Source organism: Ictidomys tridecemlineatus, chromosome 4 (genome assembly GCF_052094955.1).
Source record: "Ictidomys tridecemlineatus isolate mIctTri1 chromosome 4, mIctTri1.hap1, whole genome shotgun sequence".
NCBI classification, from domain to species: domain Eukaryota; kingdom Metazoa; phylum Chordata; class Mammalia; order Rodentia; family Sciuridae; genus Ictidomys; species Ictidomys tridecemlineatus.
The window spans coordinates 77658179-77730267 of NC_135480.1; positions in this window are offsets into that span (position 1 = coordinate 77658179).

A 72089-nucleotide genomic window follows, 5' to 3' on the forward strand; every position below is an offset into this window, starting at 1 on the left:
TGCATTGATGAAGGAGGGAAGTTTCTCTGTAACCCTAACTCCATGTCATGTAAGTATACACCTGTTTAAAATTACCCTTTAAAATGCCAGCTCAGCCTAGTTTAACTCCCCAAAATTGAAATTGTGAGTCCTGGAAAACAGAACATAGCATAATTATATTACATAACTTTGTCATTTTTTAAAGAATTAACTGAATTGTGGAATAATTTCCATTTCTTGGAAGTAGTAGAAAGAGAAGAGCCTTACTGGGGAAATGGGAATTCCATCATACTTTGCAGGAAAATGGAAATCTTGAGGCTTCTTATTTTTCAGGACCATGTTGGCAGTACTTATAATATCAGTAAAACTTTCTAATTTTGTTGGAACTATGTAAATACAATGCTTTCCTTATTCAATTAAAGTCCTCTATAGACTTAAGCATAGGGTCAAGTTAAAAACAGGAGTGAGTAGAAATGAGAAGTCTTTACATTGCTATTGCAAGTAAATGCATATGATTGGAGAAGTCAGCCCCCTCGCAGTGGAGAAGGCATAACTGAACACTTCCCCAAATTTAACTACTGGTAGCCTGCTGTTCCAACTTCAGTCGTACCAATAATAAGCAGTCAATTAAGACACATTTTGAATAATACAGGAATTATTACATATATTAAGAAAATGCAAGAACTGCAGGAGAGCACTTTTTATTGAGACTTTTATCAATTATTTTATTGTAAATAGTTAACATCACATGTGCCACCAGTAGTGCAACATGAAGTGCCTCTGATTTAATGCAATTATAATTTCATACTGCATCTTTATGTTTTTTACATTTTTTGACTACCAATGATGCCACCTATAGTCTCTCTTTCTGTGTGTGTGTGTGTGTGTATAAGCTCTGATTGTGGGAAGCCATCCATCGGCCATGTGTGAACTAAGCCATGTTGGAGCCATTAGGCTGAGAAGCCTGGTTTGGGGAACGCCTAGTTGGAATCCACTAGTTCCAGAATGCATAATTCAAGTGGCCACCTATTCTAGTTCACCCTTCACATTCAAGCATAGCCTTGGTCACCAGCTAAGAGCCAAACAGCCCGCCTACCCCTATTGTTAATGAAGAAGCAAGCAAGGAGATAAGATTCCTCCCACACCTACCAGTCCCCTTTGATCTGAACCTTTATAAATAAAGCCAGAGTGGGCTCCATCTTTGTTAGAAGCCATACCTCTCTGGTCTGCCTAACCCGTACTTCCCTCACTCTTTAAAATATATTTGTGGTCTTTGATGTCTATTTTGTGGCTCTACTTTCATAGCTGTTATTTCACGGCCAGCCCACCCACCCGTTCATCGAGAACCCATTCCCTCACCCATGTGGGATGTGAGATTTGATAACTTTTAACTTTGTAAAAATAAATTCATGTATATTTTGTGATGGTAAATGATAAAATAGGCTATGTCTATGCACATTTTATACATTCATGATATAAGAAGCTTTATTTCAATTTTCCAATATACCTAGAAACCATATCTAAACATGTTCATCTGTTGTTTTATAAAATCTCCATTAAAAATAATTTTTGCAAATCTCCTTTAAAAATAATCTGTTGATCTGAAAGTTCAAATCTATACTGTTCAAGAGCCACATAAAATATTAATAATGTTAATAATCATAGCAATACTAATAATCAAATGTTTTATCAAATATTTTCCCATATCTTTACATTTGAAAATAGTTGTATTATTAATAGAATGAATATTACTATATTATGATTTATATATATGTGATAACAGTTCAGTCTAAGAATTAACATTGCTATTCTGTATATATCATAGAAAACACTATTATTAAACACATTTTTAATCATTTAATTAACATAAAATTTAAGACCTACTAAATTTATGGTATGTTCATGTGGTATTACATTAAGGTAATAATTATAAAGTCATACAGACATTAAGACCTATATGTGAAAGTTTATATTAGCTCTACTCATAATTACTACACTTGGAAATAATCCAAATGTCATTCAACTTCTACATGAATAACCAAACTATAATAAAATCATCCAATGGAAAACTAGTTAGCAATAAAAACAATAATGAATTATTGATATATGAAACAGCATAAATATATTAAAATGTGGAATGCTAAGTGAAAGACACCTGATAAAATTGACTATATATTACACATATTTGATATTCCAGAATATGATCAACTCTGGCAGCAAAAGTCATAGAAATGGCTGCAAAATGCTAGTGGTTAGAGGAAACTGACTATAAAAGAGCACAAGGAAATTTTCAGTGGTGGTTATACAACTGCATAAACTTTTCAGAATTTATAAATTATATATTTAAAATGAATAATGTTTATGTGTAATTTGTATCTCAATATATCCAAATTTATGTAAAGTGGGTTTCTAGAAGTTAGGGTGCATGCCTATTTTACCTTAAATATTTAATATATATATTGAAACTTCATGAATGTGCTTGGCAATGGAAATGTCCACAATACTGATTCCAATAATGATGATGATAAGCACACTTCAACATTGCTTAGGGAAAAATGAGGGTCTTATTAGCCAACTACACCACAGTTTGTTCCTGCTTAATTACATAATCTTATCATTTGGGGGGCTTTGCTATAACTAGAATTCAGTAGTGTCATCAACTTAGTATAACCCCTTTGCTTCATACATTTCTCATGATTGACCTTGGGACACTGAAGCAAGACACAGATCAATCTTTTCACTTTGATACTGTCTGATGCAACTGACACATTTTCCCTCATTTTTTTCTTCCAGCAACACCTGCCTTCAATAAGCCAAAATTAAGTAATGGAAAATAAAAATATCATAATCTACAATAAAGAAAACAGATGAAGAAAGTGATCGGTGTGTAACTATGAGCAGGACAGAATCATGCCACATTAATATTATTATTTTAATACTTGTAGATCTAAGTGTTCTTCTGAGATTTGTATAGGTGCATTTTTTCTCAAATTATTTGTATTCCTCCTGTCTCAAATTTAATGAACTGTAATATTTAAATGTTTTACTTAGTTTTAGATCACAAATATTATTTATAAATATCTAATAGTTGGTTCAACTTCGTTTTAAGCTAGGTGATTATAGAAATAATTTTATTTATAGCATTCTCCACTGTTTTTTATGTTCCACTGAATTATATTTAATAATTGGAGAGAGATTTGATAACATAAATTCCAAAATCTGCTACTGTTTATGTAATTGTTCAAAGATTATATTTCAATAATATTTTGTAGTGCCCTGACCATAAAATGCACTTAATGTTATTGCTTATTCAACTGAAATAATATTAGTTTAGTGTTAAGAGAAATGGGATAGTCTCAAAAATAGAAAAAGGAAATTAATAGCTTGTGAAGAAAGTTACATCATTAGGAGAGAGTATTTAGGTTTTGCAAAGGAGTTAGGGCATTTAAATCTACAGTCTGGATGGTGCTTTTGTACTCTTAGAACCAAAACTATATAATGCAGATGCTATTAGCTCATATTTTTAAATGCAAAAAATAAGAAGGAAGAGGCTTCAAGAAACATGCCAAAACTCTGAATATGTGCAAGTTAGTCATATAAAAGATGCCTTTTCCCTCAATTCATGTATATTCAATATTCAAATGCCACTTTCAGTTAATTTAATGAAGCAGTACAATAAACATTAACAAAAGAAGGAAAATAAAGGTCTGTTTTCAAAGGCACAAACACACTTTCACCAACATGACCAAAACACCTGCTACATGCAAGATGCAAGATGCCCCATTACCTTCGTTCTATTCTTAAATAGATTAGGCCAAAGTCATTCATAGCCTAATGAACTTTAAAATAGGTAGCTGGTGTCCATATTACTGAATATGGGAGTTCCAAAGATGAGGCCAGAGAAAGTAAGCATTTGCCAATCTCTTTACCTTTCCCCAAACATACAATGAAGCATGAGAGAATGATATGTGGCTAAGACAGACTATACTTATTCATGGTCAACATGCTGGCGGCTGGTAAACACCGACTTGGTTAACTTAAAGGTAAATTCTCATCTTGAAATGGTTTTAGTGTCTATGATGATAGTGATAGAGAAGAGTGGTCCAAAAAAGGGGTTCATACCATTTTCTTCTTACTGTTAACTCTCTGCTTAGTGGCATGATTCATTTGGTCACTTTCCTTTAGCCTTCAGTTCCTTTTATTTAGCCATGACAGGCTCAATCTTTTAAACTTTTGCTTTTTTAAACCTTTGCTTTTATGACCCATACATCTGTCTTCTTGATATTATGTCTAGTACAGACCACCAACTTTTTCATAAAAGTCATAAAAAAACCTTAGTAAATTGACTTAAGACAGATAAAAATCAGTGATCTAGGAATAAATAAGGTTACTCCTTTATATAAAATGCCAAAGTTGTGAGCTTTCAGTCCTTTCCCCTTCAGTTACTTAAGAGGACATGCTGATATATACCAGCTGAAAACTCTTAAAGTTTTTTTCCTTTAATCTTATGCTCTGAGAATGATCTGAAAATTCCAGTACCAAGTTTATGTTGGCCTTGTAAATGCCAAAGTTTTTCTTAGAGATACAATCATTCTGGCACTGAAGTTCTGCATATAATTTCTTGGAAGGAACTTAGACAAGATATTTATCTCAACATGTTTAAAATTACCTTTTTAGGAATTTTGTTCCACTCAGGAACAGAGTTCTACTTAGATGATATATATATATTTTTTTTTAAGACACAAAAATTTGAAAAAGAGAAAAAATCAAATAGTAATTGACAGACTCTAAAGTCTTATTCTAAAACGTGTTTCCGCATACAATGAAGCATGAGAGAATGATATGTGGCTAAAACAAACAAAAGGCACTACTTTAACTCATTGGAGGATCATAACAGGGAGAACAGACTGCATTATATTGATATTATAATAAACAACATAACACAAAATGTTAGTGTCTTCACTAACATGTTTCTTTCTCATTTATACTATATGTTCAATGAAGATTGGCTTTCAGAGTCACCTAGAGACTCATGGTGATGAAGACTATAACTTGACTGACAAAAGCTGGGAATGCTGTAAATTTTGCACTGGCTATTAAAAGTCTCAGCAGAATCTGACACACATATTTTCTGCCTCCATTTCATGAGCTAAACCATGACTTACTGTTATATCTAATTTTAAAAAGTGGAGCAAGTCAATCTCATAGATACTTGAAGAAAGTGAGCAGAAACTGTCATGAACCTCACAAATTACCATTACAGACCCAAGAGTTGGGAGACATGTTATCATGTTATGGAAGATTCTGGTCAATGAAAAGAGACCTGGTGAGTGATACAACATAGGGGAATGCTATCACATCAGAGAAGCACATGCAGTTAAGTAACCTATGAAGGGAAAGCTAGGCAACAGAGTGAATCTATGTGCAAAGCTGATAGATTTAATATGGGAGTCAGGGAATGATGGCTTCAAAACAGAAAGTGGGAAATGGAACTTGCAACATTTTCTGAGCCGATTAATAATCAACTATAGAAAATGTTTAGGGTGGCTTGGATTTCAAAAACAGACATACTCAGAGAGACTGGATATTGTCATTGTAATTTTTATTACATTAGGTATTATATATTTCAATAGTATGTAGGTTCAACATTATATCATGGATCTTTTGTTATTAAGTAATTAATGATAAAACTATTTAATGAACATTTCAAAGCAATAATGTAATTTAAAATAGTTTAGGAAGTACTAAATTTTTTACTGGAAAAGTGAGAGTGCCAATAGAGCTCAGAGATGAATTTTCACTTCTGCAGGAACTGCTATTTTCCTTCTTTGGATAAAGGGAATGAATAATCAGGATGGTTGAGACCTGTAAACATTAGTTTAATAACATTTGATCATTAGTTGACAACAACTGTGTTTCAATGATCATGTAGCAAGTAGATATGAGTAATGGTGCCCTTTAAAATAATACCAGGGCATTATATAAAGAATCACTAAGGTTTAAAATAATCAAAATCAAAATATCAAGACTTTTCATTTTCAATTCTAATTCCGATCCTACCATGAGACACAAGAAGTGCAATATTTCTCCTTTGTGAGACCAACAGATGCCTAGTACAAGGATTATGATCTTTTCCTATGAATCCCATTGTCTAGTACAAGCTATATATAGATCAATTTTTCAACATAGAAATAATTAATAATATCCTTCTTTGTGGCAGCAATAGTCTTTCTATTAAGATTCTATGACTGGGTTGGGAAATAAAATGTGGGTGTAAATGGCATTACACCAATTCTGTGCAGAAGCATTAAGAGCCAGAATAGGGTTTATTATATCTGTTTTTCCATTACTGCCAAAAATTACCATGACCTAGACAGAGATTCTATCAACCTCAGTTCTCACATGAAGGTAATATGGAGCAGAGCCTCAGGTAGCCCACATGAGAAATATTCTTAGTTGCTAAAATCAGCTGAGACATTAGGTTTACTCATCATCTCAGCATAACCTATCCTAAACTGACCCACTCATGGACTATTCAAAGAATAGAATTTGTAAGAATGACATGATGTTGTTCAGAAACACAATAGCTGAAAAATATTCATAAATTAAAACTTAACTTTTTGCTCATAGCTAATTTCTCAGAGCAAACTTATGTTCTGAATGTAAAAATTGAAGCTCAAAAGTTGAAATAGATGGTCAGTTTCATATAGGGACTTTTAAATGAAATGATCTTTACACTATGTACAATGTTCTGCATGTTTTATTCTTATTTTACATAAGAGCAAGCTGAGTGTGCCCCTCCATGCCTGTTGTTACTTTTGCTACCATATTAAAAAAGATACCTACACTGTTAGCAAGAACAATTGAAGTTTATATTTTGGAAAACTCATAAAATTCATCTGACTGTAAGTCATTCTACATGCTCATTTTTTACTTCCTTATTCTTCCCATATCTTGTTAATCTAGCAAACCAAAAGCAGCATAGCGTTTTCAGCCTCAGCTCTACCTCTTAGTAGCCATATGGATAGGAAACATCCAGCCAAATCTGAGAATGTAACAGTTTTAAATGGTCCTCAAATAATGAGTGTGAGAAGATCTGTTCCCTTTATTTGGCACCTATTGAATAGGAAAGGGCATTGCACTATGGCATCAAGGTTGAGAACTAGGGAAAGTAGATAAGATTAAGTATCCTGATTGTATTGGTACATTTTCAAGATGTTGGAAAAAGGCACTCTACTTTGTCTTTGTCATTAAAATCTAAACTCCAAAAATTTTCTGAATTCACTCCAGGGTAAAAAGCTGATTGATAATACTATCAAGAATGTAGAGTAATTAACATTCAAATATGAAGTCAGGAGCCTATTACAGACAGGGGTTCACAGTCTGCCACTCGTGCTGAACTCACCAGAGCTTAGAGAAAATGAGAGTTGTCCTAATAGTTTAACTGTCCCCTGGTGAGATCAAAGACAGTGAGTAACTTGGCTAGCCTTTTCTTCCCTGTATTGTCCCAGTCCTTCTGTCCTTCATATGATTCATCTGAACCTATAGGCTGGATTCTTGAGGCTCAAGTGAATCTTGAGTTCTGAAGAGAAGGAAAAAATCCTCTATTTAAAGGGAAAATAGTTATTCTCTAATGGACATTCACTATTCATATCTATTAGCAATTTCTATATATTCTATTATCTAGTAATGTATCTACTTGATATTTATAAAAGACAGCTATGCTGTATTATTCAATTTCCTTAGTGAAGCATTTATAAAATTGCAAGAATGTCTTCTCCATATTGTTTCTAAGAAAATAGTAGAAATTGCTTGTGGAAATAAATTATTGTATTATCTACTCATTCCCTTGGTGAATAAAATTGTCAGCTCCAGTTTTCTATCTCAGCTCCCTCTAGTATGGCACTCATTTCATTTAGCTGAGAATGTGGTTCTGTCAATACTCCATATTATTATCCTCTAAAGTCTTCTTTGTGCTGAGGATTTCTTCTCTGAATTAAATTTGGTACTTAAAACCCTGTAGAAAGCAAATGTATCTGCTCTCTATGGTTTCCTCACTTTGTAGGCAGAAGATGTATGTGTTATTTAATTCCCATTTGTATGCCTACAAAAATATACTATCATCTTCTTCTTCCTCCACAGTGGGAATACATCTGATTTATCTTTTGCCTTTTGCACTAAACAGGAAGGCTTCCAGGCAAGTCTTTTGTTCTGGGAAATGCTTATCTTTCATTGGAGAATTCTTTTGTTAATGCTATTCTAAAAGTCTTACCCCTTGAAGCCTGGCTGAACTGCTGACCAGGTTGAGTAGTATAAAAAAAATGGTTACCATGGTGGCTAGTGGCTTAATACAAAGGAATCAGTGGGTTGCATCTGGGAATCAGCAAATCAGGTCAGAAAGAAAATTACTTTTTCTTTCCATATGACTCAGTTAGTTTGGGTCCTGACTAAAACTTTTGCTTTCTTCTAAAAAATTCCTCAATTGTCAAGTATGGAAAAATCTGTCCATTTCTCCCTCCCCTAAAACTCCTGTATAAACTCAGAGAATCCCAAGAAAGAAAGAAAACTCAAATATTTATTATGTCTACTTCTTTTCTGCCAACAAAACAATATTTAAACCTAGACTGTTAACATTTTGTTCCCCTAAAAATTATGTGGTTCTGTTTAGGTGGTTAGCTCATTTTGCCTAGTGCTAATGAGTTAGAGTTATGAGTTTAAACCCCATGTATGTTTCTTGCTCCTAGAATGATAAAAAGCCTACATTGAATAAAGATATAAATAAAGTACCAGTGTTGGACAAACAACTAAAAGAATATGCTTTCTTTATGAAAGGTTAATAACATCATTGATATGTATGAAGGAAATTATTGAAAAGGTGATGAAGTTGTTTCATGCATAGATTATCTCATTCCTTCTGATAATGTCTCTGTAGTTCAATATTCATAAAGAAAAACATTTTATGTAATCTTAGAGCAGGAAGTCATCTCAAGAGGTCTTCTGCTCTGGAGCCTTGCCTGCCAACAGGTGAGAATAAATTTCATATACTGCTTAGCTCACATTCACTTAGAGAGAGAAAACAGCTGGTAGGCATTTTCTTGGTAATACTCTTTAATACTCTTCAAGACAATAAAGTCACTCTTTTGCCTTTCTAACACATTAGGATTCCAACTGCATAGTACTCAGTGTGTTTTGATTATCTTCCTCATTTTACTCTCAATTTTCTAAAAATTCATCACAATAGACATTGCAATTTTTGTCTCTTGCCTTGAACCACAAACCTCTCCTATAGGATCACGAAGCAAATTCTTTTAAATATACTAATTGGATGATTGAAGTTATTTTATTAAAATAACTATGCTCCATTTATATCATATTATGTTTCTTTGACGATAAAAGAATAATGTTCTTAATAACCTCAACATTTTTTAATGGAACTAGAATCACTTTATAATGCCATTGTTATGTCCTTACTGCAAAGACATTTCCAACAGGAATCATTATCACCCCAAGATAATGGCCTTGATTTGCCAAACTGGAATTAGTAAAGGTTGGTAACATAGACTCCTTTGAGAACCACAGCTGCACATGGCAAACCTGTTCTCAATTTAAAGTTTCCCATAACTAAAACCAGTTTTTCTTAGAACATTAAATGTTGAGACTTGTATTAGCAGCACTTAGGGAAGAACCAACATAAATAGACAAAATGCCCTAATATGATAGCAAAATTGGTAATCTTGTACATCACAACATTATTGGCAAGAAATCTATTCAGCCTGAAAAAAATATCAAAAGAAATTATTTTGAATGTGAGAGCAAAACAAAAAATAAAGCTTGATCCATTTGCATGTAGAAATATAAGTAAGAAAAAATCTTACTTAAAAGCAAGAGAAACAATGATCTAGTTGTTGTATATGGAAAAAAGCAAATTGGCTCATACCACTGCTTTGACTGTGTCCCTAAAATGTGTGTATTGGAAACTTCTTGCTCAAGACAACACTCTTGGGAGATGGGGCCTAACTGGAGGTCATGAGTTTTTTTTTTTTTTTTTAATGCATTAAATTCATGTTACACATATAGAGTACAGTTTTTCATGTCTCTGCTTGTACACAAGGTAGAGTCACATCCTTCGTGTCTTCATATATGTACTTAGTAAATGATGATTATCGCATTCCACTATCTTTCCTAACTCTATTCCCCCTCCCTTTCCCTCTCTCCCCTTTTTACCTTTGCCCTATCTAGGTCATGAAGTTTTATGGTAATGAATGAATACATGATGATTAGAGAAAGACTCTTTATCTTCAAAAACAACCTCTGATTCCTGTTCTTGTGTTCTCTTACCATTCCACCTTCCTCCATGTGAAGAAATATCAAGAAAGCTATCAATAAGCTTGGGCTATGCTCTTGGATTTTACAGTCTCTAAAATCAATGATCTTCTTTATAACACTAGCATTCTCAAGTATTTTGTAAAAGCAGCACAAAGGGACTAAGAATTTTTTCATAGGAATAGCAGAGAAAGTAAAATGAATGGGATCATTTCAGCATACTCAAGTTTTGTGAATTTCATTTGTTGTATTTCATTGTAACATTTCATTGTAGTACTTCACTTCCCTGTCCCAACCTCCCTCCCACACACATGCACACACACATGTTTTGAACTCCAGTTAGAGCTATGCATGTTGAAGTAAGGGAGGATGCAGATGGAAAAGAAAGACATCTGTAGCTATTTGATATGAATCAATAAAAGAAGATGAACTAATTGATGGCGAAAAGCAATGAACTAATGAGTGGAGGTAATGGTAAATAAGTATTTTTATAAGGTGAATTTTAATATTTGGATGATAGCCATAGAGATGTGTACTATAAAAATTTTCAAGTTTTTGTGTTTGAAATTTTAACAATAAAATGTGGGGAAGAGAAAATATATGTATGTATGAAATAAAGACAATGGAAGAAAAAGCAATCACATAAAAGAATAGCTGAGGTACTGATTCAATTATCTATTGCAGAGTTGTTCCAATATAAATGTGAGACTCTCCTGTGGCTACTTTAAAAACTGCATTTGTAAACATTGCTTTGGTTCACAAGAAGGAATGGATCTTTTGTACCTAATTTCAAAAGATACTGTGGGTGTCTTTGAAATGCATTTGCATGTTTTCATCCAGTTAGTGCAGCCACATTTCTACTGCTTGTGCAGTATCATCAGTTATGAAGTGATAATAGAAGAGCCTAAGTCAGACTCCTGTTCTTTCAAGGAACAAAAGGATGACTGACCCAGCTCTCTGCACTTAGGATCTCATAAACACCTAAGTGAAATATAAGAATAAAACAAAAGCCCCGACTTTGTTCTTGATCAGCCTTTCCTGCTAGAATAGAATCTAGACCCTCTACAAGCTATTATGAAAATTCCATCTTTGATATGTATATATGACTTCTCATGCAAAAAATTAGTCATTTTTATGGTTTTTATTTCTTTCCAAATATAGTCCTTGAGGCATGTAGACTTTGTTCTGTCTTCATTTAGCACATTATTATTTTGATTGTTTTTTTTAATTTTCATTTTAATTTGTTATATATGACAGCAGGATGCATTACAATTCCTATTATACATATAGAGCAAAATTTTTCTATCTCTGGTTGTATACAAAGTATATCCACACCATTCATGTCTTCATACATGTACTTAGGGTAATGACGTCCATCTCATTTCACCCTCTTTTATGCCCCCATGCCCGCTCCCTTCCCCTCCCAACCTTTTGCCCTAGAGTTTGTCTAATCTTCCCATGCTTCCACTCCAATGCCACTATGAATCAGCCTCCTTATATCAGAGAAAACATTTAGCATTTGTTATTTTGGGATTGGCTAAATTCACTTAGCATTATACTCTCCAACTCCATCCATTTACCTGCAAATGCAATGATTTTATTCTCTTTTATTGCTGAGTAATATTCCATTGTGTATATATACCACATTTTCATTATCCATTCATCTACTGAAAGGCATGAGGGTGGTTCCACAGTTTTAACTATTGTGAATTGTTCTGCAATAAACATCATGTGGCTGTGTCCCTGTGGTATGTTGATTTTAAGTCCTTTGGGTATAGACCAAGGAGTGAGATAGCTGGGTCAAAAGTGATTCCAGTTCCAGTTTTTCAAGAAATCTCCATACTGCTTTCCATATTGGCTACAACATTTTGCAGTCCCACTAGCAATGTATGAGTTAACCTTTTTTTTCCCCACATCCTCTACAACACTTATTGTTGTTTGCATTCTTACTAGCTGTCAATCTGACTGAAGTGAGATGAAATCTTAGAGTAGTTTTGATTTGAATTTCTCTAACTGCTATAGATATTTCACATTTTTCATGTATTTGTTGATTGATTGTATATCATCTTCTGAGAAGTGTCTGTTCAGTTCTTTGGCCCATTTATTGATTGGGTTATTTGATTTTGGGTGCTTAGCTTTTTGAGTTCTTTATATACCCTACAGAATAGTGCTTTATCTGATGTGTAAGTGGTAAAAATTTGCTCCCAAGCTGCAGGCTCTCTACTCACCTCACTGATTGTTTCTTTTCCTGAGAAGAAGCTTTTGAGTTTGAATTATTCTCATTTATTAATTATTGAATTTAATTCTATTTTTGTAAATTATTAGTTGTCAAAACATTACAAAGCTCTTGACATATCATATTTCATACATTTGATTCAAGTGGATTATGAACTTAATTTAATTCTATTTTTATTGATTCTATTTTTCAATACATGACAGCAGAATGCATTACAATACTTATTATTACAGATATAGAGCACAATTTTTTATCTTTGTATATAAAGTATATTCACACCAATTCATGTCTTCATACATGTACTTTGGTTTTCTTTTTGCATTACAATTCTTATTACACATACATACCATGATTTTTCATATCTTTGTATATAAAGTATGTTGACACCCAATTTGTGTCTTCATACATGTAATTTGTATAATGATGTCCATCACATTCCACCATCATTGCTAATCCCCTGCACCCTCCCTTTCCCTCCCACCCCTCTTCCCTATCTAGAATTCATCTATTCCTCCCATGATCCCCCTCCCTACCCCACTATGAGTCAGCCTCCTCATATCAGAAAACATTTGTGTTTTTTGGGGATTGGCTAACTTCACTTAACCATTATCTTCTCCAAGGCCATCCATTTACCTGCAAATGCCATGGTTTTCTACTTTTTAAATGCTAAGCAAAATTCCATTGTGTATATATGTCACATCTTTTTATCCAATCATCCTCTGAAGGACATCTAGGTTGGCTCCACAGTTTAGCTATTGTGAATTATGCTGCTATAAACATTGATGTGGCTGTGTCCCTGTAGTATGTGGTATTTAAGTCTTTTGAGTATAGTCCAAAGAGAGGGATAGCTGAGTCAAATGGTGGTTCCATTCCCAGATTTCCAAGGAATCTCCATGCTGCTTTCCATATTTTCTGCACCAATTTGTAGTCCCACCAGCAATGTATGAGTGTACCTTTTTCCCCACGTCCTTGCCAACACTTATTGTTGTTTGTCTTCATAATAGTTGCCATTCTGACTGGAGTGAGATAATGTCTTAGAGTAGTTTTGATTTGCATTTATCTCATTGCTAGAGATGATAAGCATTTTTTCATATATTTGTTGATTGATTGTATATCCTTTTCGAGAAGTATCTGTTCAGGTCCTTGGCCCATTTATTGATTGGGTTATTTATTTGTTTGTATGGTGCTTAGCTTTTTGAGTTCTTTATATACCCTAGAGATTAGTGCTCTGTCTGATGTGTGAGGGGTATAAATTTGCTCCCAGAATGTAGGCTCTTTGTTCACTTCACAGATTGTTTCTTTTGCTGAGAAGAAATGTTTTAGTGTGAGTCTATCCCATTTATTAATTCTTGGTTTTAATTCTTGTGCTATAGGAGTCTTATTAAGAAAGTTAGGGCCTAATCCCACATGATGAATTTAGAGCCTACTTTTTCTTCTATTAGACACAGACTCTCTGGTTTAATTCCTATGTCTTTGATCAACTTTGAGTTAAGTTTTGTGCATGATGAGAGATAGGGGTTTAATTAATTAATTAATTTATTTTTTTGCACATGGATTTCCAGTTTTCCCAGTACCATTTGTTGAAGATGCTATCTTTTCTCCAGTGCATGTTTTTAGCAACTTTGTTTAATATAAGATAATTGTAATTTTGTGGGTTAATCTCTGTGTTGATTTTAATTCTTGCACTAGAATTCTTCCTTATTAAGGAAGTAGGGGTCTAATCTGATATGATGGAGATTTGGGCCTACTTTTTCTTCTATTAGATGCAGGGTCTCTGGTTTAATATCTAGGTTCTTGATCCACTATGAGTTGAATTTTGTGCATGGTGAGAGATAGGGGTTTAATTTCATTTTATTGCATATGGATTTCCAGTTTCCCCAGCTCCACTTGTTGAAGAAGCTCTCTTTTTTCCAATGTATGTTTTTGGCACCTTTGTCTAATATAAGACAAATGCTATTATGTGTGTGTGTCTTATTGTCTTCTATTCTGTACCATTGGTCTACCACTCTATTTTGGTTCCAATACTGTGCTGCTTTTGTTACTATTGCTCTGTAGCATAGTTTAAGGTCTAGTATAGTGATGACACCTGCTTCACTCTTTTTGCTAAAGATTTCTTTAGCTATTCTGGGTCTCTTATTTTTCTAGATAAATTTAGTGACTGCTTTTTCAATTTCCATGAGGAATACAATAGGGATTTTGATTGGAATTTGATTAAATTTGTATAGATTTTGATTGGAATTTGATTAACTTTTGTTAGTATGGTCATTTTGACAAGATTAATTCTGCCTGTGCAAGAATAAGGGAAATCTTTCCATCCTCTGAGGTCTTCTTTAATTTCTTCCTTTAGTATTCTGTAGTTTTCATTGTAGAGGTCTTTCACCTCTTTTTTCAGGTTGATTCCAAGTATTTTATTTTGGGGGTGGGGCTATTGTAAATGAGGTAGTTTTCCTCTTTTCCCTTTCAGTGGGTTTGACACTGATACGCAGAAATGCATTAGATTTAAGGGTGTTGATTTTGTATCCTGCTACTTTGTTGAATTCATTTACTACTTCTAGAAGTTTTCTTGTGGAATTTTTGGTATTTCTTGGTATAGAATCATATCATCAGCAAATAATGCTAATTTGAGTTCTTCTTTTCCTATCTGTATCCCTTTAATTTCTTTCATTTGTGCAATTGCTCTGGCCAGTGTTTCAAGAACTATGTTAAATATAAGTGGTGAAAGAGGGCATCCTTGTCTTTTCGAGTTTTTAGAGGGAATGCTTTTAATTTTTCTTCATGTAGAATGATGTTGTCCTGGGTCTTAGCATAGATAACTCTTATAATGATGAGATATGTTCTTGTTTTCCGAGTGTTTTGAACACGAAGGGGTGCTGTATTTTGTCAAATGCTTTTACTGCATCTATTGAGATGATCATATGATTCTTATCTTTAAGTCTATTAATGTGATGAATTGTATTTATTGTTTTCCATATGTTGGACCAACCTTGCATGCCTGGGATGAATTCCAATTGATCATGGTGCGCAATCTTTTTGATATGTTTTTGTATTGATTTGCCAGAATTTTATTGAGAATTTTTGCATCTATGTTCATTAAATATATTGGTCTGAAGTTTTTTTCTTTTGGTGTATCTTTGCCTGATTTTGGAATCCAGGTGATATTGGCATCATAGAATGAATTTGAAGTGCTGCCTCTTTTTCTATTTCCTGAAATAAATTGAAGGTATTGATATTAGTTCTTTTTTAAAGGTCTTTTAGAACTCAGCTGTGTATCCATCCAGTCCTGGGCTTTTCTTTGTTTGTAGACTTCTGATGGCATTTTTTATTTCATTTCTTGAAATTGATTGTTTAAATTGTGTATATTATCTTGATTGAAGTTAGGCAAATCACATGACTCTAGAAATTTTTCAATGCCTTTGATAGATTTCATTTTATTGAAGTATGAGTTTTCAAAATAATTTCTAATTTTATTCTGTATTTCTGTATTGTCTGTTGTGATATTTCCTTTTTCATCATGTATGTTAGTGATATGAGTTTTCTCTTTCCTTCTCTTCATTAGCATGACAAGGGGTCTGTCAATTTTATTTATTTTTTTTTCCAAGAACCAACTTTTTGTCTTTGTCAGTTGTTTTTATTGTTACTTTTGTTTCAGTTTTACTGATTTCAGCTCTGATATTATTTGTTTCCTGTCTTCTACAGCTTTTGGTGTTGATATGTTCATCTCTTTGTAGGGCTTTGAGATGTAATGTTAAGTCATTTATTTGTTGACTTTTTTTTCTCTTAAGGAATGAACTCCATGAAATGAACTTTCCTCTTAGTTCTGCCTTTATAGTGTCCAGAGATTTCAGTACATTGTACTTGTCTTCACATTCACCTCTAAGAATTTTTTAATCTTCTCTTTGATGTCTTTTGCAACCCATTGTTCATTCAGTAGCATATTATGTACTCTCCAGGTGTTGGAGTTACTTTTATTTCTTATTTTATCATTGATTTTAATTTCATTCCGTTATGATCTGATAGAATGCAGGGTAGTATGCCTACTTTTTATATTTTTTAAGAGTTACTTTGTAGCATAACATAAGGTTTATTATAGAGAAGGATCCATGTGCTCCTGAAAAGAAAGTGCATTCATTCATTGAAGGTTAAAATATTCTATGTTAGTTTAATCTAAGTTATTGATTGTATCATTGAGTTCTATAGTTTATTTGTTTAGCTTCTGTTTGGATGATCTATCTAGAGGTGAAAGAGTTGTGTTAAAGTCACCCAGAATTATTGTGTTGTGGTCTATTTGACTCTTCATGTTAAGAAGAGTTTGTTTTATGAACATAGACACTTCATTGTTTGGGGCATATAAATTGATTATTGTTATGTCTTGTAGATAAAAGTTTCCCTTAAACAAGTATGAAATATCCTTCTTTATCCATTTTGATTAACTTTGTCTTGAAGTCTTCTTTATTTGATATGAGAATGGAAACCACTATTTGCTTCCACAGTTAATGTGAGTGGTTTGTTTTTTCCCAACCTTTCACTTTCAGTGTGTGGACCTCTTTTCCTATGAGATGAATCTTTTGAAGACAGCATATTGTTGGGTCTTTTTTTAAATGCAATTTTCCAGTCTATGTTTTCTGATTGGTGAGTTTAGGCCATTAATATTCAGGATTATTATTGAGACATGATTTGTATTCCCAGCCATTTTTGTTTATTTTTGGTATTTAACTTTACTTGATTTCTCCTTTGATTAACTTTTCCTTTAGTGTATCATCTCCCTTTGCTGATTTTTATTGCTGTTTTTCAATTCTTCCTCATGGAATATTTTGCCAAGGATGTTCTGTAATGCAGGATTTCTAGTTGTAAATTCTTTTAACTTTTGTTTGTCATTGAAGGTTTTTATTTCATCATCAAATATAAAGCTTAATTTAGATGGATATAAGATCTTGGTTGGCTTCCATTCTCTTTCAGAAGTGGATATATGTGTTCCAAGATCTTCTAGCTTTCAGAGTCTGGGTTGAAAAATCTGCACATAATCTAATTAGTTTCCCCCTGTATGCAATCTCTCATGGCTTTTAAGATTCTCTCCTTATTCTGTATGTTAGGCATTTTCACTATAAAATGCCTTGGTATTGATGTGTTGTTATTTTGTACATTTGGCATCCTGAAAGCCTCCTAAATTTGGTTTTCCAATTCATTCTTCATGTTTAGAGAATTGTCTGATATTTCATTGAATAGATTGCTTATTCCTTTGGTTTGGAACTCTATGCCTTTCTCTATCCCAATAACTCTTAAATTTGGTCTTTTTATGCTATCCCATTTATCTTGAATGTTCTCATGTTTTCTTACCATTTTCATTGTGTGGTCTACATTCTTTTCGGAATTATATATTTTGTCTTCATTGTCTAATGTAATGTCTTCCAAGTGGTCTAATCTATTGGCTATGCTTTCAATTGATTTCTGTTTTTTTTTAACCTCTATCTCCCTATTGAAGTAATTTTTTACTTCTTGTATTTATTTATGTAGCTCTTTGTCAAAATTATCTTTTTCTGCCCATATTTGCTCTCTTATATCATCCTTTAATTTGCAGAACATTTTAAATATGCATATCCTGAACTCCTCTGTAATTTCTTCTGTTGTGTTAGCTATGGATACTAATAATGTGGTATCTTGATTTGTTTGGGGCAGTTTCTTCCCCTGTCTTTTCATATTGCTTGTGTGTCTTCCCTTCTAGCACTATGGATCTGAGGCCCTTGTAGGGTTCCAATGCATCTTCTTTGATGTGAAGGACAATGTTAATAGATCCTAATATAAACAATATACACCCTAAAAACAAATGTTTACTATTAAGATGTTTACAATTTGGTGTTAATGTACAGAAATGATGAATTAAATTATTATCTACAATATACTCAGTAGGTTTATAAAAGGGTTTACAGTTTCTGATGGTGGACAAAGAACCAGGGATGAGTAGTAGGATAGTATGCTGAAGAGCTAGGAGGTGAAGATATAGAGTTATTATATCTTAGGAAGTGTGAAAGAGAAATCTAAAGAGGAAGACTAGTAGCAGGACAAAAAAGAGGAAGTACTTTTGGGTAGACAAGTAAGTAGGAACACAATAGAGTACATAAAACAAACACACATATATATTAAAAAAAAAACAAAAAAAATGATAAAATAGTAGAAATTGGTGGGAAAAAAAGAGGAGAAAAAATAATATACAACACAACTGTACTATACTATTTAGACATTCCAGTCCTCCAAATCCTCATTCATGCAAAGTACTTGGTTTCAGATAAGTTGGGGATGTGATGGCAGGAGAATAGACAGGGAGAGGGAAAAAAATCTTGAAGGAAACAACAGGAATTGTTTTGGTTGGAGATCAGCAGTGTCTTTCCTGCTTCCCTTAAACAATAGGTGGGGTTCTGTATTATTAGCTGGTATCTCTGCCCTCAGGATGGTCAAGGTAACCAGGTGTCACTGTACCTGGGTAGCTGGTACTCAGGGGATGGGGGGAGTTTGAAACTGGGCACCTGGCCAGTGGGAGTTCAAAACTGGGAGTTGCCCCCACTGAAGATGGTGATGAAAGTGACCAAGATGGAGGTGCCTGCTTTCAGCAGTCAGGTGTAGGTCAGGTGAGGGGAGCTGGGCAATGGCATTGGATGATGAGTTCAGACACTAGCTCTGTGGCTGTAGTGTGTGGCTGTCCGTTGACTTCAGAGCCAATGTGAAATTCTTGGGTGCAGGCAGGCTAATGCAAGTAGGGGACTATCTGCACTGCTGCAGAGTCTCAAGAGGGTGGTGAACAGGGGAGCCCCATATTGGTAGATGTAGATCCACATGGGAGTGCTGGCCAGAGTTTCTGTGCATGGGAAGCTGCCATAAAGTTATCCTGTGTGGGAACAGCGTCCATGATTTCTGCTCAGGTGGGTGGCTGAAAGTTCTTCCTGGGTGCTGATGCCAATGATCCCACTCCAGTACTCAGTAGTTCTGCATGGGTGAGCAGTTGGGAGACCTACTGTGATGCTGAGGCCTGGAGCTCTGGACACAGAGGGTGACTCTGCTTCCTGCCTGGGAGCAGAAATATCGCTCACAGAGAAACAATATTCTCATGACTTGAGTCACAGTTCATGGAGTGACATAGCATGGTACCTACCACTGCCCTGCCATCTTGGATTCTATTTTGATAATTTTTACCACAGACAGCCAAAACAAAAATATATGTCTCAAAAGTGTTAAAATGGATTTTTAAATCATCAGTGACTTTTTATCCTCTGGTTGACTCCTCTTTCTCCACCCATCACACACTCTACCACTGGTGTTGAAGCATCTTCCCCCACTTTCCTTAGTACTACTACATAATTTCATCTTACATATTGATTTCTAAAAAAAACAGTAACATTAGTATCCTTCAGTTTTTCTTTCTTTATTTGTTTTTTTTTTAAGTGCTAGACATTGAACCCAGTACCTTGAACATGCCAGGCAAGCACCTATAACTGAGCCATATCCCTGGGCCATTCTCTCTCTCTCTCTCTCTCTCTCTCTCTCTCTCTCTCTCTCTCTCTCTCTCTCTCTCTCTCTCTCTCTCTCTTAAATCAGGTATCTTTTTATTTTATTTTATTTTATTTTATTTTATTGTGGTGCTGGGGATTAAAACCAGGGCTTTGTGCATGCAAAGCAAGCACTCTACAAACTGAGCTGTATTCCCAGCCCAATCAGGTATCTTTTAAAAATAGTATTTTAATTTGTACTGCTATTTTGCACCCATTTTTCATCTTCAAGCATTTAGTATCCACAAATCTTTAAGATTTAGCAAGTTTCATCAAAATGTGTTTCCAAAGTGATGAATTGGGGAGACACTAAGATACTGAATTATCTTTTGAATTATTCAGGAAAGATTAAATTACCTGAAATGTTAGTGTTATCCCCACTTGATTAGAATAAATAATATTTTTTTAAAACCCTCTTTGCTTGCCAATTAACAGTGTTTTCTTCAAAGACCAGTTCAAACATTTTTCTTCTCTGTGAAGATTTCCTGACTTCTTTCCTACATTTTAAACAGAATTAATTGCATCTTCTTCTCTGATCTTCTGTCTCTAGTCTGCTCTTGTTTAGAATCTGCTTCTTACACTTCTTAAAAGATTTGACTGAGACTCCTTTCTGTGTTTTGCTTTTTCGTTTGTTTACTGTTTTGTTTTCAGTCTATATTCTTTCTGGTGAGATTGGTTAGTTACTTACTCTTCACTTTTTTTTTAAGTTTGGTAGAATTTCTTTTGTTTTTTTAATTCTCATTTTAGTAACATTTCTTTGTTATTTTTTCATTCATTGATTAGAAGAATTTTATCATTTTAATAGACATTTAATATATATTTAATAGACATTTTAATAGACATTTAATATGTATTTTATCATACATATTTATGGGACATATATACAATATGAAATAATCAAGCCATGGTAATTAGCATTTCTCTTCTTTAAACATTTACCATTCCTTTGTTCTGAGATCCTTTGTGCTCACCTGTTGTAGTTTTTTAATGATATAATAAATTGTAAACTATGTTGTAGAATACAAGAATTTACTCTTTCTTTCTGATCGTATTTTTGGAATGGTGTTTATTTTTCCAATATTATGTTTAGTTGTATTCTGTAAAATTCTGGTTCTCTGCTTTACAATTTATTGCCTAAGGATCTTTTTGATATGTCTGTTTACACAGTTCTTCAGTTTTCTTTCTAATAATAATCAATAATATGGTTCCCAAAGAAGCTGCTTCACGATTGAACATTTAAGGAATTTTTCAAACAGATTCTTTAGCCTAAGTCTAAATTATCTGGGAAAGAATGTTTAGGATAAGACCTGTAGGATCTATATGTCTAAGAACAGGCACATTGGCTGTATTACACTTATAAGGTGGGAAACCTGTCTATGACCTTAATTTTCACCCAAGATTAACTTTTTTTTATACTCTATTGTCATGTTATGTTTCTTTTTTTTTTTCAGTATAAAGAGTTGTGTTGTCATTGGATGTCCAGTTTTCAACTCTTCATTATATAACTATAGCATTTTCAGTGTCTGTTTCCCTGCACAGTATCATTAAATAATTCATTGTGTTCAGAAGCATATTATACTTAGTGAAGATAATCTTTGGGTTGAGGCCACACATTTAAATGCCCTTTCACTCAAAATAAAATTAGTAAAAAAAAAAATGTGTTTTTCAGGCATTCAGGATTTTCTGGTCAGTTCTGACCGAACATATCACATTCTACTATCACATTTAACAGTGTCCACACACCAGGGGCATTTATTCTATCAAGGCATCTATGCCCAAATTGTTTGAAGGTCTGTGGAAAACACTATTATTAATGTGAAAGAAATCAGCATCTGAATAAAGGAAAGATTTGAGACGTGAAAACAGAATAGAGGAAAATGAATTAGGTTGACTTTTTTCAGAGAAATATAAAAAATATATTCTTACTTTTTATGTGATAGTTGTTTGATATTTGTGAAATTATACTGAGGATAAGAAAATAATTTTTAAATTCAACGGGTGATACTTTGTGAATGATGTACATATTTAATTACATATGTAAATATCACTGTTCATTAATAGAATAACCATACAATTGTTAAAGCCAGTAATTTCCATGATGACTACATTTAATATGAAAATTATAGAATTTCTTTTTTCTTTTCATAGAATGACAGTATTCAGACAACCTTTCAATGTAGAATGTGCAACATCTTGTATTTAATAAGTTGTTAACTTGATTTATAACTTTCATATTTAGACACAGATCTGTTGCTTTTATTTATATTATCCCACCAGACCTTACAAATAATCATGGTTCTATCCATTGTAACAGATGCAGTAGGCTATTTTTTTACATTAATTAAATTTCTGGTTAGACAACATCATTTAAGATACACAGCTACAAAAGGCCCACTCTGTGAACACATAAAGTTAAATTAAAGTCAGTAGTTCTTCTGCAAGTTAGGCAACTGCAGGTAGCAATAGCAGAATTATGCCATGCTTATGATGATCTGTAAAGGCTGCTCATCATGACTCTGTCAGAGAACAATGTTAAAAGCAGCATATATCATTGTGTCAAAAATACAGGGTAATACTCACTGAGTTGAATTGGACTCATTTTCTCAAAATGTAGCAGACTGGAAGAAAATCATTCAGACCATACAGGGACTGGACAAGCAAGCAGTTAACTAGAGTTTATAGCTTACCTCAAGACTCATTATTGTTTACATGGAACATAAAGTCATTTTCCTATTTGAACCCCCTGCCCTTACTCTTGTACTCTACCAATATTATATTGTGATAGTGTTCTAAGATAAAGATAAGTAAGGGAATACATTAAGCAGTGCGTCCTGGATGGTTTCTTTGAGGAACTGACATTATTTTCGTGAGCATCTCATGATAAGATGGTGAATGGCACTCCTGGCAGGGGAAGAGCTATGGCATTTGCTAGTAGTTAGGAAAGGGTTTGGTGTATTCTAAGTTGAAGTGCTTTTGCATATTTTTAAAAATATGTTATCAATTTTGCTATATAAAAGAATGCACCCATTTTAAAAATACATTTAACATTTTGACAAATAACTAGACCTATGTAATCATCACTATAATAAAAATATAGAATATTTTAATGACCCTCACAAAAGTTCCTTTTGTTCCCTGTGATCATCTTCTGTCCACTCCAGCACTATACAATCACTAAATTTCCCATTTGAATCAAAGTTTGCTTTAAATCAAAGTTTCTCAATTATAACAGTATTAATATTTTGGGATGGGTAATTTCTTACTGGTGATGGGAGTGTTTCTCTGTGCATTATCAGATTTGTAGCTCCATCTTTGGCCTGTGTCCACTAGAGGCCAGTTGAATTCTTCCCTGAGCTTCTCAAACACAAAAGTAGAAATGTCTTAGACACTTCCAAATTGTCCTTGGGGAGCAAATTTCCATCCTGCTGAGACCCACTCCTATGGATTTTAATTTTTCTTGTGCTAGTATTTTATATAAATGAAATCCTATAGGATACACTCTTTGTGACTATTTCTCTCTCACAGAACAATGTTTTTCATAACCACAATTTATTCTAATATTCATTTATTGCATTTATTTTTTTAAAAAAATAGTGGAATTGTCTAAGACTGATACTTTTATCATCTTGTTCTTTTGTAAGTCGAATTTTATTAATTGACTTAACTTCTTAGTATGGGTCACACGTTTTAATGTTAGTGATTGTTAATTCACTTTGTCAAATATAGATTTTTCTCTCTTTCTTTAAAGAATAGTAGTTTTGTTTTTTGGTTAAAATATTTTTGTTTGATTTTTTTTTTTGACAGTTAAGTCAAAAAGTCACTTGACTCTGGATCAGTTTGATCTTTCCAGTTTTTCATTTACTGTTAGAATGGGTGACAACACATATTTTAAGACAAGGAAGCAACATGAGTATGTTTTACTTTTTTAAATAAAAAAAATCATAACTTAGACATAGTTGAAAAGTTTTACATAGAAAATTGAAATTGTATTGTTTATACTTTAAGTCCCCCGATAAATAAATAACAAACAAATTACACATCCCATAGAATCTCTTGAAAGGTCCTCTATGATTATGCTTATGTTTGCCTGTCCTGCTTCTTCTCCATCCATTCTTTGCCACTCCTGTAATATTCCTTAATATATACCTATATTCCATAACTTTTCTGAGACTTCTTTAATTGAAAAAAATCCTATCTGTATCCTTGCCAGATTACTTACAGATACATATTTCACAAGTTCATTAATTTTAATGAATATTGTTTCTTGAGATCCCCATAAAGAATACGATTTTTATGGAAATTGAAACTCATATGGTTAAAGTAATTTGTCTTAATGTGGGTCTCATAACCAAAGGTTGATTGAATTAAGACTCAAATTTGTGAGTTCTCTGAAGAAAATTCACTGATCTTTACCCCAAATGAAATAGTTTTCCCTCCTATTCCTTATGATAAATGAATATAATCTTTCCTAATCATATAATTCTGCTCTATAAATTTATCAGATTGGCTAATGGAGGAATCAGGGATCACAAATTCTGGAAAAGATGCCACATTTAGCTTCAATTTTCTTCATGTTCTAAAACATTAATTTTTTCAGACCACTATGATTTTTGAGATCCAATTGAGTTTCAATACTTAATTTGCAATGCTAATTCTACTTTTTCAAAATCTGGTGGTTACAGATTCTAAAATAGGTCAAAAGTTATAAGGAATTTACACTGTGAGCTAATAATCCAAGAGCAAAGGTCCCATTAGAATACAGAGATTGCATTTAGTAATTTTTCTCAAAGGGTATAGAACTTGTTATTTTATATCACTTTCAACAGTGTAAGTAGCAACTATGCAGATAATTATAGTTTATCCATTGCATTTATATTGAGTTTCAAAAATTTGGGTGTTGTGTTTATTTTGCAAGCCAAAAATTATAATAAGATTTTATATTTAAAAAGGGATATAGTTTAGAAGTACTTTCATATGCATTATCTTATTTCATTTTTATGACAATCCTGTAGAGGGCTATTATTATCATCTACCACTTTACATGTGGTGAAACAAACTCGGAGAGATTGCAAATCACTCAATGTCACTCAACATATGGCTTCACTGGGACACATTTTGGGATTCAAAATTCACACAAGTTTACAACCTACAATATAAAGAGGAAATATTTTCAATTATCAGTACTCTGATAGAATAAAAAATTTAACAGTAATTGTGTAGCCAACAAGAAAAGAGGTAGTTATTTTTCATTCTGTAATGTAAGTTTTCAAACTTCTTTCACACTTCATATAATAATTTTTGTTGTTGTTGTTTGTTTGTTTTGGGTAGTGGGGATTGAACTTCGGGGCACTAACCACTGAGAACACCCCCAGCCCTATTTTGTATTTTATTTAGAGACAGGGTCTCATTGAGTTGCTTAGCACTTCGATTTTGCTGAGGCTTGTTTTGAACTTGAGCTTCCTCTGGCCTCAGTTGCCAGAGCCTTTGGGATTATAGGTATGCGCCACCACACCTGGAAAGCATGTGTTTTTAATAAGCTAAAATAACAAGGCTCCTCTGAACATAGCAGATGTTTAATATAACTCTTCTGAAAACATTTTAATATGCATAATATTACTTATTTTTTCAGTGTAAAAATGGGGCAAAAACATTAAAGGTCTTCATCAAAATCATTAATCGAAATTTTGTGGGCAACTAAAGGTCAAAAAATTGCTTCCATTTGATCTTTTGTTCTAGAAGCTTTGGTATCTTCACATAGACTGTGCATATTTTCTTCAAACAAAGCAAATGAAAATATTATTTAAATTTACTCAGTATTATAACATATAAAAATGTGAATTAAATGTCATCTGATTTCTTATACAGATTCGAAAACTCTCAGAGGAGCATTGCAAACATAAATGACACAATGTCCTCTAAGAAAGTGAGAATGTACCTAGCAACAAATGAAGTGTCTCCAGAGTTTGTGTTCTAATGAGATAAAGTCATATGGTGAAAATGGAATTCTGTGGTCCTTCTCCTTCTTCAGCCTTTACAGACCTGCCTAACTGAATACAGACTATCCTCAGGAAGAAGAGGTGAGACCTTTTTAAATGAAAGTACATCCTTGGTGCAATGATGCTTTAGTAGTAGTACAGGGAGAATGTAAAGGGTAAAAAGTTAAAAGGAAAACAAAGAGAAGACTACCTCTGCCCAAGTAAGTGAAAGGGCAAACTAATACATAGGTACTGAGGAAAACAAAAATGAACATCGAGAAATATAGCCTAAGAAACTCAGTCATTAAAAATAAACCACATGACATACTACGTATTTCAAAGCTAGTAACTCAGGCAGAAGAATTAGGTGAAAAAAAAATCAGAAAAATCTTCAGAGTTCCTGGCTGTTGCACAGGAATAATATTATACATTGCACTGAAATTTCAGAGAGATGAGGCAGAGAGTTTTGCAGGTGCAAACATTGGCTAACAAATTAAAGAAAATCTTGATAAAATTATCTCACAACTGACCAGGAGACAATGAAAAGTGGTTGTTATCTGGTAGGCCCATGGAAGGGTCGACAGAAGGTAAATGCAAATAAAAAAGCTGTGCAAAACAGTGTTTTTCTCTCACTTATAGAACATGTGAATCAAGTTATGAGGCTGCTTTTCTTGTAAGAATGATGTTGAATATGAACTGCTGTAAGAAAGCATCATTATCTTTTGGCTTCTGAATATCCTCACATGTTTCTGAACTACTCGAGTTTGTCATCCATGTCATTCCATGGGATCTAGATTTTATACTAGAACAAGCTTGCTTATTCTTTCCATCTTATGAACAAATACTGAAAAGGTGCTGTCTAAAGGGTAGGATCCTTACTAGACTCCTTGTAAAGCAAACTAGGTAAGGCTGGTCTTTATAGCCTTCAGGACTTTGAGAAATATATTTCTGTTACTTGTAAGCTACTCAGTTCATAGTATATTTGCTATAGCATCCCCAAAGTACTAAAAACAAAACTTCTAGGATGATCAGATTGCTAGCAACTTGGGAAAAACTTGCATTCATGTCCTGTTTTCTTTCTCATGTTGTACTTACAAATCTAGTCACTTTTCATGGTATGACAAATTTAGCACATCAAGGAAAAAAATTCCTGGGGCTACCCTATTCACTATCAGTATCATGATACTCCTTTCCCGATCCTTAAATCTGACTTCCTAGGCTTTAATGCATGCTTCCAGATCTTGAACTTTTTATGGCTCTGCAATTGTAGCATCATATTTTTCCTTAAACTTACTGTCTCTAATCTTCAATTATCTTCTTCAGCTATTGCTTCATGTGCCCTTTGTTTATGCCCTTGGAGCCGCTTATGTTCATATACATTTATATTGGCTTGTGCTTCTTTTGATTCAGTTGGATTCTGTGCATGATGCTACCAGTCTGACCCACTACATCAAGCAAGGAAAATTTCCTGCCTTTATTTGACACCTTCCCTGACTTATACCCAGGCACCCTAGTAGCATTTTGCAATGGTAGGAATGAAGAAAAAGAAGGAAGAAAGGGAAAGAAGTAAAAAAAGAAGGGAATGAAGGTTCAAAAGAGTGTAGGAAAGAAAAAAGTGAGGAAAAGAGAAAGAAGGAAAGAGGGAAAACAAATACATCATGACATGTTTCTTGGTTATTTGGTTTGACACAATTCCTAGGAATACCATATTATTTATTGTATATCTATATTTTGTACTGATGGGTATAATCCAAAGCAGCACATTCTAAAGCACAGCATTGCCACTAATTCTTCCTGTAATCTAATAAGGAAAAGAAGCTTAAGGTAAATGAAAGAATTTATTTCTCTTATTTCTTTGCTTGCCTAAGCTTTTACAGAAAGCTTACAGACAAATGTTTCACCTCATGGATATCACTGAAATAATAGGAAGCCTACAAATATATATTGAACTGAGACTAATGCTTTCATCAATGGGTTGGAGAGTTCCCCTTGTGTAGATGACTCTGCCTTATTCAGCTTATCTGAAACAACAAATCTTTGTGGTTCCTTGACTGTTCTTTTCACTGAATTTTGTCAGGACCAACTCCTTCTGCACGTTCTGAAAAGAGAACCACTTGAACAGAGAGAGATGTGGGAAGAATTAGACTGGAGTTGTTAATTTAGGAGTCAGTAGTTTAGAATCAATCCAGGTATTTTTCACTTTAAAGGCTTATTTACTATTGCTTTTTCTTTTAATTTCTGTTTATTATTAATGTGCTGATCTACAACTGAAAAAAATCAGCAATATTACAATAATCACATATGAATAAAGAGAATTCTGTTTCTTTGTAATTGCTATTTCACTTAACACACAATTTGTTTTGCATTTGGTTCCTCTTGTCAGAAATTTGCACCTGACGTAGACTGGTAAAAATACTAATTCAACTAAGAATATGGTGTAAGGTTAAGTAAATGCTTACTAACTTTAAAGTAATCAATGGCATTTTCTTGACATGAAAATTTCATTAAAAACTTGCAAATTCAGAAACTTAATTATAAATGTTTACAACTCCTTGTTATATTCATATAATAATGTCACATATTCAACATTTATTTATCCAAAATATTTATTGACCCCTTTCAATAGGCAACACTATTCTTAATGTTAAGTGTATAGTTATGCAAAATACAGACAAAACTTCTTTTTCCACAAGGAGTTCACATTCTATTGGAGAAGATATAAACTTAAATAAATAAAGTATGTGAATAATATATGTGTATAATGACATGTAAAAATAAATACTTATGAACAAACATATCTATTTGATATATACACAAGATATATATGTAAGTATGTATGTATCAAGAAAAAGATAAGAAATACCAAGATGTGTTGCAATTTTATTTGAAATATCCAGAAAGTCTCACTGAATAGGTGTGTTTTGGGTAAAAACCTTTAAAAAAAGTGCAAGAACAAATCTAGGCTAAAAGTCAGAGTTGGAAAAAACAATTTTCCTCAATGTAATGCCTAATATCCTAAACAGCCCTTATACTGTAAAGGACCAGATGCAGTATATATTTTCTGAAACATCTAAATGGCAATTTCTGTCAATATTTTATTTTAAAATTGTTGGATTTTTTGATGGGTAATGAAAAATGACAAGCTGTTAAAAACATCAAAATAATGATACAATCTGAATTATGTAAGACCATAATTTAATCATGAACATAATAAATATTAAAAACTTCCTCCACTGAAAAACCACACACCTAGTTAAATTAAAAGGCATCACTGAAATGAAGAAAGAAAAAGAATTTCTTCCATCTCAGAGGAGTGTCCTCTGGGATACAAAAGTTGAAATTATTTCTAAATATGGTTTGTTATTTTAGGTTATGGGAAAGAAGAAAAAAATTTCTTACCTTGTTACTAGAAGTAACTTGAGTTTTTACTAATTAACTTACATTTTCAACATAACTTAGAATAGCTGAATATTTTGAGCACTGGAATTTATGCATATGTCATTTATTGGATAATCATGAAAATAGTCATATGTCATATTTTAAACATATTTCACCTAAAATTTATTCTGTCAGTGGACTATTTTTACCCATTCATTCCTACAATTCATAAATATTTACTTAGTAATTCCTAAATGCAGGGAATTCATAAAAATTAATACTATTACTCTAGCACGTTTTTGTTTTAGGATTTTGTACTTACTTTCTTTCTATCTCATATGTTCTACCAGATGTTCCCAAGGGTAGTTCTGCAGAAAGAGATCTTCCTTTCCTTCACAGTCAGATAAACAACTCTGCTTATTCTCCCTTTTCTTTCTGACTTATTGTCTAATGTTATGCCACATTATAATTTTATATTACATTTTATTATCTTAGTATATTGATTTATTTATGTGCCTATTCTTTGTTCCTTCCACCAAGAAATAAAGTCCAAAAAATGATAATAATTTATTTGGTTTTCATTTTTTAGCCATGTAGATAACTACCTGTGACAATGCCAAGAACACATAAGAACTCAATAAATGTGTCAATGAATAAATAAACTAAAGAAAACATGCATTTATTACAAATTGCCTATTGTTTGGTGGAACACCTTATACACACAGCCTTAGAGTAAAGACAGCTGAGAGTAGGGACAGAAAAATGGCATAAATCATATTAAAGTTAAGTACTGTATCAAAAATTAGAACTATTACACTTAAATGTCAGAAATAGAAAAATAGTCAACAAGTTTTCTACTTGACCAAAGCACTCTGCTCTCTTATTATTTCTTTTCTTTTTTTTATTAGTTACACATGACAGTACAATGATCTTGACAATTCACACATTTGAATTAAATGGGGTATAATTTCTCATTTTTCTGATTGTACAGGTTGCAGAATCACATTGATCATACAGTCCCCTATATACATACAGCAATCATAATGTCTATTTTATTCTGCTGCCCTTCCTATCCCCTCTTCCTCTCCCCTCCCCTCCCATCACTTCTCTCTACCCAATCTAATGTGACACACTTCTTTTTTTTTTTCCTCACAACATCATATATGTATTCTGTATAACAATGAGGGTCTCCTTCCATCTTCCGTGCAATTCCCCTTTTCCCTCCTTTTCCCTCCAACCTCTCTTCCCTATTTAGTGGTAACCTTCTTCTCATGCTCTTCCTCCCTATCCCATTTTGAGTCACCCCCCTTATATCTGAGAAGATATTCAGCATTTGTTTTTAAGGGATTGGCTAACTTCACTTAGCATAATCTGCTCTAGTGCCATCCATTCCCCTGCAAATGCAGTGATCTTGTTACTTTTTAGTGCTGAGTAATATTCCATTGTGTATAAATGCCACTTTTTTTTATCCATTCATCTATTTAGGGGCATCTAGGTTGGTTCCACAGTCTAGCTATTGTGAATTATGCTGCTATAAACATTGATGTGGCTGTGTCTCTGTAGTATGCTCTTTTTATTTCTTATTAAGAGAAAAAAGAAATATCAACTCCTGAATAGAATCTGGTCATATTAAAGACTATCTTAATTTTTAAAATTTGATTTATATGACTGGATTCTTTGCAGGACTTGGCTTTACTTTTTTCCCTAAATTCCAGATCTGGAGTATTGAACTGGAATTTTTGTGAGACATGCCTGATAACCTATATATTTAATACATACCCATGTGATTCTAACCTTTAGGGGGAGACTGGAAAACTCTGAAATGAATGATACAAAAAACAATAGCTATTCTATTCTATCAGTGAAATAGGCCAAACGGAAAAGCACTATATGGCCAAAGCTTTATGTAATAGAAAGAACTGGAACTATGCTTGGATAAGAAGGCAACAGCTAAGCAGGTAGAGGAAAAGAGAAAATATCTTAGAATTCTTGAACTCAGAAATTATATGGCATATTTTGGGACCAGTTTAAAAAAGTGAAGATTTTTAAAAAACATTTAAAGTGTGATTATGTTTACTATTAATAAACATGACCTTTTCAAACCATAGGGCGAAATTTTAGAAAATACAAACAAAAACTAGAAAACTTTAGCATAACAAATAAAAATATGCAAATAAAATGTTAGTGATGTCTTTATACAATAGAATTTTTGAAGACAAACAAGAGTCATCAAAACTTGGTAATATAGGAGGATAAGTATCAGAGAGTGAGTTATACATGGTTTTAAGAGGAAACTAAACATTTTTAAAACAATAGAAATCATTTTGGATACAGGCAATATTTGATATCTACTAAGGAAGCCAAGTACAGTATTTGCTTAACTAAGGAACTAATTATAGGAGATGCAAGGAATAAGAAAAAAATATTGAAACCAGAATGGGATAAGGAACTGGTATTATGACTTCATAACTCAATAGTCATTTAGTTATTATGTAACTACTGTGTGCTTTCAATAGTTGTGCAGAGGAAGATTTTGTTATAGTGTAGCATTTATGTGCTCCACATTTGAAAGTCTCAGAATAACAAATCATATTTTAGGTGACAATAACTATGATTGTAAGATACGAAATTTGGAAGAATTCTTGTAATTTAATGATGTACCTTTGAGAATTCATTGATAAAATAGTGAGCTGGAATCAGTGTCAGCAATATTGATAATGAAGGAGAAAATCTGGCTAAGAAATGACACAGTAAACTCAGGAAGATGACTGAGATGACCTAGCAATTCTACATCAAGAGGCTACCAGCCCTATGTGGCAATTTCTACCTGCCATTCTGATTCATCTGACACTAAATGTGGAATGTGACTTAACAAGCCCACAGTGCACACCTTCTGGGAAGTCAGTTCTTCTAATACATAGCCAGATATTTCCTTATATATTTTCATTCAAAGCAAAAGTTAGATGTGTTGCTCACGGAATTTATTAACACAACAAAATCTTAGTGTGAATTTCTTATAGACCACAAATTATATAAGGGGATACAAAGAGAATTAAAACAAGTTCCTTTGCCTCAAGAATTTCATAATCAAGTATTAGAATGACTTAAATGCTATAACTAAAAAACTCATTATTTTTTTTCAATTAATACATAGTAAGTAGTAAATATATGCTAAAATGTGTAGGCAAGATATAGAGGTGTAATGATGAGCAAGTAGGATAGGGAGAATAAGTTCTCTTCAAAGAGATGTCTATGTCCTAATCCACAAAATTTGTAAATATGTTGTACTATAAGGCAAAAGAAACTGTTCAAATGTATTTAATTAAGTACGTTGAGTTAGGCAGATTATCCTAGATTGTCCAAAAGAGCCAAAGTTAATCACATCAGGGTCAAAATAAAAAAAAGAAAGAAACCAGAAAGAGAGAGAGAGCGATTTGAGTAGGCCATGTTGCTGACTCAAATGGAAGGCATGCTGAGCTGAGGAATGTGAGCCATCTCTAAAACCTAGAAGCAAGAAAATGGATTCTCTCACAGAGGCTGTGCAAGGAATATCCTCTGCCAGCAATCTGACTTTATTCCAGTAACACTCATTTCTGATATTTTTTCCCCTCTGGAACTGAAATAATTCATTCATATTGTTTTGCCATATATCATCACATATATGGTAATTTGTTATAGCAATAATAGGAAACTAATTTATTACAGAGAACCTGTTTTCTATTCTCATGGCATGTATGCATGGTAGGAAATACAGAAAAGTAAATGAACACATGAGAAAAAAAGAGATATATAAATACTACATAGTGTAATACATTAAAATTTTAGTAATGCATAATAAACAGTTACAAATTTTGAGTCATGGAAGTCTTCATAGAATAGATAATTTTTACTGGAACCTGAAGAATGTCTCTGGGTGTGTTAGATCACATGGAACAGACATGACATCTCAAGCAGGTGGAAGAGCCTCTGAACACTGACGACAGTTTAAAAAAAAATCAGCAGCCTCATAAGACCACGGAAAATTCAGAGTGGGATCAGGGAGGCAAAGTGAGTAAAGAGAAGGATCATCGCACAGGGGTTTGTTCATTGCGCAGCCCAGGTGAGGGTCTGTGCACTGGATGGCCCATCCTCATGGCTCCTAGGTGGAGGTGGATGTGAGGAAGTGCTGGTGAGCAGGCTGATGAAGAAGCCTGGTGCCAGGCTCACAGGAGTGTGGAATGCTCTCATGGATAATGTGGATCTACTTTACAGTCTTCGGGGCCACACAAGAGATATTTTAGATGAGTAGTGTAATATATCTAACTTCAGAAAGGTAACAGAAGGAGGGATCCACTGCAATATAAATGATCTTGTACAGTATGAGGGTTGCACTACAAATTTCTAATAGTAAAGGCCCTAGTCATGGTTTGATCTTATTTAAGCATCAAAATAACCTTAAATTAGTCATTATAAGTGGAACACAGGAAGCTACATCAAAATTTTCCAAGTCTCCAATATATACCATCTTTTTTCCATTTCTGGGGATGAACCCATACACTAGTTGAGCACTCTACCACTGAGTTGTATCACCAGCCCTCCAAACGGTGCTTTTTGAACTTAGTTACTTAGTGGCATGAAACTCCTCAGGTTTATTATTTTTGTAGTTGTTGTTTTTGTTATTGCAGTAGTGGGGATTGAACTCAGGGTACTCTACCACTGAGCTACAGGGTCTGAGAGACCTTAGGCTAGCCTCAAGTTTCTCATCCTCCTGCCTCAGCTTCCTTAATAGTGAGAACTACAGGTTTGTGACATACTGTGTTTTAAATGATTCTTCATATGTGATTTATTTTGTTTTAGAACTTTATTGTACTTTCGATGGGTAGACAAAATTATCAAAATGAGACCAGCATCTGTTTTGCCATGATCCGTATTAACATTTTGTGCTCATTAGAGTATGGGTCATATCAAACTGTCAAGTGCTTCACTGATTCTTTAGTGTTCCCTTTGATTTACATTTCTCATTCTTGACCTGCACTAGAGTAACTGCTAGTTGCTTGCTGGGAAGTGGCAAAATGTACTGTATTCAGCACCAACTGATCTCAGGAACTGAAAGATTTGCTTTGGGCCAGCTTGCTTAAATCTTCATCATATTCTCTTGATCTTAAAAATAAGAACAGAAATGCTAACCTTTGTAACCTTATTGGAATATTGCACACTTTGAAAAATGTGCAGTGATAAAGAAAAATTCCAACATAATTGGATTTTATGGCATTTTTTCCATTATATGACTAGGAGATTTGAAAGAAGGAAAGAAAGCACTTTTAACTGGATGGCTAGAGAACAAGAAGAAAAAAAAATCTGGTAAATGTAGAATTCCATTTTGTTTTGGCATTGTATGGTGGTATAGTCCTGTTCAGTAAAAAAAGAAAAAAAAATTCTATACCACAATGTATTAAGATGACCATGTTAATATGATTAATAAGATCATATTCTCCTGGTGCTAACTACCACCACTTGTAATGTAACTCTTCAAAAACATGAGTAGAAATTTGATATTTTAAAACTAATGATAAATTCAACAAATCATGCAAAAAAGGCTAAGTGATGAAAACAGTTAAAAACGGAGCATTGACCTACTAGTTCCCACAGCAACTGCCACTGTGTTCATAGCTGTTAGGTGAAAATTGAAGCTTGTGGTAAAATAAGACTAAGAAGTGCTGAATAAAATAAAATGAAGTGCACTTCTTTGCCCTAACTTGACACAGAATCATTAATAGTCTAGTTAATGTGCATCCAACAAAAGGTCGTGCTTTGTGGCAGCTACTGAGTTCATTTGACCACAGAAGCCTTTTCTCCCTACCCAGCATTTAGAAACCCATTGTTCCATGCATTAAAAGTGCTGTTGTAGAGAAGAAGAAGCAATATTTCAAAAACATTCATAAAGAATGATGAGGTCAATTACTAATGGTTATTGTCTTCATCTCCAGAGATTCCAAAAAGAGTAAATGAGATCCAATTAAGCAGGAGACACTTAAGGTTGATGAAAAGGAATCATAGAGAAGCTAGACCAGAAAAATGTGTTTGGAAGAATATAAAATTATTGTATTAAATGCAAGAAAGAATGGAATAAGTGGGCAAATTATCTCTTTTGTTCATATAATAATAACAGCTACTATAAACATTTGAAAAGCTATAGAATGGATAGGTTACAAATTTATAATGTAAATTTATAATGGAAAAGTAAGACATTTGAAAAATGAAAGGAATTACCACAGATGAAAATGCTGTCTGTTTCAAGAAGGTTTTCAGGTAAGGATAAAATAATATATTCTCAAAGAATGAAAAAAAGAAAGGCAATAGGTTCTTCTCTAAAAGCTGTCGAAAGATATTTTATTGAGTGTGATAGAATTTGTGCAAAAATACAGAAAAATCGAAGAGCAAAATGAGATGCCAAATTGGGAGGATCAAAATGATGAGAAATGTAAGAGAAAGTCCAACAAGATTGAAAGCATTTTAGTAGATCCCCTTTCTTGATTGAGTATAAAGAAACCAAAATGAGTCACTTATGAGTCTTTGATTGAGAAGATAAAGATAACAGAGTCTTACTTTTTACTGAACTATTTTAGGAGTCAGTGGCAACGATGCCTTAATATAAAGATGAAAAATTAAATAAAATGTATTTTTGACAGACATCTGAGCTCAAAATTTCAACTAACAAAAAAAATGTTTCAGTTTTAGAACACAAGGGAGAAGTCTTGGCAGCTTAAAAGAACATGTATGTGAATATACAATAGAATAAGAGATGGGTTAATGACATATATTTTAATTTAAATTAAAATTAACTGATCATAAATCACACATTTGTTCATATTAACGGGTACTTAGGACATTGCAATATGTGTATGTATATATTGTGTAATGTTAAGTTAGGTTAAACACGTATCTCCTCAAATATAAATATTTACCACCTCTTTATGTAAAAGCATTCAAAAATTTTCCTTCTAGCTTTTTGAAAACTATAGTACATAATTGTTATTTATAGTCTCACTACTGTATAACAATAGTATACCAGATTTTTTTTAAACTTCTAAATGTAATTCAGCACAACTGATCAACCTTTTTACATTCCTCCTTCCCCACTATTCTCTCCAGCTTCTGCAAATCACCATATCACTCTTGGCTTCTATGACAACCCATACATAAGTGTGTGTGTGTGTGTGTGTGTGTGTGTGTGTGTGTATAGACATATATTTCATATATAGAGATATTTCACATACAAGTGAGGTCATGCAGCACTTTTCTTTCTGTGTCTGATTTTACCCATAATGATCTTCAGTTCCATCTATGTGGCTACAGATGACAAGATTTTATCATTTTTTAATGATAGACTAGTAAATATTACATGGTATATATTTAACACATTTTCTAAAAATCCATTCATCAGTTGATAGATACATATAGGTTATTTCTATTCTTTGTCATGAATTATACTGCAGCAAACATGAGCATGCAGATATCTCTTTGACATACTGATTTCATTTCCTTTGGATATATTCCCAAATCAGGAATGGCTCAATCATAAGGTGATACCATTTTTGACCTTTTTTTATTTTTTAAGAACATTGACAACATCTTTCCTAAGAACTGTGCTGATTGGCATTTTTACCAGTAGTTTGCAAGGGCTCCTTTCTCTCCCTATCCCAGCCAGCCCTTGCCATCTTTAGTGTAGTTCATAAAGGCAGTTCTTAGTGCAGTGAGGTAATATCTCATTGTGGTTTTGATTTACATTTTTCTTGTGATTAGTGATTAGTGATGCTGAGAATTTTTTCATGTACCTGTTAGTCACTTATGTGTTTTCTTTTGAGATATGTCTATGTAGTATGTTATCTATTTTTAATCAGGTTACTTGGGTTTTGCTACTGATATTATGGACATTTAAATCTTTTGTCAGATGTGTAGCTTACAAAATTTTTCCCCTTTTATAGGTTGCCTCTTTACAATGATGATTGTTTCCCTTGCTGAGCAGAAACATTTTTAGTTTGATGTAATCCCATGTGTTGTGTCTGTGTTTGCTTTTATTTCCTGTACTTTTGAGTTCTTGTACAAAAAATCATTGCCCATTTCAATGTTCTGAAATAGTTTCCTTATGTTTCCGTTAGTAGTTTTGTAGATTCAGGTCTTACCTTTGAGCTTTTAACGGTTTGGGGTTGAACTTGGTAAATGATGAGAGGAGGGTTCTACTTCATTCTCCTGCATGTGGGATATCCAATTTACCCAGCACCATTTATTGAAAAGATTGTCCTCTTTCCTCATGTGTTTTTTGCACTTTTATCATTGGCTGTGGACCAGAAGGCTTCTTCCCAGATTCAACTTTCTGTCTTGCTGATTTGTATCTCTGTTTTTATGCCAAGACCATGCTGTTTGGATAACTACAAGTTTGGAGTGTATTTTGAACCAGGTTGTGTAAAACCTCCCATTTTGTTCTTTTGGGATTTTGTTCTGTACAAATTTAAGGATGGCTTTTTCTGGTTAGGTAAAAAATGCCATTGGATTTTTTTATAGGGGAAAGATGTGCTATGAACATTTTCAATATGTATTTTTACAATCCATGGACACAGATCAAATGACTTTCAATATTTTGGTGAATTATTTTTTTCCTTTCATCAATGTTTTATGATTTTCAATATATAAAATTTTAACTTCTCAGGTTAAATTTATTCCTATATTTCTTTCTTGATTTCTATTTTAGATAATTTGTTATTTGTCATATAGCCATGCTACTGATATTTTTATGTTGATTCTATATCCTATAACTTTGCTGAATTTGTTTCTTAGTTTTAATGAATATTTTAGCAAAGGCTTTGGGGTTTTTATATATAAAGATCTTATCTGCAAATGTGAAAATTTGACCTCCTCCTTTCTATGTTATATATCCCTTATTTCTTTCTCTTTTTCTGCTTGCTGTGGCTGAGTCTTAATATGCTATATTTTTAAAAAATGGTGAAAGCAGCATCTTTATCTAAGTGTATATTTTCAGTAAATTATATCATTAAAGTTGAGTCAACTTCTGTTCATTATTATGCATTATAAAAATTTTACAATACTTGTGCTGAAATTCTAATGTGAAAAGAGAGAAATTATATGATATGAAAATGATTTATCACTTCTAATATCTTAAGTGAATCATGAATCATGACTTTCACCAAAGGATAAGAGTGAGAATAACAACTTTTACATAGACATACACACAAAAATAAATAAAGAAAGAAAGAAAGGAAGGGAGAAAAAAGAAAATTAACAAAACCTTTAAAAATAAATCAATGTAAAGTGCCAAAGAAATTCTTAAGGTAGCTGAGGGTATTGTATAATAACTATACACTTAAATAAAATAGATGGTAAAAATAAATATAAATATAAATAAATATGAATGAAAAATAAAACTAAATAAATATTCTATCAGAAAGTTTTTCCCCAGCTATCTTTGCCCACCTATTTCTTAAATCAGAGTAAACTACTCATATCTAGGACTTCTAGATTTTGGCTTTGAAATATATATGGTTTTCAATTCATTCATTTGGAAAATGTGAAATTTTTTTTTGTTTGTGGTCTGCCATGTACATTGTTATGCCAGGAAATGCCAAGGTAGATAAGTCACAGACCTAACCTGAAGGAGCTCATTCTATCACATTAACAACACTGTTGCTATGGAACATTATTTTTCTCAATATTAACTGGGAAGAATAACATTATCTCATATGATTATTATAAGGATTAAAAAAGTAATATAAGTGACACCTAGTAATAAGAACTCAACAAAAGTTTCTTGGGTTCTATATTGAAAGTATTATATGCCATCTACTAAAAGTCTTGCTATATTTTAGCAGATTTACATCTAAAGATTTCTATTAATTTTCTTTTGTTTTGATTAGTTTTATTATCAACTGCATTATGATTTTCATATGACATAAACTTCAATTTTTACATATATTTTCTTCTGGAATATAGCTCATTTTTTGCTCTAGAACAGAAGTAACAAATATTATTGAAATAGTGAAGAAGAAAGAATGGAAATAATAAAGGGAAAGAGAGAAGTACAGAAACCAAGTATGGACATTACAAGAGAAAAGATCCAACTTCAGTTAGGTACAAGTTTTCCCAGAGAAACTGGAGAAATAATCACTAAAACAAAATGTAAAACCATTGAAGCAGGACGAAGTAGAAAAATATATACAACTGCTTCTTCGTTTTTGCTCTTCCTGGTTTTCTGCCAACATAATGATTTCTCTTCTTGCTCTCTCCTATTTCCATTTAAAAGGCCATGTAAATGCTTTCACTTTTAGATTTTGTCTGGTTTGTTTTTTTCTATTTATGTTTGCCAACTGGCTCCAAAATCTTCTTTGCTCTGTTGCATTTGGATGCCAGGTGTTCCTATGTAAAACCTGGAAAATGAGTAACTGAGAATTCCAATAACAGGGTTTGGAAGAGAAAATGCAAAAACCTCTTGAGGCTAAAAATAATGTAAGTTAAATAGAGCTAGCTATATGAGAAAATTGGGAGTTATCTTTAGAAAATATAAAAGAAAGACCAAGAAGGTCTGTTTTCCTTTTGTTAAATTTATGATTTTATGAATGACACCAAGAAGAAAGAACCACGACCGATCCAGGCACGTGACCAGGATTTTTATGTATTCATCACTTATTTTTCTTCTTCTTCTTCTTCTCTTTCTCCTTCTCCTTCTTCTCCTCTGCCTGCTTCTTCTTCTTTTTTGATATTTGAGATTGAACTCAAGGGCACTCAATCAGTAAGCAACATCCCCAGCCCTATTTTATATTTTATTTGGAAACAGGGTCTCACTGAGTTGCTTAGTGCCTTGCTTTTGCTGAGGCTGGCTTTGGACTCACAATCATCTTGCCTCAGACTCTCAAGATGCAGGAATTACAGACCTTTGACACCACACCCAGCACTTATTTACTTCTTTAATATATGATTCATTTCTATAAGCAAGAAAGTAAACTTGAAAGAATCTATATAACTATTTCTCAAAATTTAAGACATTCTTAATGTAAAATTCATCTGCATACTTTTTTTTTTTACATTTTTATTAGTGCATTACCGCTATGCATAATATCAGGTTACATTCTCACATATTCTTACCTGCATGGCATATGATTTGCTCCAGTTCAGTCCCCAGTTCTTCCCTTTTCCCTTCCTTCCTTCTTTCCCCTGTTTATTTTTCTACATTCTACTGGCATTTCTTCTATTTATTTACAGATTTTTTTAAGAAAAAATTAGTCCATTATAGATATACATAAAGGTGAAATTCATATTTATTCATTTATATAGAATGGTTTTAGGACATAGTTATTAATTTTTTATTCTAGAATAGTTGTTTCTCTCTATTGTCCATTTAATAACTTCTGAAATTCCTGGTGAAGACTGAAAAAAATCCAACTACAACATAAAATAAGAATTTAAATTTAAATTTGATGATATTATTATCATTATTTAAATTGTTCCACATTATTAGATGAAATATAAACTTATTTGAGTTTAAGAACATGTTTGCAGTACTTGGCTGGAGCTTCCTCTTTAGTTTTATCTTTGATCTTTGCACACATTTTACCATACATTTGAGAGATGTTACAATGTTATTGAAATTTCAGTGCATGATTGTACACTGCCAGAAGTCTGCATGGAATATCTTTTCAAAACATGTCTATTCAGCCAATTCTTACTAATCTTTTGGCTTCAGTGGGAGTATAAAAATACTATATTCTACATAACACCTTGTTTGACATTACCAAGCAGACCAAGCATGATTTCTTCTCTAACCCTGAGGTTCTGTCAATACTTAAATTAAAATAAGTGATTTTTAAGTTGATAGCCATATTAATTCATAGAAATAGATAAAATCAGTAGATACCTTATAAGTCACTTGGCTTGAATGAATTAAAATGTCACTATTCTTAATATCATAACTGATAAGTTAATAGGTATATAGTAATAAATAAATGTACACACACACACGCACATATAAACACACACATTTATATATAAATGCAATATTTTAAAGACAGAAACAAAAATAAAGCTTTTAAATGAAGTTTTATTTCAAAATGGTAACATTTTAAACACTGTTTAAAAGAGAAAATATATTTGAAATAAAAAGTATTGAAGGAAGACTTCCAATTTTAGCTTCAACTGTAAAACACTTAAGTCTTCCCTACTAGGTCTGAGAATACAGTTCAGTGGTAGAGCATCTTCCTTTAACACATGAGGACTTGAGATCAATACTCAGTACTACATACATACAAATAATAATAATAATAATAATAAATATTTTTAAAATAATTTCATATCATATTTACAAGAGAAAGAAGTTCAAAGAACTGAAAAATATTGGGTTGTTTGTTTCTTGAAGTTAAGTTTTTTGAGTTCTTTATATACCCTGGAGATTAGTGCTCTATCTGACAGGCATGTGGTAAAAATTTGTTCCCAAAGTATAGGCTCTGTCTTCACTCATTGATTGTTTCTTTTGCTAAGAAGTGGCTTTTTACTTTGACTCCATCCCATTTAGTAATTCTTGATATTATTCCTTGGACTTTAGGAGTCTTGTTAAGGAAGTCAGAATCTAATCCTACACGATGAAGATTTGGGCCTACTTTTTTCTCTGTTAGGCGCAGGGTCTAATTCTTAGGTCCTTGATCCACTTTGAGTTGAGTTTTGTTCATGGTGAAAGATAGGGGTTTATTTTCAATTTACTGCATATGGATTTCCAGTTTTCACAGCATCATTTGTTGAAAAGGCTATCTTTTCTCCTATGTGTGTTTTTGGCATCTTTGTCTAGTATGAGATAATTGTATGTATTTGGGTTAGTCTCAACCCAATCAATAAATGGGCTAGGGAGCTGAACAGACACTTCTGAGAAGAAGATATACATTCAATCAATAAATATATAAAGAAATATTCAACATATCTAGTAATTAAAGAAGTGACAATCAAAACTATTCTAAGATGTTATTTCACACCAATTAGAATGGCAGTTATCAAGAATATAGACAAAAATAAGTGTTGGCAAGGATATGGCAGAAAAGGCACACTCATACTTGCTGGTGGGACTGCAAATTGGTACAACCAATATGGAATGCAGTATGGAGATTTCTTAGAAAACTTGGAATGGAACCACCATTTAACCAGCTATCCTACTCCTCAGTCTATAACCAAAGGACTTAAAATACTATAGTAAAGCAGCCACATCAATATTTATAGCAGCTCAACTCACAATAGCTAAACTATAGAAACAATCTACATTCCCTTCAATAGATGAATAAAGAAACTGTAGTATATATATACTATGGAATATTAATCAGAATTAAAAGAAAATAAATTATGGCATTTTTCAGTTAAATGGATGGAGCTGGAGACTATCATGCTAAGGGAAGTCAGACAATCCCCAAAAACCACAGGCCGGATATTCTCTCTGATAAGTGAATGCTGATTCATAATGCAGGGAGCATGGAAATAATGGAGGAACTTTGATGGGGCAAAAGGGATGGAAGGGTGGGGATGGAGCATGGGGGCAGAAAAGATGGTGAAATGAGATGGACATCATTACCCTAGTTACATGTGTGAATGTACATAAAGTGTGATGCTACATCTTGTAAAACCAGAGAAATGAAAAGTTGTGCTGCAATTGTGTGCAATGAATCTTAATGCATTCTGCTGTCATACATACCTAATTAAAACAAATAAATTAATTGATTTTAAAAAATACTGGAAAATGAAAAGTAATAGTTTGTGTGGGTCCAGTGGAGAATTTAAGTGGAAGGGTATTCAACCACAAAATCAGGTGAGAAAGCATTTCCAGAGAGTCATAACCAACACCTGTTTATCTGAAGAAGAAGAAAAGTCTGTAGCACACATTCTTGAATGACAGTTTTGACAAATGGCTGAGGATAGGTGTGGACTAGCCTCTGAATGAGAAATTTCTGGGGATTTCTGTTTTAGGGAGATTCCCACATAACAGTAGACATGTGGACTAGGATTCAGGAAATTTTCAAATGTTGGAGATCCAGAGAAAATAATCCCCTCATGACTCTACAAAGGGGAAAGGAAAACAGTCTCTATGGAATAGACCAAGAGCTCTGCAAAGGTCTAATCTCCAAGGGAAGATATTCTGACATTGCCTCGTCCCACTGGGAGAAGTGAGTTTTTCCAAATTCAGTCCACTTTATGATTTTATCTCTCTCTCTCCCTCTCTCATACACACACACACACACACACACACACACACACACACACACTATTGAGGATCCTTCAAAGGAATAGATCAGAGTGTAGCTAGGAAGGGTATAAGTAAATGGGAGAAAAACCCCATACTCCATACTCCTGAAGAAACTCTTGTGAAGATCACAGCCTCAACAGAGACCCACTGAAAGACAGATTTAATCTTTTGTTTTATTTTCAGATTCTATTTTAAGATTATAGAAAGCTCTCTCTTTTCCATATGTCACCAACTGCACCCAAAACCCTCAAATAATAACTTTGAATGACAACTTCAGAAGTTAAAAGATAAAGAATCTGTGATGAGTATTACTTGGAGAAGTCCGTAGTAAAAGTGAGAGATAAAAGCAAACACACAGATGAATTTGGTTCTTTATGGTATCTATGGATATTATGACTATTGCACAAAGCACAGTTCTTATACATATTAAAATACATTTAAGAAAAAAAGGTCAATTTACCTCAATTCCTGTTTCCCATTATAATAAATTCTGTTTTCAAAAAAAAGTTATGAAGCATGACCAAAGACAAGGGAAAGTTCAGTCTGAGGAAAAATAGTAATTAAAGAACAAAACTCAGATGTGACACTTATTTGGGAATTACCAAATTAGGAATTTAGAATAACTACAAATAATAATGATGCAAAGAACTGACAACATGCAAGAACAGGTGGGTCATATAAGCAGACCAATGAAGATTCTAAGAAATAAAAAAAAATTCTAGAATGTAAAAATGCTGTAAGATAACTGAAGAATTCCTTCAATGTGCTTCTCTGAGTTTCTTTGTAGCTACAACAGAAACAGAAACCTTTTATTAATTCTTTGAAATCTATTACAGGATATGTTAAATACAGTTAATGATAATATATTGTACATTCAATAACATGGTACACTGGTAGCACATTTGTAATCCCATTGGGAGAAGTGAAAAACCTTATATTCTTACCCCCTCTGTATCACTTTCACCATTTAGTAAATGCATTCATCCAATAAATATGTCTAGAACACCAGCTATGTTCTGGATATATATTAACACTACAGAAAGAGGAGTGATTTAAACAGACAAAAATCTCTATGATCAGGAAACTTACCTTCTAGTTGAAGGAGTACAGGTATAAAATTTAACATGTTATAGTTTGGCACAAGACAGTAAGCACTTTGAAAAAATAAAATAAAACAAGAGAGAGTCATAAGCAAGATCAAAGAGGAAGAAGCCATAATGTAATGGCTAGAGAAGGCATGTCTGAGAAATTGGAGCAATAACATGATTCTTGAAGGAAGAGAGGCTCAATTTTCAGCTAATTTTAAGATGTCCTTTGGACTTTGTTCTGCTAGTATCTGCCAGTGTAATGCATGTATGATTTACATTTCTGCTTCTCTCCTCGCAATTTTGGGATTGGTGTTCTATCTACGTACTTCCATAGCATTATGTCTTTCCAATTCTCATAGGATTTGGTAAATTAAAAATATCCCTTTATATGCTTATCACGTTTATAAAAAATTTAAATTTTTTATTTATTAGTTATACATGCAAGTATAATGAATTTGTGCACTTTTATATATCAGACATAGATGGGATATAATTTCTCATTTTTCTGAGTGTACATGTTGTAGAATCACATTGGTCATGCAATCACATAAATGATTAAAGTAATAATGTCTGTTTCAGTCAATTATCCTTCCTATCCCAATATACCCATATCAGGGAAGTTAATTAAAGGGAAGGCAGGGGATATGGGAATAGGAAGGTTAGACTTCACTTTTCTCTACTTATTCCCCACCCCCCCTCATTGTGAATAAGCATCCACATATTCACATTTGGCTTTTGAGGTTTGGGAATGACTTATTTCACTTAGCCATAATTTCATTCTTCTTTAAAGCTGAGTAATATTCCTTTGGAAAAAATATATAAACATAATGTGTGTATACATATATATGTATATGTATATGTATATCTTTTATCTAGTGAACTGTAAGTTTCTAAGGGAAAGGAACACAATAAATTTTACCTTTTTATATAATGATTTTAGCAAAATACCTCTATGTATTTGTTTAATTGATTTGAGATAGAAGGACTGGAATATTTTAACCAATATTCCATAATCATTATATTTTGATATTCAAACCTATTTATTCTTTTGACCTTAGATTCTTGTGCAATGAAGGAAGTGGTAAGTTGTAGAAAAGCTGAGAAGGAAAAGAGTGGTGAAATTATTCCATTAAGACACACTGATACTTTAATTTCAGATGGTTCCCAACTGAATTTTTGAAGAGCAAAACTTCTCAAAGGACATCACTACATGGTTTCTCCATATTATCATTTTCTTTATATTGAGTATGAAATTTATTTTTATTTCCAGATTGGTGAGCTGTTCAGTAGTATAAAGTGTGTTTTAGTTACTTTGAGTTCATTCACCACCCAAACTAAAGATTTTGATGCTGTATGTATTTATTAAAATTTCTTACCATTGGAATCCTGCTTCTAGTAAGGCTGAAGTTTTCTTTCTATACCCTCCCCTCTTCTACATAAGAACTTTAATATCTGGAAGAGGGTGGGAACAATGACTTAAATACTCAGAAGTAGATATATCCAAGATTGACACTTAGAAAAATGGAAGAGGGTAGGTGACATATAGAGTGCTATGTCTTTTATCTGGGGAACGGCCGGCTACCCTTGGCAGATAAAACTCCAGTGGCAGAAGTTCAGGGCAAAAAAAAATACTGTTTAAAAAAGTGGAAGAATACAAGAAAGAAAATGCTGCTAAATTCTCTATAGGAATCTGCTGTGAGTTTCAAAGTGACCCCAAAATGGGTCCTGTATGAACAGACTTCAGCTAGAAAATAAAATAACCCAAACAAGTAAATTTAAGTAAAGTCATTCTCAGACATATTATAATCAAGCTTCTGGGGAAGAATAAAGAGGAGAATGGTAGGGGAGGAGAAGGAGGGCCAAGGGAGAGGGGAGGGGAGAGAAGGAGGAGGAGGAAGACCATGAGGAGGAGGTGGAGGGGAGAAAGAGAAGGGGAGGAGAAGGGCCCTTTGGCTCAAACATATAACCCTAGTGACTTGGGAGACTGAGATAGGATTGCAAATTTAAAGCCAGACTTAGCAATTTAGTGAGACCTTGTCTCAAATTCAAATAAATAAATAAATAAATAAATAAATAAATAAATAGGGCTGGGGATATAACTTAGTATTAAAGTTCAATTGCCAGCACCTACACTAATAAATAAAAAAAAAACATGTAAGAGGCCACAGAAGGCAGACATTTTTCATGTATGATGAAATCAGACAATGACTTCAGTAGAATCTATGAGAACCAGAAGGCATTGTTTGATAGGCTCTCAAACCAGATTTCAGATTAACCAAATATATCCTATGTGACTAAAGGTGGAACACATTAGCTTCTACATAAAACACATTTGAGAAAGTTCTCTTTCATTGAACTAACAGTGTACAAAATCCTAAAGGAATTTTTTTAGCTTGTAAATGAGGAGTATTGAAAATGGTCAAAATTCTATAAACATTCTTTATTTCTTTAAAACATAAGTTTCTTTAAAGGAAAGAGGATAATATGTTGATCTTATTTATTATGGATGCAGGTAAAATAAAATGCCAGCACAAAAGTGGAAATAGTAAATGAAGTTTTATGGTTGCAAGTTTAATGCATGTTTGATGATGTAATAAATTATTAATCCAAGAAGTTTCCAAAAAGTTCATGATGAAAGAAGTTTATGACTCAGATCTGGCAGAGTTTAAGACAAATGCTCACCTGGCAGACAATAATACTATGGATAATTTAGTGCCAGTATATTTTAAATTAAAATTACATGCACAAATAACCAGGAGACATATAACTTAAATGACACAAGAAGAAATAGAAAATCTGAATAGATTTCTATATGTTAATGAATTTGAACTTGTTACCTATATACAAATATTCCTTCCAACAATAAACTTTTCAAGAATATCAACATATAAGTGAGAAATAGCACCACCTTACTCAAACTATTTCAGAAATTATACATGAGGGAACACTTTCTCACTCTTGAGTCCAATATAACCACAAATAAAAATATACTTTATGAAATAACAATTTAAGATATTGGTTAGATGTAATAAGAATAATAATCATTACCAATAGATTAATTTAAAGAATGTAAGGTTGGTTTAACATCTCGAAAAAACAAATAATATAATGCACAATATTATCAAAAGAAAGAGAAAAATATGTGAACTATCAATATTCGCAAAAAAATATTTTGAAAAATTCATAATGCATTTATAATTAAATACCCCAGAAGTCTGGGAGCAATTTTCTTAATTTGTTAAATGGCATCTATGAAAAACTTCTGCCAAACATTATAATTAATGTTGAAGTAATATTTTTCCCCATGAGATTGAGAAAAAAATAAGGATGTTAACCTTTACTATGATTATTGAATATCATTTTACAAATTTTGCTATATTAAGAGTCAATAAAACAAAGTAAGAGGCATTCAGAGGACTGTTATAAAATACATAAGAAAGACTCCTACAACTCAAAAATGATAAGACAAGTAATCAAATAAACAATAAAAAGTATTTGAGCTGAGCCTTGCAAAATAAGATGTATAACTAAGGAATAAACAAATGAATAGCATGGATAGTGAAAGGAGACTCTATTCATTATACAAATACATGTATGATGATGTGAATTTTTTGTCAACATACCTTATATATAATCAGAGATATGATAAATTATTGTATAATGGTGTATTAAGAATTGTAATGCAAAATAAATAAATTTAAAAAAAATCCAAAAAAAATGAAAAACTCTTCAATGGCATTAGTCATCAGGGAAACCAAATTTAATACTACATAATAACATTACTTATCCACTAAAGCATATACATGTTGGAGATGATGCAGGACAACTTCAAAAACCCTGAATTGACAATCATAATTTAAAAAGGTGAAACCACTTTAGCAAAGTTCTGGCATTTTTTTTATAAAATTAAATGTACACCTACAAAATTAGCCAGCAAGTCTAGATATTTACCCAAGAATATTGAAAGATATGTTAACAACATTTTTATAGAGAAGCTTTATTATTAACAACAAAACTTGTTGATTTATAGAATGACTTATCAAACTGATGTATTTATATACTAGAAATCCAATCAGCAACATAGAGACAAAATACTGATTAATGAAGCAACAAGCATACTGAGTTAATGTTACTTTAATCAAAGTATTTATACTATATTATTCCATTTTTATGAAATTATAGTCCCAGAAAAGTTAATTTTAGGTAGGTGTGTGATCAGAATAATAACATCAACCTCATAAGGGAGTCAGAAAAGAGTTCAAATGTGAAATGTTTGCTTATTTCCACAATCACTCACTATGGTCATTGTGTTAATATCATCACTATCTATCACCATGCTCAATTTCAAGCTACCAACTTGATATCACCAACCCGGAATTGGCATGAGGCATAATCAGTTTTTATAAGCTCTTTTTAACTGATTTCAGTACACAATAGAAAGTAAGGGAGCCTTTTGGAAGATATTAATATTCTGCATATTCTTAGAAGATTGTGTTTTCAGAGCAGTAGCCATTAGAAAACAGCTCAGCAAACATAGTGGCAATTGGTATGTTTCACCTCATGTTATTTCAAAACAAAATATTTAAACAAATGAACTGTAGCTACAGTAAGAAAGAATACATTTTGAGGGGATTCTTGTGATTTCTGTGATTTTCTTTGAAGTGTATGAAATAATAAAAAAATTTATCTATAAATAAATGGATTTTTGATAAAGCATGTGACAGAATCCAGGTTGTGATTACACGCATTGTTACTCAATTTGAAATATGTTGAAAACATATTTCAAATCTGGAATATGTTTAAAAATAGTCTAATGAATATTAGGAAAAAAATATCTCCTCTATTTAAAAAAGTCTATAGTATTTTAAATTATAATAAAAGTATTCTCTTGTCTTACAAGGTACACTGAAATATTCAATTCATCATGCCCACTTCCATATCACAGACTCTGGGAATAAAGTGTGGCCATTTCTGAGGAGCTTTTACTGACTATCTTATGGTCCTGGATCACAAACTAAACTTCCTTATGCATTGCTTTCATGAAGTATTTAAATTGAGTCAAAAATTTTGCTTAGATCCCTCTTCTTCTTTATCATGGGTTTTATAGACTTTCCACTTTGCTCACCTGTTCACAACCATCCTTGCTGGTAAATGTTTATTGCCATCTACCATTACCTTTAAATTCTGTCAACTGGAATGTCTGCTTTTTGAGAAAAGTTACAAATGGAAGTGCTTTATTAATGTTATTATCAATCCTGATAAAGTAAATCCTGTCCCTAGGCAACTCTGCGCTGCAGTTACAAAACAAATTCTTCCTTCCAATACATCTACAATCACAATGAACAATGGTTCTTTGATTCTCTGATGTAAAAACACCTATTTTCTTATTTGAATCATTCATAATAGGCCACAATACTACAAATACATGTGGAATATATGTTATACACAAGGCAAAATATAAGGTCTTCATGGAAGTTTGAATTATTTTGGCATTGAATGTTCATGATGAAATGCAGAGAAAAATACTTACAAAAATTATTTAAAATATAAGGTAGCAGATGTTTTGCACCAAATGAGTGGCATAAACAACAAGTGCTAAGGAGTTATGATGGCTAGGATTTGAAACATCTGTGACTGATTTTTAAAACTTTGACCCAACTCCTCTGGACTGAAAAAAGTACCTAATTCAAAACAGCTGTATGTCTATGGTTAAGTCACATGGTAATGATGGCCTAGACTCAGTTGTGAAGTCACAAGAGTTATCATCATTTCCACAATAAGAAACAGTTCATGGAGAAGTGTGAGGAAGAACAGACACAATGAAGGAAAGAGAAGACAAGGAAGAGAATAATAAGGGGAAACTCCAAGGGCCAGAGGGCTGTACATTGACATAAATTCTGGGGTTCTTTGGAAGTTTAATATGATTAAAATTCTATAGCTAAATACTAATCTAGTGTCTGGGAATACTTTCTCAATTTTAAAACAACAATCAAAATGCTTATCATTGCAAGGAACATAAAACATATTCTTGATCTGATAACAGAGATACAGTGCTAATTTGTTGCACATGTGTATAGGAAGATTTGTATTATCATTTACATATTTTATTTCAATATTTGTAATTAAGAAAGTAGATTTTGGAATTAAAGTGTTCTTTGTAAGAAATGGTTATAAAAACACTAGGTATACTATTTCTTCATGGGAAAATAGCGCAAACCCACTACTTTATTTTCTGAAATTATGAGCAGGGGTTCCAATATTTTTCATGAGTACTATTTTATGCAAAGCAATAGAATCAAAAATTTTAAACCATAAGGTTAAAAATGTTGGGGTTCACTATGAAAAATCAGATATTTACTTGAAGTTTTACCTTTTTTATGGTTTAATCATCTATACAGGTTCTGTAAAGCAGAGCATAATGTGGGTGGTGGTGCTGTTTTTGGCAGTATATAAAACTGATTCAAGATAAACCTCTAAAGAGTAGAAAAAATAAATCACTATTACTTCTTAGCATCTTTTTACTCTCCTTTCCTCATCTATAAATCTTTTACTACAGAGTTAAATATATCCAGAGAAGGCTTATGAGTATGTCTAACAGTGGTGGCTGTGAAGAATATGTCCAAGTGTTTTTATTTTGGTATAAAGTCAGAACCTCACATCTCCTTCCCATGTTTTCATTTAAATTTTGTATTAAATAAATTTTAAGAAAATTATATTTAGAATATGCAAGTTAGTAATAAAAATATACTTCTGAATTATGGACATGAAATGGAGCAATCATTGATTTATACATCTTATTGTAATTTTGTGAAGATGATACCACATTTCAGAGATTTGATCATCTAAAAATTAACTCTTTACCTTAGTAAATGGATTCATATATATATAAATCTATCTGTATATACACCTACACAAACACTACCTTAAGCATATACATTTGTAGATGTTAACAAAAGGCACTCTATATTTGCTTTGTCAAAGTCCCAGGGGAATGACTGTTTCTCAATAAATAAAGTATGTTTGATATATTATTTTTTATGATTACTATCACTCCACAAAATCAGTACTGTCAAAAACTATACTAGGGTTTGCAAATTAACTTTTGTTTACTTTTTACTTACTTTTGTATGTATGAGTACTTGTGAAATTTACTCTAAAATCTTAATTGCAATAAGAATTTCCTTTTTAATATCATGTTTTACTATTAATATGTATTTATACGGATGGTTCTAGAGTACAGACATATGGTAGATAATTAAGTTTAGTCTGTTCTACTTTTAGAGTATTAACAAACACTGAAGAAAGCTGTTTGCTACAAATAATAGTACTTGCTGCTATTAATCAAGTTTCTGAAATACTGAGATATTGAAAAATTGGGCTGGGATTATTCTCCACACTTTTATTCTTTTATCTTGATTATATATATATGGAAGAGTGGACGAGAAGGAGAGAAGAAAGTAGTAAGATCAAAAGACATGCAAAAGTGTGTTGCAATTTATCAACAATATGAAACTGAAGCTACAAACAAACAAACATCAATATTAAGCACAACACCTAATTTTACTCCCTCTCTCTAATACCAAAAATAATCTTTTCTGAAATTTTTATCACTGAGCTATGACTTACTATCTAACATCTTAAAAGTTAAAGAGTGAGATATTTATTTGAAAACCAAATTAAGTTTGGTCTTTTTTTTTTCAGTCTGTTTGTTTTGTTTTTGTTTTTGGCTTTAATATTTGGGAAACTAAGCAGTTAATATATTTGTACTAAAATCACTATTTTTAGTTCAAAGGGTTTCAAATAAAACAGGGAAATCTTAACAAGTTTAACCATCAGGATAATTGACTATGCAGATAAAGTCAGGAATCCCCATGATTGTCCCTCTAAATCACACAACTTGGGAACTGTAGAATATGCTAGAAAATAATGGGCATACTCCAAAGGTAGTTTTACCAATTTTTTATATTTTGAGATAAGAAGAGTTTACTTCCTACTGGAAATAATAAGGTCATTTCCTACTTAGTCAAATCTCCCAAATAATGAGCATGTTAATATAGCTGATCCTAAAGAAATGTAGCAATATGATATTTCTATAGAAACATTTTATTAATCCACATATAATCACTATTCAACTGTGTTTATTTATTTAGGTTAAAATTTTTATGAATTTAAAATTAAAAATTTTAAGAATAATCACCATCTAAAGAAAAAAAACCTACGGAGACACTAGTTTCTCATCATGTTGAGATTTTTGACAAGCATGAATGTGTTTTGAATTAAAGCACTGACTATATGTATGTTACAGCTGGTCCTGATTTTCTTTAGGCATGGTCAAAGCTTTTTGCTTTACCTTAAGCTGTATTAAGTTTCATTTTATTTTCTGACAAGGGATCTTCTCTGAGATAGGTTTAATAGAAGGTAGGATTATGGTTTGCTAGGTAATGAGATTAGCAACTAACAAGAAGCAGCAGATGATTTTGCATGAAGTGCAAAATGCAGTGTTTCTGTGGATCAATATGCCTGGGGAAGATCACGTGAGTATTCAGTGCTGACTTGTTGAGCTCCTAGAAAGCTGAGTTTACAGTTTCAGAACAACAGTGTCTATACACAGTTTCAATTCATTTCAAAGAAGAAAATAAATTAATACTGAGGCAGGAAACATTTTATGAAATGATTGTATTGAAACATCTATGGGTTCTGCAATATGGCAAAGACGATAAGGGGTATAAAAGAGGAGAGAAAAGTAGAACAAGCATTTGTCCCTGCTGATTGATCAGTGAACAGGTATTTGCCAATTTTTTTCTATCATTATAAAGAAAAAATAATTTCATCTATTTCATATTCTTATCAGGCATCAGATAATTAAGGTAGGTATAAACATTTACTCTAAAAAATGTTTGTACATGAAAGTGATTTTCATTTAAAACTTTTGATCTCTCTGGTTCAGTAAAGAAATAAATACTACCTAATAGGGTTGTTTGGAAGTTAAATTAATAGTTATTAATATGGAAGTTAGCTCAATAAATCGTAATTTTCATTCTTTCCTCCATTTTGTTGATGATTTCTGTGAGCATGTATGTAAATATAATTATCTCTGTGAATTTAGCGGTGTTAGAATTTAGGGAATGGAGGTATTGGTTAATAGTGAATTTAAAAACATACTCTATATTTTATATTTATCTTTATAGATTTAGGTACCAAATAAAAACAAAAAAAACCACTTGATTCATTCTTTTGAATTCTTAAGAATCTTTTTATTAGTGCATTATAAGCATACATAATTATCAGGGTTCATTTTGACAGAATCATACATATATTGAATATAATTTCCTCCATTTTAGTTCCCCATTGTTCTTCTTCCTTCCTCTTTCCTTACCATCTCTTTCACCCTTTGAGAATACCCATAAAAATAAGATACCCTGAAGAAAATCAGCCACCCACTTTCCTAACTTTCCTTGGGTATGAATGGAAATGAAGGTAATATTACGTTTGTTTCGAAAAAGCATAAGAACTTCCATTTCCAATTACAACATATGAAGATCTTAGAAATTTTCATTCTCATTTTTTAAAACAAACAAACTAAAAACTATACAAACTGAAAGTCAACCAGTTTTAGTGGACTCATCAGGGAACTTGGGTCATCAGATAAACCATCACTCCAAACTCTGTAAACACAGGGGAATAGACTCATAAATGAAATGTGCTTATCTTTAAGAGAAATTATGACAGCCATAAATAGGCAATAACTTTAAAAGGTAATTTTGATGAACTGATGGAGGCTTAGTGTGGGATAGTTTAAGAGTGATAAACCCCTCATGTCTTGTGGGGCTCTAGTAGTTTAGTGATTCTTATTGAAAATAACAACAACAACAAATAACAAAAAACAAAACTAAACTCCACCAATTTCTCATGGTGAAAGGTCAGAAAAGATCTCCTCCTAACTCATGGGGAGAAGAAAGGAAACCTTTTGAAATATGCCTGGAGAACTTTTCATAACAAAGACCTGTTATCCAGGGGAGACTATTTTATTCTTATGCTACAGGAAAAAGTGTTTTCCCAGAACTGTTCTCTGATTTTCTGTGGCACCCAAGGGAAGGGGAGAAGCTACACACTTGTGAAGGTCAGAACTCAGAAATATGGGACCAATAAAAAACTGAGATTTTTGTCATTAGATTAAAGAATGTTTCTCTCCCACACCTTGATAGCACATTAATAGGGCCAGAGTCATCAGGCATTATACCTGAAAAAGCAGAAAGAAACACTAACTGCATTTGAAGTCTTCTTAAGAAAGTCCAAAGGCAAAGAGTCTGAGAGAAACATTTAAAAGGACTTGAGATAAATTTTAAGTCTCTGGAAAACTAGTTGTAGTAAATATTAAACATATCTTAATTCCCAATCATATTAACACAAATGTTCACAATAAAACTTTTAACTTCAGCTCTCATTACTTATGATAGCAAGCCCAATTTCAATAAAAATTGGCATGGTGTGCTGGATGACAAGAAAAAACAAACTGATGAGAAAAAGCAGACATTTTGTTGAAGACTTATACAGGACACAGACTTGGAATTATTAGATAGAAATTAAAATATCTGATTAATTTATTGAAGACTCTAAAGACAAATTTAGACAACAAATAAAGGCAGACCCATATAAGATAATATATATTAAAACTCTAAGAGTGAATAAAAAAAGAAATGCTATAAAGCAAAGCACTAATGAAAATTTTTTAAAAAAAGACTTTCATGAGTTCATCAGCAGTCTAGACATAGCTGAGGAAATAATTAGTGAGCTGAAGATAGGTGACTACAACTTCACAAACTGGAAAGTAAGAAAACAAATAAATAAAACAAAACAGAAGGTCTTCAAAGTACAGGACCATTTCAAATGAGGCATAATTGAAATATTCGATGAACACAGAGGGAGTAGAATAAGTATTCAAAGCTCTAATAAGCAAGGCATTTCCAAAGTTAGTGGCCAAGCCACTAGTTGGTGAAGAATACCACAATAAATACAAACAAGCTAATGTTAAAACTACACAGAGTTGGGCTGGGGATGTAGCTGGGTGATAGAGTACTTGCCTAGTGCCTTGGAATCAATTTCCTATACTTCAAAAGATATATATATATATATATATATATATATATATATATATAGATAGATAGATAGATAGATAGATAGATAGATAGATAGATAGATATATGGAGAGAGAGAGAGAGAGAGAGAGAGAGAGAGAAGGGAGGGAGGTAGAGAGAGAGACAGAGAGAGAGAGAGAGAGAGAGAGAGAGAGAGAGAGAGAGAGAGAAAGAGAGAGCATTCAAATAGCAAAGTACAAAAACAAAATACAAAAGGAAAATCTTGAAAGAGCCAAGATGGGGTATATGTGTAAAATTTACCTCTAAGCAAAATATAGTAAAGTTCTGAGAGAACTCTACAAAATAAAATCCCTACACTCTCCCAGTGACCTACCACTTGCAGTCACACCCATTCTGCCTACAGTTATCACCAAATACATTAGTCCTTCCAAATTATTAATATATCAAATAGATTAATCCACTGAAATCCACTGATAAGGTTATAGCTTTCATAATATAATCATTTCACTTCTGAATATTTCTGCATTAACACAGACACTTTGGGTGACACTTCATGTTCACACCATATCAGTAACCAAGAAAAAAAAAGTTGTCACAAATTAAAATAAAAAATGAAGGAAGGGGTCACAGAAGGGACTTCTTTCAAACTGCAAGTGAAATGAAGAATAGTACATTTGCTGATGATATGATTCTAGAAGACCTAAAAACCTCTACTAGATAACTTCTAGAACTCATACATGAACTCAACAAAGTAGCATGATTTAAAATCAACACCAGTAAATCAATTGCATTTTTATACACCAAGGATACATCACCTGAAAGAGAAATCATGAATACTATCTCCTTTACAATAGTTAAAATATAAAATATTTGGGAATCAATTGAACAAAAGAGGTGAAAGATCTGTATAATGAAAAATACTTAGCACTAAAGAAAGAAATTGAAAAATATCCCAGAAAATGGAAAGATTCCCATGTTCCTGGACCAGAAAAATTAATATTATCAAAATGGCCATGCTACCAAAAGCACTATAGAGATTTAATGCAATTCCTATTAAAATTCCAATGATGTTCTTCACTGAAATTGAAAAAGCAATCATGAAATCCATTTGGAAAAATAAGAGACCCAGAATAATCAAAGAAATCCTAAGTGTGAAAAGTAAAGCAGGAAGTATCATAATATCAGACCTGAAATTATTTTGTTAATCTACAGACCTAGAGTAACAAAAAAAGCATGCTATTGGCATCATAACAGACAGTAGAACAATGGCACAGAAGACACAGAGACAAGCCCACATGAACACAGTTATCCCATCCTAGACAAAGGTGCATAAACATATGCTGGAGAAAAGATAGCCTCTTCAACAAATGGTGCTGGGAAAACTGGAAAACCATATATAATAGTATGAAATTGAACTCCTAGCTCTCACCCTGCACAAAAGTCAACTCTAAGTGGATCAAGGATCTAATCATTAGACCAGAGACACTGTGCTTACCAGAAGAAAAAGTAGGCCCAACTCTCCATCATGTTGGCTTAGGAACTGACTTCCTTAATAAAACTTCTAAAGCACAAGAAGTAAAATCAAGAATCAATAAATGGGGATGGTGTCAGACTGAAAAGCTTCTTCTCAGCAAAGGAAAACATGAAGAATGTGAACAGAGGTCCTACAGAATGGGAGAAAATCTTTAACACCTGTATCTCAGATAAGGTATTAATTTCTAGGATATACAAAAAACTCAAAACATTTAACATCAGAAAAATAAATAACCCAATTAATAGGTTAAACCTATTATTTAACCTATTAAATAATAGGTTAAACTGTATTCACACTATATGACAACCTTCCCAAATTTTTGAAACATAAGTATATTTTATATGCTAAGACAGGTGAATAAAAAGAATGATCCAAAATGTTCATCAAAACTAGAGATGGTTGGCTAGGGATGTGGCTCCATGTCAGAGTACTTACCTAGCAATGTGTGAAGCTATGAGCTAATCTCCAGCATTTAAAACATTCAAAAATGAAACATGAGAGAAGAGTAAAGGGCAGGGGGTTGATAAACAAGAATTTGACGAATACAAAACCTTTACACATATGACAATACCTATAATCACAACAAATATGAAAGGTTCAAAGAAACCAAATAAAATACAGAATTTATTAGAGTAGATAGAAAAGAAATTACAATAACCATCTTCAACTATAGGCCCTACATAACTTAAATATAAATAGAGAATGATAGGCCATGATAACACTGATCAAAAAATATGGAGTAACTATATTTGTTTCAGGCGAAGCAGACTTTAGAAAAGAAAAAATTTCTAGGAAGTAGAAATGGGTTGTCTAATCATTAAAGAAGATAAAGCAGTTCTAATTTTTGTGTGTGTGTGTGTGCCGAACACAGAGAATTAAAATACCTGAGATAAAATTATTGGAACTACCATTGCCAAAGGCATTAATGCTTTTCCTTCAATAATTGATAGAGCAAACCAATAGAAAATCAATAAGTGTCGAGTTGACAAAAATAATGAGTATTAATCAACGTGACATAATTTTCATTTATAGAACACTCATCCAGCAACATCAAGGTATACATTCTTCTCAAGATACATGAAATGTGATTGTGCATGCTTATAATCCCAGTGGCTCAGGAGGCTGAGGCAGGAGAATTGCAAGTTCAAAGCCAGCCTCAGCAAAAGAGAGGGCTAAGCAACTCAGTGAGGCCCCGTCTCTAAGTAAAATACAAAATAGGGCTAAGGATGTGGCTCAGTGGTCAAATGCCTCTGATTTCAATCTCTGGTACCTGCCCTCCCAAAAGATAACACAAGGCATTTATCAAAATGACCATATCCAGGTTATGAAATGCATACTATCAAATTTAATAGATACTTTGTAAAGTTAATTTGGAGGCTATGACATAATTTTTAAAAAATCAATATCATAAAGATAGTTGACAATTCCAAAATAATCGGTATATGTCTTGAAAATGTCCATTGTCCTTTATCATAAATCAGTCTACTGTTAACATTTTAACTATTTTACAATAAATAAAAATTTTAAATGCTGTGAAAGTACTGCTTGGAGAGGGATTTTCATTTCATGCACAGAAGATAAAAGAAGAACAAAATCTAAAATCAACAAGCTTAGTTTCCAAAGCAGCCCAAATATTTAAATAAGATATGATATCAATTCTCAATCTTTTTCAGAAAATAAAGTGGAAAAAACTTCCTACCTCTTTATTTATTTATTTATTTTTAAAATTTTTATTTACATATGACAGTGGAATGCATTACAATTCATATTACACATATAGAGCACAGTTGTTCATATCTCTGGTTGTATACAAAGTATATTCACACCAATTCGTCTCTTTTCAGTGTACTTAGGATAATGATGTCCATCTCATTCCACCATCACTTCTAACCCTATGTCCCCTCCCTTCCCCTCCCACCCCTCTGTCCTATCTAGAGTTCCTCTATTCCTCCCTTGTTACCCCTCCCAACACCACTATGAAGCAGCCTCTTCATATCAGAGAGAACATTCAGAATTTGGTTTTTGGGGATTAGCTAACTTCACTAAGTTAACACTAATTTTTTACAGCAGTAATAGAAAACTAATACGCTCATGTAACTATTTTTTTATTGGTTGTTCACAACATTACAAAGCTCTTTACATATCATATTTCATACATTAGATTGAAGTGGGTTTACATGAGTCCAGAATTACCCTAATCCCCAAAAAGATATTTCAAGAAAGAAAACCTACAGACAATTCTATCTTATGAACATAGACTCCACAAAATAGTAAATATAAATAAAAATGTACACTTGGTATGATGTGATAAAAACTGGCACGTCAGTGATTCACTTTCCCAAAACCCAAGGTAAAAGAATAACTATAAGAAAAACATCAGCTAAAGACCAATTATGTGACACTTTCCTGAGTTTCAACTGACTGATCAGTACTCCTCAAAACTGACAACTATCAAAAGCAAAGCAAGTCTGAGTAACTGTTCCTTCTGACACATTTTGTTGGTCAAGCAAGTCAGTAGGGACAGCCAAGATTAAACAGTAATGAAATTGCTATTGTTCTGTGAATGAGCCATTTAAAAAGTTGAAAAGAAATGCAACAGACTAGAGAAAAAATATTTGCAAACTATATAATTTTCAACTCAATACTGTCTAGAATACTCAGTGAGCTCTTATGATCAAAAGTAAAACAAATTTAAAAAATCAACCAGAAAACAACTAAAAGATATAAAGCAGTCATACAGATTGCAAATAAACATATAAAAACATATTCAATGTTATTAAACAAAAGAGAAGTGCAAAGTAGGACCACAAAAATATCACTACAAGCATTAAAATGGATGAATTAAAAAAAAAGGACAACACTTTCTCGGAAAAAATACAAACTGAATCACTCAGGCACTGATGGTGGAGATGTAAAATGATTCAGCCTTTCTAGAAAATACTTTGGCAGTTTCTTTAAAAAGTTAAATATGAAAATTATCAAATGACTCAGCAATTGCATTCCTTGACAAATTTTATCTCAGAGAAATGATACACACAAAAAAAACTTGCAACTGAATATTTCTATTGATTTTATTCATAATGACACCACACTGGAAGCCACCTAGGGGCCCTACAACAGGGAATGGTTAAATATGTTGGGGTACACCTCTACCATGGAATACTACTCCTTAGTAAAATGAAAAAGGGACAAGCTTTTGAGATTTATAACAACTTGGATAAAGTGCTAATGAATTAATTATACTAAGTGAAAAGAAAGCCAGTTCTCAATGGTGACTTACACAGGATTCCATTTATATAAATTTTGAACAGAAAATTGAGTGTGGTTATAGAGTGTGGTTATGGAGTGTGGTTATTGAGTGTGGTTATTTATACCTTTGTGGTTGATGCATCTTTATTGTGTCATTGTCATCATCTTGGTTGTTACATGGCAGGTGTGTAAGATATTCCCATTGGGTAGAAGATAGGTAAAGTGAACAATGGGATCTCTCTGTATTGTTTGCCATAATAATGTATCAATCTCCCAAAACTTCAGGTTAATCTGTAGTTATTTCAAGCTCAAATGTTTAACTGAGAAAAAGAAAGGGAACAAGTTTGTGAAATATGGCAGGACATATTTTATAAAGAAACACAAAGTAACTATGTCTAAGAAGTTCATTTCAGAAATACTGAAGATGGCAAAAATTGTAAAATACCTAAAACAAATAAGCTAATGAGATCATTCACATCTACACATGGTCTTTGTATGATGTGAACATGAATAATTTTAGTCTAAGGAGAAGTCCAAGTGCAGAGACACATTTAATGTCTTCATTATTATTAACATAAAAGAAGTAGTTCCTAGATGCTTACATACAAGGCTAAAATAAAAATAATTAAAGAAGTGTAAGGAAATACTACTAATGAAGGAATAATGCAATAAGTAAATCAGAAAAAATAAATTGGCAACATGCACTGTCTGATGTGAAGTTTAAAAAAATGATGATTTATTTATGTATTATACAGAGTAAAATAAAAAAGAAGAAACACTGGAGCATGTTCCAAAGTAAATTAATGTTCAATGTTCCCAATGGATTGTATTCATTTGCAACCTAAAAACAAATATCACAAAAATTTTTAAAAATCCAATATAGGTGAAAAATGATTTGTAAAAAGTAATCAAGTGTGTGAGCAGCTCAGCTATGATGTATAAAATATTGGCTATGTGGAATTGCAAGAAAGAGACAGAGGGCACAGTCATGAGAGCAGAATAAAAAGGAAAACCAAAGTGAAGAATGAATGAAAAATATCACAGTAGGTCAAAATATTATAAAACAAATGTGTTTCAGGCATAGAAAGGACCAGAGGGTCACCTGAAGAAGACTGCAGAGTAAAAATTATAAGAATAAATTATTGACCAATGAAATAGATATTGCTAAAATATTAAATTAATTCCTTGCTCCCTTGTCTCAGTTTTCACAAAGAAAATAAGAGACAAATGTTAGGAACAGACATTAATTTCCCTTGGGAGAGAAAAGAAATATTACAGGAAATTGTGATCATGCCAGAAAAGGTAATCAAAAATAATGGTTGAAACCCCACACACAAAGAATACAAAAAAGAAAAAAAAAATCAACAGTCAATGGCCAGGTATGTCTCACTAGTTTTATTGGAGAAATACTGAAGGCTTAAAAACAACAAGAGGAGAAATGAAGGATAAAATTCCTGTGTAGTCAGCCTTTTTCTGAAACATAATACTTAAAATTAAAAGGATAAGCCATCAGTATAAGGGATCCCTTTCACTTCTAAAACCTTCCATTATTCTCTAACATGAAATCAGTGACCTACATTTGTATTAGTATTGATTATACTGCTTGCAAATACATACCCCTGATTTTGGCAGTGGAAGGCTGGAACGTGTGGACATGATTAAACACACACACACACACACACACACACACACACACACACACACTCAAATATATGTTATTTTACTTATAAATAAGGAAATGTATCTATGTTATTAAAGGAAAAGTGAAATAAATAGGGCCTTTCTTTCAAAGTATATGTAAAAAAACAAAGTTAGTAAAAGTCAAACTGGTTTATATATTGTTTTAAAACATACTTTTTGGGGCTAGGGATGTGGCTCAAGTAGTAACACGCTCGCCTTGCATGTGTGCAGCCTGGGTTTGATCCTCAGCACCATATACAAATAAAGATGTTGTGTACGCAGAAAACTAAAATAAATAAATAAATAAATAAATAAATAAATATTAAAATTTAAAAAATAAAAAAAATAAAACATACTTTGATAAAATGAGAGAATACACCTTATTTCATTTAAGGTAAATATCTCAAATCCAGGAGTAATTTAAAAGCCAAGAGAAAATAGATTTGAAAGTGGAGATGGAGTATGAGAATGCATTATACCATTAGTAGTATATTTGTAAAGAAATGAAAACATTTCTATCACAACACTGCAATAAATATTTGTATTCAATTATATAAGAAATTTGCCTAGGCACTCCAGTGGTATTGGGTTCCACATGAGCTTAATATTATTTTATGTATTCATTCATTTACTCATTTAGTAAATAAATATATGGCTTAGCATGTATAATTGATGTGTCAGTCTAGTCCACTGAAGGGCAAATAAGTTACAATCCTAAGAATCTTGTTGTTGGTGAGATATGTATTTACATAAGGACAAATTTGTTTTGGTTGATCTGACAGAAGCCTTTGTGGGATTTATGTGACACAAATGGTGGCATTTTAGTTTCTAAATTTGTTTAAAGCAAGGATAGCAACAATGTCTTAACGTAGCAACAATTGGGAAAGAAAGAGCTCACTCAGAAGATGGAGATAGAGCTGCTGGGTGATTTGTGAGGATATTTTAGTCACTATAATAAGCTTTGATAAAATGTGTGGAGGTGTCATCAGGGTGCCTTTTTAGAGCTAAAAGTCCATTAAATTAATCAAAATAACCAGGGAATTAGTGATCAGGTCAGGAGGCCAGGAAAAGAATGACATGGAAAATCTCAGAGACACTTTATTTTCTTTTATCTGTTCTTTTTTTTTTTTATAGAATTTGTTGTTAAGAATACTGAATATTTCATGATCATTTGCACCTTCATAAAAAAAAATATATCATACCATGGCATCTGGGAAGATTTATGTGGTATAAACAAGGATTTCAGGTGCTGAATTTATTTTACTAATAGTGGTTCTGGTTTCAGCAAGGACCTAGTATACAATAATTTAACCATTTTACAGATAATTGTGTTGGAAATAAATACATAGAAAATCATTATTTTTTAAGCACCATTTTGAGGGAAAAGATAAAATAATGTGTTAAAGGTCAAGTGCAAACACAGAAATTGAGAAATGATGAACCAGCTCTTAGAACATTTAAGATATAGAAAGTGGTTAGCAATGTTCATCACCCTTTACACATTATCTTTTTCATGTAAATATTGATGATTATGCAAAAATGACCTGCGAAGGACATTCAGAATACCTGGAAGTTAATGCAATTTGAATGAATCTGACACATTTACAAGAGAATAAAAGACCATAAGACCTAAGTTACTAATGCTTGTGTTTATACTATTAAATATACTAAAAATTCCAAAAGTATTTGAAAGAGATGATAACTTCATTTAAAGCTGATGAATATGGAAGAGGCATTAAAAATAATTTCTTCCCCCAAATGTTTTCATTCTTGGTTTGATTCTTGGTTTGATTTTTACTCAGCAAGTCTAAAAGTATAATCCTAAATTTATAAAGGATTTAATCTCAACCAAATTTTCTGTAGGTTCAATAAAACTATAGAAAATCTTTAATGGAATGTTATAAATCTAATCTAATATTCATCTTGAAAAGAAAATATGCTATAATGCAAAATATACAATATATATCTGAAATAGTGAAATATATAAATATATTAAGTGCATTATATCAAGTATATTGTATATTATCATATATGAACATGTATTGATAATATTAATATATAATTAATATAGCAATGAATATATTAATATGAACATTTTTAATATAAGATTAAACAAAATTATTAAAATATAAAAATATATAAATGTATTTTACAAAAAGAAAAAGCAGCATGGTAGGCTTCACATAGGAAAATAGAGAATAAACTATGTAACAACTTTTATGCTGTTTCAGAGTGGTAATCCAGTGCTTATCTGGGCTATCTATTTCTGTCTAACAAGTAAGCCAATGGCTTAAAACAATAATGTATTATGATATCCCTTAGTTCTGTGAGATGACTGGGGTCACATGGGTAGCTCTCACTTAGGGTTCCTTTGTAATTGTACCTAGATGCTCACTGGGGTTGCAATAATCTGAAGACTCAACTACTTTGTAAAACCAACATGGCTTACTCACATGGTTAATAGATAGTGATGACTATTGGCTTGACACTTAGATGGAGCTGTCAGCTGGAGCATCTTCATGTGATCTTGCTGTGTGCCTTAGGATTTTCATAGCACGACAGCTGTATTTGGAGAGGAAATGTTTCAAGAACTAGCATTCTTAGACTCAGGCTGATGTTTCAAGGCATCTTATAATCCAGCTTCCAACATCTTAAAATATCACTTGAACTCCATTTAAACCGCCCTTAAAGATAGTCCAGTTTTAAAAAGAGTAAAATGAAAGTCTCTAGTGAAAAGTTTCAAGGAATTTTCAGTTTTCTTTCTCCCATGGGCAAAAGTTTATTTCCAATATCCTTGCATGCAAAATGAACTCACCTCCTCCTAGGACCCCTTAATATAACCATCTCAAATTCAAAGTACTGGTACCTGACATCTAAATCACATCTACATCTTGATTAGTCAGGAAGGCTGACCCTGTATACTGTCCTTGAGTATGGTTCCTTTCAGCCTAGAAGGCTTTGAACTATAGAGACTTGTTAACCATCACTTATAAACCCAATGCACAGTGGTGAGGCCAGGCTAGGGAAACCTTAATAAACACTGTCATTCAGAAAGGAGGGGAACATGGAGTAATCAAATTCTCAAGTTCCACTTGTCATCTGTTTAGTATCAAAGGAAATTTTTCACACAGTTGTTGGTTTTACTCTTTTACTTTCTTTTTTCCTTGCATAGTCATCTTAGAGCTATATGTTAAGATTCCATCTAAGTAACCCTTCTTAGAGTAAGTACACTGATTTCTTGTTGCTAACAAATAAAATGTAACATTGAGCAGTTTGAAGCAATAATGTTTTTTTTTTTTTTTGTCTCTCAAAGTTTTATTGATTTTGTCCGTTTGGAACAATAAAGTCAAGGTTTTCACATGTAGTTAAGCTTGAAGATTCATACATGGCTGTGCTTACATGTGCCTCGGTCTGGAATCCTCTGAAGACTCAGGGAACAGGAGGTCCTAAATATTTGAACTATAGAGCTCAGTTACCAGCTCCTTATCCATCCAAGCCACAGTCACATATGAGCTTATGAAATTTATCTATACATCATTTGATGTGTGGCATGGTATATATTTAACATTAACTTTTACTTAAATTTATTTAAGTCAGGCACAGTGGCCTGTACCTGAAATCCTAGCTATTCAGGAGGCTGGGACAGGAGGTGATGAGTTCAAGGTAGCATGAGCAACATAGTATGATAGCAGAAGTCCATTGCAAAAAAAAAAAAAGAAAGAAAAAGTAAATTTGGTTGGAAATATCTTTTACCTTAGGATTCAATTCTTTATATGCCTGTCCCACTTTCTGTGCCAGATAGTGATGATAGTTCTTTCTATTCAAATTCTTGATATGCAAAATCTCATTTTACAAAAGCTAGTAATAAAATATGTTGAAATATTTCTATACCCCTTTTTACTTGAATGCTTACCATAGAAATTTATAGAGCAAGTAAATTAAATAATATCATATATCTACTCTGAATCCTGTAAAATATATATTATGGATATGATTAGTAAGAACACACTTTTTAGTAAAATTGATAAAATGCCCGCAAAATCAACTGACTAAATCATAACGAAAAGGAATATTCTGTATATACAAGTAGCAATGGGATATATGTATTGAAGAATATAAAACAAAATGGAGTTTTACTCAGTCTTGACGAAAAATAAGATTATGCCATTTAGTGGTAAATGGATGGAACAGGAGAATATCATGAAACAAAGCCAGACTCAGAAAGTTAAGAGTCCCAGGTTTTCTCTCTTTTGTCGAAAGTATAACAAAATCAGGGGAAAAACATTTGGGGAGTGTTCCATGAAAACAGAGGAAAGACCAGTGTAATACAGGAAGGGGATTGAGAGGGAGGGAGGAGAAATAGAAAAATAAACAGCAGAATTAAATTGACCAAATTATGCTACATACACATATAAATATATCACAGTGAATTCTACTGTTATGTATATCTCTAAAATATAAATTAAAAATAAATGAATTAATTGAAGATTAGTAGAGTAGAGGAAGGGGAACAGGGTGATGGACAAGAAGAGGGAAAAAGGAAGCACTGGAGACTGAAATGGAGCAAATTATTCCATGCATGTGTGATTATGTCAAAATGAACCCAACGTTATGTATAACCATATTTTACTAATAAAAATATTAGACAAAAAGAAAAAAATGAAGACATGAAACAAGAAATAGACAAATCCACAGATACATTTGGATGCTTCATCCTCTTTTCTTGTTAATTAATCAAACATGCCAACATATAATCAATAAGTAAAGACAAGACCCAAACACCACTAAAAAATGGACATTTATAAAAGACAAGAAAAATAATACACATTCTTTGGTAGGACAAGACACATGGAAAACTCACCAAAATAGATCATATTATGGGCTATGTACAAACCTAAAAACACTCAATATAATCAAAATCATAAAAACTATGATTCTGAAAAGCAGAGCATAGTGGCACACACCTATAATCCCAGCGGCTCAGGAGGCTGAGTTAGGTGGAGAGCAAGTTCAAGGCCAGCCTCAGTAACTTAGTGAGGCCCTAAGCAACTAAGCAAGACCCTCTCTCCAAATAAAAAAAATAAAAAAGAACTAGGGATGTTGCTCAGTGGTTAAGCATCCCTGGGTTCAATCCCTTGTTAAAAAAAAAGAAAAAGAAAAGAGAAGAAAAAAGAAATATATGAAGAAAATCTACAGATATTAGGGAATTTAAAATAAGCACTAATAGCCAAAAAGAAGTATAAATTTAAAATATTCTGAATTAAATGTAATTGAAATCAGTATATAGCCTATTTATGGGATGCAATTAAAGCACTTCATATTGCTTAATTTCTTATGGTGAAACCTATAACATCATATATATGTTTTTCTTTGAAACAACCAATATTTTCTAATATATTGCCTTAACTTAAGAAACCAGAAAAAGAGAAAAATTAAATGCAAGGTAAGAAAAATAAAGAAAATAGTAGAGTTTAATAAAATTAAAGGAGAAACACAATAAAAATAATGGTGGGCTGGGGATGTGGTTCAAGCAATAGCATGCTCGCCTGGCATGCGTGAGAAGCTGGGTTTGATTCTCAACACCACATAAAAATTAAAAAAAAATAAAGATATTGAGTCCACCTAAAACTAATATATATATATATATATATATATATATATATATATATATATATATATTTAAATCAATGGTCTTTTAAAAGGTCTTCCTGAAAGGTTAATATATTGCCAAGTCTAGCTACACTGAACAAGAGAGGAAGGGAGGGAGAAGGGGGTGGGGGAGAGAGAGAGAGAGAGAAAGAGAGAAAGAAATAGATATAGATAACCAATAATCAGGAAAAATATTGGATGTTGTCAAAGATCTTATTGACATTAAAGTAGAATATGGAATACCATGAATAAATTTATATCCATAAATTCAACAACTGGGATAAACAGATAAATTTTTAAATGATTTAAAACACTAAACCTCATTCAAGATGACATTTACAACTTACATATTTATGAATCTCCTAAGGAACTTGAAATCTTAATATTCTCCAAAGTAAATAAATAAATAAGAAGCCCAAATGGCTTCTGCCCAAATTTACCAAATATTTAAGTAAAAAATAATAGAAATATATGCAAAATTTCCAGAAAATGAAATAAGAAGTAAGTCTTTCCAACTCATGAAGCTATTGTTATTCTGATACAAAAGATACTACAGGACAAACATACTACAGGAAAAAAAAATACTGACCAAAATCATTCATTAGTATGATTTTGGTCAAAATTAGAAGACTCATCTGATTTAATTTCAAGTCTTACTATAAAAGGATAGAGCCATAGACACAAAAACCTTGCATAATATATTTTCAGCTTGAAACTCCTAGTATATTAAAAGACTAACATATAACATGCAAGTGGAGAATGGGGTACTTATCTAAGGAATCTAAGTTTGGTTAAACTTGAAAATCAGGAACTATGATTTATTGCCTCAGAGGAAAAAAATGTGATTATCTATATATATTATCTCAAATAAGAATTTGATAAAATTTGACACCCACTTATGATAAATAAAGGCTAATAGCAAAGTAGTAATAGAAAAAAACTTCCTAATTCTGATAAAAACATCTCCAAAAATTTCTTGGTAATAGTATAGCTAATCATTAAATACTACAGTGCTTACTTTCCTCCAAAGCTTGGGAACAAGGAGAGGATGTCCACTCTCATCATTGCTATTAAGTACCATGCTAAATATCTTAGTCAATGAAAAAAGACAATAAACAAATAAGTTCAAAATATTTGAAAGGAAGAAAATATAAGATGGCTTGTCTACCTAAGTTTTCCCAAAAGTTCTATAAAATATGTTAATAAATACAAGAACGATTTGAGAAAGAATGCATGATACAAAATTTACATGTAAAAACAAATATTTCTCTATAAATCAATTAGCAATATAAAATAATTTAAATAGTGGCACTTAGGATAGTATCAATCAGCAAATATTTTAATATACATTCTTGAAAATATGTTTCTATGCTGCAAATTATACAAAAGTAAAAAGAGCCAGGTACATATAGACAGATTCCTAGATCTACAGATTCAGCAGAATCTCTAATAAAATTTCAGCAGGTTTTATACAAAAATGGAATAAATTATTTTAAAATGTAATGGAAATGCAAAGAAATAATTTTAGCCAAGGTGATTTTGAGTAAGGTCAATATTAACAGACTCATTTGACTTAATTTCAAGACTTAGTATAAAAGGATAGAGCCATAGATCATTATCAAAGAGTAGAAAACTCAGAAAAATTCCTAAATGACTATGGTCAAAGATTTTCAACAATATTGTCAAGTGAATTAATTAATTCTCTGCAAGTGCTATTGGAAAAAATAGAGCATCAATACACAAGCAAACAACATAAATAGCCAAGATCTTATATAACAAAAATTAACCCCAAATAGATAAAACATCTAGAATATAACACAGCAAAAAATACTTTCTTTTGGTTAGTAAATGTTTTGTCAATGGGACACAGAATTTAATTTTTAAGGCCAGATTCAGCAACTTAGCACAATTATGTCTCAAGGGCTGGGAATGTCGTTCATAAATAAATATAAGAATGATTTTAGGGGCTATAGCTCATTGATAGAGCATCTGCCTTGCACGTGTGAAACACTGGGTTCAAAGATATTGCGTCCAACTACAACTAAAAAAAGTATTTTAAAAAATAATGATTTTAGAAAGATTGAACCAGTAAAGCAAGATTGCACTGGTAAAGTGCTTCTCAGTTCAATCCCCAGTACCAAAAAAGAAAATTATAATATTATTATCATTCTTAGTATCATTATTATTGATACTTGAGATGGAACTCAGGGGTGTTTAACCACTGAGCAACATCCCCAGCCTCTTTTATTTCTTGAGACAGGGTCTGTTTCAGTTGCTTAGGGACTAAGTTGCTGAGGCTGGCTGCCTTTGAACTTGCAATCTTCCTGCCTCAGCCACCTGAGTTGTTGGGATTTAAGGTGTGCACCACTGTGTCCTACAAGAAAATCATTTTTAATTAGCAAAAATTCTATATTTTTGTTGTGTATGTGATGTTTTCAAAACATATATATTTTGGAATTACTGAATTGAATTCACATCTATTATCTCACATACTTATTTACTTGTGATGAGAGTACTTAAAATCTACCCCTTTAGCAATTTTCAAGAATCTAATACCTTGTTATTAACCATAATCCCCATGTTGTACAGTATCTCTTGGCCTCATTTCTTTTATCTAACTGAAATTTTGTATCTTTTGAAAAATATCTTCCCAACTCCCTGTTTCCACCACCCCTAGCCTTGACCATAGATAGACACTTCCCATTGTGATGGTAGAATCATTAATTAACTGCAATCATGCAATAGCAAATGACCAATGCAAGAAATAACTCATTGATGAATATCCTAAACATTTCAAATCATGATATTATGAGGCTGTGAGATTATGTACATATGTAAAATGTCACAGAAAAGGCCAAGAGTTTGAATTTAAACATAGATAAAATTACTTAGAAATGACTGTTTGTTTGTTTGTTTGTTTGTTTTTCCTCCTGAGAAAATGCTTTGAGGAATAGTGAGGATAGTACCCAAGTTCGTAAGAAGTCTCTGGGGAAGCTGGTTGTGATGAAGGATAAAGTCTGAGTTAGTGAGATCTCAAAAGTTACTCAAGGCAACTGCCTTTGTAATAGTTGGCCTTCAGTATCCATGATTCTAGATCTGCAAATACAACCAAATGTGGATTGGAATATTATTTCTAAAAATTACACCTCTACTGAATATGTATAAAAAAAAAATTTGGTCATTATTTCCTAAACAATACTACGAATACAATTATTTGAGTAGCATAAAAACTATTCCATAGCATTTACTTTGTACTTTGTATTCTAAGTTATCTCAAGATGATTTAAACAATATAGGAGAATGTGTGTAGATTATATTAGTTCATGAGCACAAAAAATATTATCAGATTCTGTGTGTGGTATCAGACATTGAACTATGTCCTCATACATTCTAAGTGAGTACACTACACTGAGATACCTCCCCAGCCCTTTTCATTTTATTTTGAAAGAAGGCCTTGCTAAATTGCCTAGGCTGGCCTTGGGGTTGTAATCCTGTTGCCTCATCCTTCTGAGTAGCTGGAATTACAGACATGCATCACCATACCTGGCTCAGATTTCCTAAGTAAATTATCTGTTGTTTTTACACTTCCCCTCCATTAGATCCTAACTATTTGCTCTATATTTAGCTTTAATACAAATGAAATTATCGTTTAATAGCAATATGTAATTCCCTCTGGAATATCTTTAGCAAAACTCTATAATACTACATTCAGCTCCCCAGTTTACTCTCCTCTATCACCCAAACTGCCCCAAACTCTCCTTGCCATATTGTAGTGTATGCCTGCGTATTCATGACTTGTCAGTGGAACTTGAGACAGCACCCACTGGCTCTTCTTTCCAGAATGTGCATCCATATTTTTGCTTCTAACCTGTTTATTTCTTGAGGCATATTTGCATGCTGAGTGAAAACTTTACACAACATAAAGGCTTGCACTGCTCTAACTTTTTGTTACTTTAACCCTATTGTATCTTTTGTAGCATTTTGACAAATTTGATTGCTTTTGTTTCATCTTCTGCTTTCTTTTACATAACATTTATATTTGCTCAACTTAGGGAAGAAATCATGCCACAATAATCTTTTCAACACTACTGTCTAGCACAATGT